The sequence below is a fragment of the Arvicanthis niloticus genome, chromosome 20, assembly GCF_011762505.2.
Source record: "Arvicanthis niloticus isolate mArvNil1 chromosome 20, mArvNil1.pat.X, whole genome shotgun sequence".
Lineage (NCBI taxonomy): Eukaryota > Metazoa > Chordata > Mammalia > Rodentia > Muridae > Arvicanthis > Arvicanthis niloticus.
In genome coordinates, this window is record NC_047677.1 from 52,324,273 (window position 1) to 52,396,361 (window position 72,089).

General features: G+C 36.5%; 3 protein-coding genes and 1 pseudogene across 9 annotated transcripts; 2 read left to right on the top strand and 2 right to left on the bottom strand.

Annotated features, from left to right (window-relative positions):
• Positions 1-4,272: 4,272 nt before the first annotated feature.
• LOC117724756 (olfactory receptor 2B11-like) lies at positions 4,273-11,087 on the top strand. Its single transcript, XM_034524658.2, has 2 exons — positions 4,273-4,429; positions 9,710-11,087. Exon 2 carries the CDS (start codon positions 9,729-9,731, stop codon positions 10,665-10,667), a length of 939 nt encoding a protein of 312 aa, XP_034380549.1. The 5' UTR covers positions 4,273-4,429; positions 9,710-9,728; the 3' UTR covers positions 10,668-11,087.
• Positions 11,088-26,565: 15,478 nt separating this feature from the next.
• Positions 26,566-34,667, top strand: LOC117724708 (olfactory receptor 2B11-like). 6 transcript variants are annotated; one of them, XM_076916932.1, is made up of 5 exons: positions 26,566-26,699; positions 28,677-28,738; positions 29,820-29,874; positions 32,685-32,747; positions 33,483-34,667. In XM_076916932.1, the coding sequence occupies exon 5, from the start codon at positions 33,488-33,490 to the stop codon at positions 34,439-34,441; it is 954 nt and encodes a 317-aa protein (XP_076773047.1). In that variant the 5' UTR covers positions 26,566-26,699; positions 28,677-28,738; positions 29,820-29,874; positions 32,685-32,747; positions 33,483-33,487; the 3' UTR covers positions 34,442-34,667. The 6 variants fall into 6 exon arrangements, with proteins under 6 accessions (XP_076773047.1, XP_076773045.1, XP_076773046.1 ...); XM_076916930.1 differs by lacking the exon at positions 32,685-32,747; XM_076916931.1 differs by lacking the exons at positions 26,566-26,699; positions 32,685-32,747 and adding an exon at positions 28,144-28,299.
• Positions 34,668-43,514: 8,847 nt separating this feature from the next.
• LOC117724919 (olfactory receptor 2J3-like) lies at positions 43,515-50,002 on the bottom strand. Of its 2 annotated transcripts, none has more exons than XM_076916937.1 (3): positions 49,818-50,002; positions 49,269-49,494; positions 43,515-47,816 (listed from the first exon to the last, which is right to left on the bottom strand). In XM_076916937.1, exon 3 carries the CDS (start codon positions 47,782-47,784, stop codon positions 46,846-46,848), a length of 939 nt encoding a protein of 312 aa, XP_076773052.1. In that variant the 5' UTR covers positions 47,785-47,816; positions 49,269-49,494; positions 49,818-50,002; the 3' UTR covers positions 43,515-46,845. The 2 variants fall into 2 exon arrangements, with proteins under 2 accessions (XP_076773052.1, XP_076773053.1); XM_076916938.1 differs by lacking the exon at positions 49,818-50,002 and adding an exon at positions 49,618-49,804.
• Positions 50,003-52,584: 2,582 nt separating this feature from the next.
• LOC117724303 (olfactory receptor 2J3-like) lies at positions 52,585-60,842 on the bottom strand (annotated as a pseudogene).
• Positions 60,843-72,089: the final 11,247 nt, after the last annotated feature.

Here is a 72,089-nt window from a genome sequence, read left to right on the forward strand (position 1 = left end):
TGCTCTAACAAGGGACACAGGGGACTTGCTCTAACCAGAGACAGAATTACCTGTCTCTTAGGAGGCAGGCCTTTTCTAACCTGGGACACAGAAATCTCCTTGCCTCTGAGGAGGCCCAATCCAATTCAAGCCACCCAAGCCAGTTAACACCAGAGACAATGAGGTGGCAAAAGGCAAGTACAAGAACATAATCAATAGAAGCCAATGCAATTTGGCACCATCAAAACCCAGTTCTCCTAACACAGGAAGCCCTCAATATCCTAAAACACATAAACAGCAAGATCCTGACCTTAAATCCTATCTCATGAAGATGATTAATATCTTTAAGAAGGATATAAATAATTCCCTTAAAGAAATACAGGAAACCACAAGCAAACAGGTTGAAACACTTAAAGAGGAAACAAATAAACCCCTTAAAGAATTACCAGAAAATACAACGAAAGAAGTGAAATAATTAAATAAAATGGTCCAATACCTAAAAATAGAAATAGAAAAAAATTAAGTAATCACAAATGGAGGCAACCCTGGGGATGGAAAACCTCAGAAAGAGAACAGGAACTAGAGATGAAAGCATCACCAACAGAATACAAGACATGGAAGAGAGAATGTCAGGCATACAACACACCACAGAAGGTATCAATCTATCAGTCAAAAGAAAATGCAAAATGTAAAACATTTCTAAACCAAAATATCCAGGAAATTTGGAACACAGTGAAAAAACCAAACCTCAGAATTATAGGAATAAAGAGGGTGAAGATTCTCAGTTCAAAGGGTCAGAAAACATCTTCAACAAGATCATAGAAGAAAACTTCCTTAACCTAAAGAAAAAGATGGCTATAAACATACAAGAAGACTATAGAACACCAAATAGTTTGGACAAGAAAAGAAAATTCTCCTTCCACATAATAATCAAAACACTAAATATACAAAACAAAGAAAGGATATTAAAAGCTGTAAGTGGGGAAAGCCAAGTTTAAAAAAAAAAAAAAAAAAAACAGACCTATCGGAATTATACCTGCTACTCAAGAGAGACACTAAAAGCCAGAAGATCTTTGACAAATGTCTTCCAGAGCCTAAGAGACCACAAAAGCCAGCCTTCACCACTATACTCAGCAACATTCTCAATCACTATAGATGTAGAAACCAAGATATTTTATGACAAAACCAAATTTAAAGAATATCTTTCTACTCATCTAGTCCTACGGAGGATACTGGAAGGAAAACTTCAACACAAGGAGGGTAACTCCACCCAAGGAAACACAGAAAATTAACTGGCTCACAAAAAAAAAAAAAAAGCAAAAGAAAAGAAAGAGAATCTTTCACACGTGTGCACATGCACACAGGCACACACACACACGCACACGCACACGCACACGCACACGCACACGCACACACACACACACCACTAACCCCAACAACAAAATAACAGGAACTAACAATCATTAATTTGTCTTAAAATCAATGGTATCAATTCTCCAATACAATAACACAAGCTTACACACTGGATACATGAACAGGATACATCACTCTGCTGCATACAAGAAACACACCTCAGAAACAAAGTTAGATGCTACCTCAAGTAAAGGGCTGGAAAAAAGATTTCCAAGCAAATGACTCCAAGAAACAAGCTAGAGTAGCCATTCTCATATCAAATAAAATAGACTTTGAACCAAAAGTAATCAAAAGAAGTGGGTAAGAACATTTCATACCCACCTCTTTCATCAAAGGAAAACTCCACCAGGATAAAGTCTCAATTCTGAATATCAATGGAGCAAGTGCAAGGGTACTCACATTTGTAGAAGAAACTTTAGTAAAGCTCAAAACACACATTGACCCTCACACCATAATACTTTGAGACTTGAATACTCCACCCTCACCAATGGACAGATCATCTAATCAGAAAGTAAAAAGAGATGCAATGAAACTAACAGAAGTTATAAACCAAGTGGATTTAACAGATATCTCAGAACGTTTCACCCCAAAACAAAAGAATATGCCTTCTCAGCACTTAATGAGATTTCTCAAAACTGACCATATAATTCAACACAAACAAATCTCAACAGATAGAAAAAGATTGAAATAATTGCCTGCATTCTATCAGATCATCCCGGACTAATGCTGGCCTTCAATAACAACAAAAACAACAGAAACCTTAAATACTCACAGAAATTGAACAACTCTCTACCCAAGGATAACTTTGTCAGGGAAGAAATAAAGAAAGAAATTGAAGACTTTGTAGTAGTCAATGAAAGTGAAGGCATAGCATACCCAAACTTATAGGACACAATGAAAGCAGTGTTCAGAGGAAAATTCATAGCACTAAGTACCTTCATGAGGAGATCAGAGAGATACTATACTAGCAATGCAACAGCATACCTGAAAGCTCTAGAACAAGAAGAAGCAAACACACCTAAGAGGAGTAGATGGAAGGAAATAAACTCAGGGCTGAAATAAACCAATTAGAGAAAAAGCAGATTATTTTTTTCATCATTGTCTTTTTCCTTTCATTTTAAGAAAAAATCTTTAATCTTTTTTGACAGTCCAGTCTTTAATCCCCTCCCAGTCTGCCCTCTGACTGTTCCAAATCCCATATTTCCTCCCCACTTCCCTTCCTTCCTTGTCTCCTAGAGGATGCTCCCACCCCACGAGACCTCCCCATTTCTTGGGGCCTCAAATTTCTTGAGGGTTAGGTGCATCTTCTTTAACTGAGTCAAGACCAGCCAGAACTCTGCTGTATATATGTTGGGAGTCTCATATCAGCTGATGTATGCTGCCTGGTTAGTGGCTCAGTGTCTGAGCAATCTCAGAGTCCAGGTTAGTGGAGATTGCTATAGGGTCACCCTCCTCCTCAGCTTCTTTTAGCTTTCCCCTAATTCAGCCACAGGGTTTGCCAGCTTCTGTCCATTGATTGGATGTAAATATCTGCATCTGACTCTTTCAGCTGCTTGTTAGGCCTTTCAGAGGACAGCCATGCTAGGCTCCTGTTTGTAAGCACACTGTAGGATCAGTACTAGTGTCTGGCCTGGGGACCTTCCCTTGAGCTGGATCACAATTTGGGCCTGTTGTTGGACCTCCTTTTCCTCAGGCTCTTCTCCATTTTTGACCTTGTAGTTCTTTCAGATAGGAACAATTCTGGGTCAGAGTTTTTGACTATGGGATGGCAACCCCCTCCATCCACTTGATGCCCTGTCTTTCTACTGGAGGTGGACCCTACACGTTCCCTCTCCCCACTCTAGGGCATTTCATTTAAGGTCTCTCCCTTTGAGTCTTGAGAGTCTCTCAACTCCCAGGTCTCTGGAACATTTTAGAGGGCCCCGCACCTCCTCTTTCCCAAGGTTGCCCATTTCCATTCTTTCTGCTGGCCCTCAGGGCTTCAGTCCTGTCCCCCAACCCACCCACACACTGCCCAATACCTAATCATGTTCCACTCTTCCCCTCCCTGTCTCCTCTCCCACCCAGGTCTTCCCCTACCCTGGGATTGCTTTCTTCTTCCTCCTAACCCTAACCCTCATCATTGCCTTTTAATTTTCATAAAATACTAAATAATTAGAGGTTTTCTTAGTTTTCTAGATAATTTATAGTGGGTTCTGGATTCATTGCATACAATTTTTATTATTCTCATGGTTTTAATTACTCTTTATTGGTATACTGGAGATAACTAAAATCTTAAAGTTTTATTTGATTTCCATAAATAAAGAAACATAAGAAAATTCCCCCTTGGTCCCATGAAGGCTGGACGCCCAATGTGGGGGAATTCGAGGGTGGGGATGGGGGGTGGGGGGAGGGCGTTTGGTGGGGGCACATCCTCATAGAAGCAGGAGGAGGGGAGATAGGATAGCGGGTTCCGGGGCAGGGGGGAAATGAGGTAAGGAGATAACATCTGAAATGCAAATAAAATATCCAATAAAAATTAAAAAAAGAAAATTCTCACTTAAATTTCTCAGAATAACCGATTCAAATGAGGTCATCTTTAATTGTATACATTTTAGTGGGTGTTCAGTGTGTTGGAAATGGAATCAATGTTTTTTTTTTCAAATGCATCCAACTGCAACCGAGATTGTCTTCTACCCTCAGCACAGCAGGAAACTGTGCGTGAGATGCATGTCCTTGGAGAGTTCTTTCCCAGGGAACTTTCTCTGTCTAATCACTCTAGAGAAGAATAGATGAATTGTCTGTGAAAACAATGCACAGGACTCTAGGGAATAGCAAAGAAAAACGATATCATCTTGGTATGTTCTATTATTGTCTTCCTAACTTGAGCTTTTCCTCTACTTGGCTCCTCTGTATGAACAAAAACCTGGGCGTTCTGAAGAAAGTCTTAAACTCTCACCTTCATACTAGAATCTCTCTGTATTCTGAAAAGAAAAACTTCAAATATCTTGCTTTATAATTACTCTTTAATCAAATAAAGAGGGTTTATCAAAATAAGGTAAGTGAAAAGACAACTGTGTTGACAGACATGCATTCCTAGGAAGGTTGCAAAGTATGGGCTGCAGTATCTAATTAGCACACAGGAAAGACAGCTTTGTTTCAGAAAGCCATAAGATTTGGCTGTATCTATTTCAGTGGCTTTAAGAACAACTAGACTTTAATTTTTAACTCATTTCTTTCTCATTTTATCACTGAAACCAAACTTAGAAGCACTATATTCCTCAGATGTTGATTACCCGAGTATTATTGCTTTATTCATTTCATCTTATAAAGACATGTTTGAAATATTACTAATCCTGCTCAAATGTTTCATCCAATGATTTAGTCCATGATAAAAAAAATATTCATTAATGAAGGGTATTTTCAAAATGAATACAATTCTTACAACCTATAAACCCAAAAGTACTGTAAATATTAATAAAACAATGTATATTTTCTAGCTGAATGTGAATATAATATAATGATATGAAAATGCAAAGAGACATATTGACAGCATGCCAATAGGAACTCAGCCTCAAATTTAACAGTGATTTTAAACACTCCTGGATGAGTATAACTCTATGAGTTGAAATTGTGATAAATCACTAAGAAAATCAAGTCTCTCTCCTTTTTCCCATTCCCACCTGCCTCCAATCCACACACAAAATTTAAACTATTTTCTTCTTTCCAGAGAGATACATTTATCCCCCTTAGACATCTCTGTATCTGTGGATTGTGTGACTATTCTTTACTTAACAGCTAATAGCCACATATAAGTAAGTATGCATCATGCTTGTCTTTTTGCATCTGGGTTGCCTTGCTTAGGATAATTTTTTTCCAACTCCATCCAATTTTTGTTGGACTTCTAATAGTGAGAGTTGGATGTCCCTAACTCTTTTGCATGCTCATAGGGCTCTTTTTTCCTACCGTGTTGCATTGTCCAGCCTTGGTATGAGGGTCTGTGTCTAGTCTTATTGAATCTTGTTATGCTGTGATAATTGACATCACTTGGAGGCTTGCTCTTTTCTGAAGGGAAATATAGGAGCAGTAGATTTAGGGGAAAGAGGGTGTGTGGAGCGGGGCTGGGAGGAGGGGAGGAAGGGAGACCATGATCCTGATATATTTTATGACAGAAAAATAAAGAAAAAGAAAAAATAATATTAAAAGTCATTTAATTCAATATGTGTACCATGATATACCATAAAAATAACTAAAAATATCCCAAAAAAAACTGAAGACAGAGAATAATGATAAATACATAGGAAGGTAAGTCACATTTGTCTCAGGATACATGAGAAGGGGAAGGTGGAGTACAAATTGATATGAGAGTTAGAAAATAAATTAATTAAAGAATTTTAGAGACTAAGTCTAAAATTTCTCTTTAAAAAAATAATGGATTACCCATGTTTGAAAACTGATTGTAGTAATGTTTTTTTCCATTACAGGCACCATCACTACATTTATTTATTTTGGAGGGTTTTTTTTTTTTTTTTTTTTTTTTAGACAGGGTTTCTCTGTCTATAGCCTTGGCTGTCCTGGAACTCACTCTGTAGACCAGGCTGGCCTCGAACTCAGAAATCCACCTGCCTCTGCCTCTGCCTCCCAAGTGCTGGGATTAAAGGCATGCACCACCACTGCCCAGCTGTAGTAATGTTAAATAAACAATATTCAGTAAACTCCATAGGTTATGTTTTTGGAAAAAATTATTTTATAATCAGAATAATAGATACAATATTCTTATTCATATTTCTTCAACAACATAGATTCTTCTGAAATAAGAATTTAGCCTAACATATCATCAAAAATTAATAGTACTTATCTTAATATTGTCATCTCAGAAGCTGTGCTGCCTCTATCAACATTATGCCCTTAATTTCAAGCACTTTCTATGGATCCCAGAAGTGCTGACTTACAATAGGCTGTTTTGTTACTATATTTTAGCCACTGATAAATTATTGATATTATTCATAGCTATTAGGAAACTAACAAAGCAAACATTTAAAAGAATCTTAATATATAGAAACAAGATTCTTTTATTTGGGAACAGGTGCTAAAGGATTTTCAGAGTGTGGAAAGCTTGTTAGAGTGCTTATCACAAAGGACTCATTAAGAAGTTGTTCATGAGACTGGATTGATGGCTCAGCAGTTAATACTGCCTTCTAGAGGCATAGAATTCTATTCCCAGCATTCACATAGAGGTTCACAATCAACATTAATTCCAGTTCTAGGGATTCTTTGCCTTTTTCTGGCTTCTGTGGGCACCAGACACATGTGTGATACACAGGCATATACAGGCATAATCGCAGGCAAAACACCCATACCTATATTTAATGTTTAAAATTTAAGTTTAAAATAGAAGTTGTTGAAATTATTACATTAACATATGCCGGGAGCCGGGAGCCGACCCCCTCGCCCCCGGCTTGGGGGTGAGAGAAGGGGAGGGAGAGATGCAGCTGCTTCTTCTTTCTTCTCCTCCTCCCACCGTCAGGTTCTTCTCCGAGGCAGCCCCTATGCTACTGTAGCTGACCTGCAGTCAGCATCCTGGCCCTAAGACCAGTAAGGTGTTAAGTAAATAGCCTTGTGCTATCCTAAAAACTTCTTCTGAGGATAATGGGACTGCAGGCTAGGGTGATTAACACCTGTAGCCTAACAGCAGAGGATTAGGCAACGTGGCCTTTGTTCTATCTCAGCAGGAACTGCTGGGCTCTAACTTGCAGGAAGAAAAGACACTTTAGAAAAGTTACTATAGAGTTTATTAAGTGTAAAAAGTATCCTATGAAAGCTATCTGAGGGGAAACGTGGAAAGGTCCTGAGTGGGGAAGAAGAAAAGATTCTAACAAAGTAAAATTCTAAGGGAGAAAAATTCTAGGCAGGGGGAAAGGAAAGGGCGATGGGGTCTAACTAACTAATTCCTAATTCGCGCCCGCGCCCAACTCTTTGTCTTCAGTATTTATATGCCATTCAGAGTACATGATCACATGTTACAAAGTTCATCACAAGTTCACACCAAAATTCAAGTCATAAATTGAAATAGAAGTTTACAACACAGAATGTTTACATGAATACCCATTAGGAGTAATTATCTAACTAGACATTCATCACCTGTCTAGCTCTACAGGTTCGCAGAAAGTTTGAAACTATAACTTAAGAAATTAGTGAAGTTTTGTATAGATAAACCCAGGCAATATTTTCTCTTCTGTCCTGGTACCTATAATAAATTGTGGATTCCCTCTAGTAACCTAGGCTAATGGTTTTATGACCTCTTGGAATGTGCTCTGAGCAGGAGAAGGTCCAGTTACTATCACTCTTGGGGCAATTAACTGATAACACTCAGGAGACTGGCAGAGTTCTCATTGCAGTTTGACTATGCCTAAGGGACTTAATAGCAGTCCCGATATAAAAGAACTTAATAATCACTGATATAATTTTAGGAATTCTTATAGGATCATCATTAAGACTTAAGAAGTCATCTATTTGTCTATATAGTATCACTACAAGACAGTACATCTTCGTGGATCTGCAGAGATCTGCTACAAAGGGGTGTGCTATTGCTTAGTGATTGTTACATATGTTTAATAATAGTAATAATGGGAAAAGCATATTAATAGCAGGAATCTTTCCTAAAATCACGTCCACCACAGCCTTGCTAATGGGGCACACTCGTCACAGATTATATAATAATCCGAGGCAAGCATTTCAGGATGATCATCTGCTCATTATTAGCTTGTCCCATTATGGCTCCCGACAAACATATAGGATTTTTCCTATTATATTGTATGCATCTGACCTACTATAATGTGTAGTCAAAGAACATGACTCATATCTTAGTCTGAGTAGGTTCTTATGAACCCCCACAAAGTGGCTGTGAGATGTCAATGAAAAGAAAACTGAGATCTGCTTCTAACTATATGAAAACCGTCTGCTGGGAAGTTGCTAAATAGCAAGAGGAGCAACTCAGACTTTTTTAGTAGAATGTTATCTGAACATCACATTTGAATATTTGTTTTTTAGAGATGACTTTTTACAAAACATTAATAAAATATATAAATAAGCAACTTTTAGTTTTCAAACATTGTTTTATTTTGTTCCATGGTTTTGTTGTATCAGCATTTACTTTAGCTATAAAATAAGATAATATATCTAGGAAATATTAAATGACTGGGATTTGAATGTGATTCTATCTAAATTAAGACATTGGCTGAAAATAAAGACTGTTGGTGCTGAAAATTTATTCACAAAAATAATACAAATAACTAAAAATTCAATAGGCTCATAATTATATGGCAAATTTTTGTATTAAATAAAGCATTGAGCTCAGTTGATAAAGAAATACCTCTATGATGATAAGAAACATGAATAAGTTTACTATAATTTACCATGAATTATTGAATTCCAAACAAGCACTAAATAGTTATACAACAAAGTACATAGATACCAGAAAAAGAACAACATTGTAACTGAGGCTTAACTCATTTGGCTTATAAATATGGGGCTGTTTGTGACTGTACACAAATGAAGGAAAAAGTGTTTAAATTACGTTGTTCAATCTCAAGTATATAGAGGAGGTGTGTTTAGATCTCAAATGTATTCATTACTCATATAAACATTTTAATAATTCAGCTCAGGAGATAGAACTGGACAGGCCAGCCTTCCAGACTGAATTCAGAGCTCAGAACTCTTTCTACCAATTTCTCTGACTGATTCCTGAAAATGTTTTTATGATGTTTGGGTAATGCCTTCAGCACTGCTGTTAAAATTAGTTCCTTCCCTTTATGCCACATATACTATCAGATAATTAGAAACCCCCTTTAAAATTTAATATCAAAAATAGAAGTTAAATCACCACTTGTCAGATTATTTTATTTGTGTGTATGCACGAGTGTGTATGTGTATAAATGGATATGCATAAGTTTCTGTGCTATGGGTGGCTGTGCATATAAAACGCAGAGTCCCTGTCAAATTTTTTTACATTTGATTTCTACTTCATGTTTGGAGACTGTTCCTCCCACTAAATCTGGATCTTATCAATTCAGCTACACTAGCTGGTCAGCAAGTTCCAAAAAATAACAGACTTTTCTTAACTAGAGCTGAGAGTATAGAAATGTTTTTACCTGAGCACCGAAGATAAAATCCAGGTTCTCTTGCACAAATCCCTATACAGCTTGAGGTGTCTCCTAACAATCACTCATGACATTTCAAATGCAGAAGGTAACCCTGGTTTTTCTATAGTTATAACCAATGAATCATGAGGTTTTGCTATTCCTATAACACTAACTTTCTTGATACTTCTTTACTATAGGAGAGTCAGGTTGCAGAGAATGACATTGATCAATAAAAGTCACCCAGAAGAGTTTATTCTACTTGGTTTTGCAGATCGTCCTTGGCTAGAACTTCCTCTCTTTATTATTCTTCTGATAACATACCCCACAGCCATGATTGGAAACATTGCCATCATTCTGGTGTCCACATTAGACCCCTGTCTCCACAGCCCCATGTACTTCTTTCTCACCAACCTCTCCTTTCTGGACATGTGTTATACCACAAGCATTGTGCCTCAGATGCTAACCAACCTTGGGGGCTCCACAAAGACCATCAGCTACATGAGATGTGTAGTTCAGCTTTATTTCTTCCACACAATGGCGGGTACAGAGTGTGTCCTCCTGGCTCTTATGTCCTTTGACCGTTATGTGGCCATCTGCAAACCCCTGCACTACACCCTCATAATGAATCAGCATAACTGCCTCCTGTTAGTGTCCATTGTGTGGCTGATTGGAATTTCCTATGCTGTCTCAGAAGCCACTGTGACACTGCAATTGCCTCTATGTGGCCACAATAAACTGGATCACTTGGTGTGTGAGATTCCAGTTCTGATAAAAACTGCCTGTGGTGAAAAAGGGACAAATGAGCTTGCTCTCTCTGTGGTTTGCATTTTTCTTTTAGCTATTCCTCTGTGTTTAATTCTTGCCTCCTATGCTAGTATTGGACATGCTGTCTTTAAAATCAAATCTTCAGAGGGAAGGAAAAAGGCCTTTGGGACATGTTCCTCTCATCTCATTGTAGTTCTCTTGTTCTATGGCCCAGGCATTAGCATGTATCTTCAGCCGCCCTCCTCTATTACAAAAGACCAACCTAAGTTCATGGCTCTCTTCTATGGAGTAGTAACTCCTACCCTGAACCCATTCATCTATACCCTGAGAAATAAGGATGTAAATGGGGCATTAGGTAACCTATTCAGAACCATTTTTATGTCAAAGTGAATGCTTGTAGATGTTATATACAATAATTAACAAATTAGTCTTTTTCTATAACTCATTCCCTGTTTAAAAAAAAAACTCACCTATCTTTTTTTACATGTTCTTGCAAATCCTGTCTTGTTCCTAATTAAAGATTCTAGGAAATGTTTAATCTTGGTCAACAAATATGCATGCTTTGCTTAGAAAAATTGTTAAAATACTTAGTACTTTTACAGATAGTTACTTTATTAAGAGATAAAACAATAATGTAATTTATAATCCACTTACATTGTTTTAAGCTAAGTGGCATGAAAGCCACATAGTAAACATTCATCACTGGCTTTTCAACTCATCATTTGTGAAGTAAATCTTTGCTGTCTTTAAGTTTTCGTAAGGCTAGTGATACAGTAACAGCTTTTAATAAACTATCTGATAAGACATAAACTTTATGTAGATGCTTATAAAACGCAATAACAATATTTTATGCATGTCTTTTTATATTGGTGAATTTGAATTGGATGGTGAGGAATAGTTACAATTCAAAAGATTTATACATGAAGTGGTACACTCCCAAATATATCAGCAAGACTTTCTCAGAACACATGGTAGGTGAGAAATGATTTATCTGGTTTTGCAATCTTAACATAGAAACTATAGATACATTGTCTAGAAATTTAACAAATATATTACCTAAACTTGCCAACTGTGCTAATGAAATAATTGTTGATTTTTGGTTCATATCCACTATTGTTGAGGTTTTAGAGGCTATCCTCTCTTATAAAAACTAAGGCTTTCTATCCAATTATTGCTGAGTGAATACTATCATTAACAAAGTGGGGTTGTATTCTACTCATTATTTTCTTAAACATTTATTTTAAGTATCCAATGAGGAAAACAGAAAAAAAAAGTAGTATGTGATGACAGCTAGGAGCCATTTCTGGGCATATACTTGTAACAAGATGGAATGTGTTTTTTTAAAAACCCCCAAAAGTTAGTAATTTGTAATTTGGATTTTGGATTAAAATAGAAGTTGTTTATTTTTCTACACTAGGAGTTTTTAGTAGATATGCATTTGGTTCATAACTTCTGTTAGTTTCAATGTGTCTCTGTTTAGTTTCTGTTTTCATGATCTGTCCATTGCTGAGAGTGGGGTGTTGAAATCCCCCACTATTACTGTGGGAGGTGCAATGTATGCTTTGCGCTTTAATAAAGTTTCTTTTATGTATGTGGGTGCCCTTGCATTTGGGGCATAGATGTTCAGAATTGAGAGTTCATCTTGGTACATTTTTCCTTTGATGAGTATGAAGTGCCCTTCCTTATCTTTTTTGATTACTTTTGGTTGAAAATCGATTTTGTTTGATATTAGAATTGCTACTCCAGCTTGTTTCTTGGGACCATTTCCCTGGAAGATTGTTTTCCATCCTTTTACTCTGAGGTAGTGTCTGTCTTTTTCACAGAGGTGCATTTCCTGTATGCAGCAAAATGCTGGGTCCTGTTTATGTATCCAGTCTGACAGTCTATGTCTTTTTATTGGAGAAAGTCCATTGATATTGAGATATTAAGGAAAACTGATTGTTGCTTCCTGTTATTTTTGTTATTAAAGGTGGAATTATGTTTGTGTAACTATCTTCTTTTGGGGTTTTGGAGGATTACTTTCTTGCTTTTTCTAGGTTGTAGTTTCCTTCCTTGTGTTGGAGTTTTCCATCAATTATCCTTTGAAGTGCTGGATTTGTGGGAAGATACTATATAAATTTGGTTCTGTCATGGAATATCTTGGTTTCTCCATCAATAGTGATTGAGAGTTTTGCTGGATATAGTACTCTGGGCTGGCATTTGTGTTCTCTTAGGGTCTGTATGATATCTGTCCAGGATCTTCTGGATTTTATAGTCTCTAGTGAGAAGTCTGATGTAATTCTTATAGGTTTGCCTTTATATGTTACTTTGCCTTTTTCCCTTACTGTTTTTAGTATTTTTCTTTGTTTTGTACATTTGATGTTTTGATTATTATGTGACGGGAGGTATTTCTTTTCAGGTCTAGTCTATTTGGAGTTCTGTAGGCTTCTTGTATATTTATGGATATCTCTTTCTGTGGGCTAGGAAAGTTTTCCTCTATAATTTTGTCGAAGATATTTACTGGCCCTTTAAGTTGGGAATCTTCACTCTCATCTATACCTATTATCCTTAGGTTTGGTCTTATTGTGTCCTGGGTTTCCTGGATATTTTGGCTAGTACCTTTTTGCATTTTGCATTTTCTTTGACAGTTGTGTCAATGTTTTCCACGGTATCTTTTGTTCTTTCTTCTATCTCTTGTATTCTATTGGTGATGCTTGCATCTATGACTCCTGATCTCTTTCCTAGGTTTTCTATTTCCAGGGTAGTCTCCCTTTGAATTTTCTTTATTGTTTCTACTTCCATTTTTAGATCCTGGATGGTTTTGTTTAATTCCTTCACCTGTTTGGTTGTGTTTTCTTACAATTCTTTAAGGGATTTTTGTGTTTCCTCTTTAAGGGCTTCTACCTGTTTACCTGTGTTCTCCTGTACTTCTTTAAAGGAGTTATTTATATCCTTCTTAAAGTCCTCTATCATCATCATGAGAAGTGATTTTAATTCTGAACCCTCATTTTCCGGTGTGATGGGTGTCCGGGGCTTGCTATGGTGGGAGAACTGGGTTCTGATGATGCCAAGTAACTTTGGTTTCTGTTGCTTATGTTCTTGTGCCTGCATCTCACCATCTGGTTAACTCTAGTGTTGCCTGCACTCACTGTCTCTGACTGGAGCCTGTCCTTCCAGTTATCTTGCTTGTGTCAGAACTTTTTCAGAGTCCAGATGTCTCTGTGATCTGTGATCCTGAGCTCCTGGGTGGAAGAACTCCCAACTTTTCAGAGTCTAGATGTCCCTGTGATCTGTGATCCTGAGCTCCTGGGTGAAAGAACTTCTGAGACTCAGGCTGCCTCTGGGATCCTGAAATCCTGCTGCTCTGAATGCAATGGCTCCTCTAGGATGGCTCAGGATATGGTGCCTTCATGGGAGCAGACCAGCTAGGTATCTATCTGCCCCTGCCAAAAAGACCAACTGAGGGGCCTATTTATTTATTTATTTATTTATTTATTATCCTCCAGATTTTATTCCTCCTCACCCCAGTCCACCCTCCAACTGTTCCACATCCCATATTTCCAATACCCTGTCTCCATGAGGCTGTCCCCACCCCCACCCCCACCCCCACCCCACCTGACCTCTAAACTCCCTGGGGCCTCCAGTCTCTTGAGAATTAGGTTCATCATCTCTGAGTAGACACAGACCCAGCAGTCCCCTGCTGTATATGTGTTGAGGGCCTCATATCAGCGGGTGTTTGCTGCCTTTTTGGTGGTTCAGTATTTAAGGGATCTTGGTGTTACAGATTATAGAGACTGCTGGTCCTCCTATATGGTCGCCCTCCTCCTCAGCTTTATTAAAGAGTTTTAAATTAAATCTTTAATTCAAAATTTTAAGGCTCATACTTAACAGGAATAAAGCTGTAAAATCCTAGTCTTATAAAAAGTGACTAACTTGTAAACTGTTAAAGACAATTAAGACATGCAAGTTAATGCTCAGTCATATTATAAATGATCAAATTACTTAATATGATCAGAACTATTCTTGTTGAAATTCATTTATAGAGACAAGCTTTATTTAGCCTTCTGTGCATTTTCAAGTTAAACCTGAAGTAATTAAAACCAAGCAAAGTTTGCTTATGATAAGGTATTAATAAATAGCCCTCAAAACACCAGATATCCACTGAATGTGGCAGGAACAGAATCTGTATAAGTCTAGAAAATGTCTATTTTGGTGTCCTGACATTTAAACATTTAGTAGGTTTCTAGTTAGAAAAAAATAAGCAAACAAATACAAAACTAATGAGAAACAGGTTCTATCAGTCAAATGACAGAGAAAATCTCCAACAATGTTTGAAATATGTATCTGAGTACAAATTCATAGGAATGTTATTGAGAGGACACAGAAAGAGCTCCATTTGGTTATCTTTAACAGCTTGAGAAGTTCCCTTCACCTGGAGGAACCTTGACTCAGGCCAACCTGAGGCTTTTTTTCTTTTCTTTTTTTTTTTTGGCTGAAAGGAATTTTAGGACTTACATTAAGAAAGATATTTCAGTATAATCATGAGAGTTTTAAGAAAAAATATTATTCATGTAAAATTATAAGATATCTGGGGATAAAGAAGCAAGTTCAGAGGAAAAACATGAGTCAAGAACTATTTTAGAATTTAGCCCTGATATATAAACTCTATGAATTATTTTTTTAATTAGTATCTAATTTAACTTACATAGTTTCTTTAGAATGCTTTCTTATTATTGCATTAGAAGATAGTGTGAACATTATACCCCTGATTCTGCTGACTTAGCTCCTGACAATCTATTTTCTTGTTCTCAGAAATACTTTGAATTATAAAACGTTATTGTGGTTTTTGTTAGTATGCTGGGTAAAATAATTTTTATTGATCTCATTTTAAACTTCAAAGTTTGTAGTGAGTTAAAATGTCCTTCAACATAATTATAGGTCATATTTATTTTCATATTGTAAAATGTTAGTTAATCTGTTGAACATTTTAAAAAACTGGGTTCCTTTTTGAGAATTTCATATATGAACACTGTATTTACATAATTTTCCCCTTTCTCTCCTTCCTCCCACTTTTCCCAACCCCCCATACTTTTTAAATACATCTTATTATTTAATTATTGTTTATATATGTATACGTGTATACGTATATATGTTTATACAAATATTGATAAATAAAGCGTTTTGAAAAAAAAAAAGATAGTGTGAAGTACTTAACTAGTCCACTTGTCTTAGTTAGGGATCTCTAGAGTCATAGAACTTATGGAATGTTTCTCTATATATTAAGGCAATTTATTTTAATTACTGTAGTTCAACTAACCCATCAACGAGCAGCTGATAATTGGAATTCTAAGAATCTAGAAGTTGCTCAGTTCAATGAGGCTAGCTGGTTAAGCTGATCTCCTGTAAAAGAAGATTCTACATAGATGCTTCTATGTTTTAATTGAACTGGAAGCAGAATCCACAAAAGCCTGCTATATTAGGCTACATAGAATAATAGAAAGAGAACAACCTCTACAGAACAGATTGCCCTTGAATAATTAAGAGCAACAGTCTACGTCGATTTTGGAGACATGAAGCCGTGGGACCGAGCCTGTTCCTAAAACCCGGATTACTCTGCCTGCTCCCAATTCTGACCTGACCAGGTAGAAATTGGCCATTGCCACATTCGCAGGAATTGAAAACAAGTTTGGATTTTTACCTACCTCTCTTTAATCCATCAGCATCTATTTCAAAAGTGACTGGTGGGGACTCCTAGGGAGACTGACCTGATGTGGCTGTAAAATGATTGAAACCACCATAAGCCTGGGTCTGAAACATGGCTCCGCCCCTTCCACATCTGTCTCATTTAAATTCTGGTCAATGCTTCTTATATTGAATACAATCTTTCATTTTCTGGATGTTTTTGTAGCAAGATCATGTGGAATTATTCCTAATTACTCTTTGGCATTCCGCCCACAACCTGTGTTTGTATCTTTTTAGTACTGGGATTTGGTCAATACTAACTTGATTTGGAATAAGTCTGAAGGGAAGTTAGGGAGGTTTCCTACCTGGGTGATGGTCTCACTAATGCTACTGAAAGGTGGCCATGGTTTCCAAAAGAGTTCTGAGTATGTTTAAAGTAATAGAAAGCTATTGTAAAAATGAAAAACGCTGGAAAGAAATAAAAAACCAAATTATCTAGCCTAGACTCAAATTTTAAACATGCATAAATTTGGCCTCTGCATTATATTATGAAGGTTTTGTGTGAAACATGTTTTTTCATAATGAAAACCACGTTGAGGAAGTTTAGCAATCATATTCTCTTACTATACCAAGTTTACTGGGAAAAAAAGTTTCTAATGTTAAGGAAGAGCTTTTGGCCTTTTTATTATAGAGACAGAATAAACACAATTCTGTCCTGAGTATATGATGAACACATGCTGATTCTAATGTCAATAGACACTGTAAGAATAATGTATACCCATGTTTTGCTGGTACCACCCTCCTCAAGTCCCCATGGTTGGCACCCTTTTGCCTTTAAAATCAACTTTATTTTCAATCATGTGTGACAAATATACTCTAAGTTTATATTTAATTTGGAGTGCCTTGTATAATGGTCAGAAGCTTGTTTGACTGTGAAGAGAAACTATTTTTAAAGCTAAAAACAACAACAAAAAATACAATTAAGAAACAGTTACCAAATAGTCTAGCAATGCCACTCATAGTAAACATCAAGGAAAAGTGAAACCATATGCTTAATCAAAAGTCTGTAAAACATTATACATGACAGTTTATAGTTGAAGAAATGATAAATAAAATGTGACACAATTAACAGTAAAAATGAGTGTTTGAGGCTGAAGGAATGAATTGGTGACTAAATGCATTTGCTGTTCTTACAGAGGACCTGAATTTGTTTCTCAGCACCCCCCCCCAAAAAAAAACTGGTGATGCACAACTGCCTATAACTCCAGTTCCAAATGATCTGATACTATCTTCTTGATTCCCCAGGTACCTACATACATGTGACATGTACTCACACAGCTACAATCACAAACTCATGAATAAAATCAAGACTGATATAAAGGAGTTTTGATATATGCTCAAAATAAAGGAAAATTAAAGACATTAAGAGAAAAGGCAGTCAAAGAGGCTACACTTTATTTCATTTGTATGAAAATTTAGGAAGACATTTCTAAAGGTATAAAAGGGGCATTAGTTATTTCTATCACCACAAAGAAAACTGAAGATGCATAATTTGCCTTTTAGGATAATTACATTCTATAATTTATTAGTGGCAATAGTTGCACAATTAATGGTAGGGATATCATAGAAGATAACTAAATTTTAAAATTCAAAAATAGTTTATTTGGAAATGTGACTAAAATATATTTCTACTATTCTATACTGCTAAGACTATGAAAAACTCTCAATTGACCCAAATAAAATGAGTTCATTGCTATTAGTCCCTGAACCTATTAAGCTCACTAATGAGCTCCCAAGAGTCAGAGCTAGAGCTTTTGGTCTAATATCCACTTATCAGTGAATACATGCCATATGTGTTCTTTTGTGAATGGGTTACTTCACTCAGGATATTTTCCAGTTCCTTCCATTTGCCTAAGAATGGCATGATATCATTGTTTTTAATCACTGAGTAAGTACTTCATTGTGCAAATGTACCACATTTTCTGTATCCATTCTTCTGTTGAGGGACATCTGGGTTGTTTCCAGATTCTGGCTATTATAAATAAGGCTGCTATGAACATAGTGGAACTTGTGTCCTTGTTATATATTGGAACAAACCCTTAGCCAAACTAACTAGAAGACACAGAGACAAGATCCAAATTAACAAAATCAGGATGAAAAGGGAGACATAACAACAGAAACTGAAGAAATTCAAAAAAATTATCAGATTGTATTACAAAAGCCTATACTCAACAAAACTGGAAAATCTAGATGAAAATGGATGATTTTCTAGACAGATACCAAGTACCAATGTTAAATTAGGCAAACCCACACTTCGCCATTGTACCTTTCTCTTGAACTCAGTTGAGTCCCTGCGAGAAGAAAAACAACACAAACTTACTTCAGAAACAATGGTAACTCAATCTCTGGGTGCAACAACTAGGATGCTAATCTTGTAAGCCATATTAAATCTAAGTTGTTTGGTGGCAAATCCTGATGGATTTGCCATAAATTAGGAGACACTAGTAGCTACATCTTGCCTATTGCTATCCCATCCAAACTGCCTCTGACCTCTGTTCTGCTCCTTCTCTTCCTCAGTCCCACCTGGAAGTCCTACCTCCTCCTTGCCTAGCGATTGGCTTCTTTATTCATTAGGAAATTGGTTCACAAGAAGTACTTATGTGGCTCACTCCTTGTCCACAGCTCCTCCCAGGAGAGTGGAATTAGCATTAAAATACAAACAGCACCAGGCCCATCCACAACACTTCTTCCTTTCTTTTCACTTAAAAGACACTTGTCTCAGTTATAAATTGAGCACAATTATTGCCATTTTGTAATTTATAAAGTATAAGATAAACCTAACACCCAGTCCAACATTTTCATCAATAAAATAGAACACTGTCTTCTATCCTAACTTAAAAGACTATAATTCTCTACCTGACTTATGTCCCGGCTTTAGACTGTATGCCATCTGAAAACCATCCTGTGTTCCCTTCACTGCCACACTCAACAACTGTCCACCCCATGGTCAGTCACCACAACACCCATTTACCTGGTAGAATCAAAATTCTAGAAGCTATAATTAACATGTCAGATTTATGTTTCAATAAATTCTCAATTCACAAGATTCCCACACGGTAATTTCTGGTACAATTGATAATGATACAAGCTGACCAACTAGATTAGAAAAGTTATTCCAGTTATTCTAACCTTATAAGATATTTGTAACTACCCATGACTATTTAAAGCCACACTGGTTCTGAATCATCCTGTCCTTCCGTCTCCATCTTGGCTCCTTCACCCTTTCCTCTCCCATTTCTCTCTTTGCAACTCTTAGCTTTGCCTCCTTTTTCCTTGTCCAACCACAGGCCTCCTGTTGCACTAATATTTAAATAGATTGGACAAAGAAATTCCTGCCACACTCCCTCTCCTCTGCAGGACTCCTCAAGCTCTGCCTAATATTTGGCTGTTGGTCACAGGCATTGTGCCTAGGTTGGTGTCTCAATCCCTCCACTTGACACCATGCCTTGTTAAAGAGGATGGCCAATCCAATATCCATGTCCCCATTACTATCAGTCTTTGCCAGTGACCCTCTAGTAGATTCCATGGAGTTTCCACTGCACTCAGTCTCTACCTCACTCCTGAAATGCCCCAATTCTAGTTGTCTTTCCCTGTATTCTCTTCCTTTACTCTACTTTGCACTGGATTCCTCCTATTCCCATCTCTCTTAGATAGAATTTCTAATTCTTTGAAGAGCCACCATGGCCACATCAACTCTTATAAAGAAAAATATTTAACTATAGCTGGCTTACAGTTTCAAAGGTTTAGTCTATTATTATCATGGCAGAAAGCATGGCAGTGTGCAGGCAGACATGTTAAAGGAGCTGAGAGTTCTACATCTTGATCCACAGGCAGCAGAAAGTTGTCACACTAAGCCTATCATGAGCACAAAAGACCTCAAAGACCACTTTCACACTGACAGGCTTCTTCTATCAAAGCCACACCTAGTCCATGAAGGCCACACCTCCTAATGCTTGGTCCATTTCCTATGGGCCAAGCATTCAAACACATAATCTATAGAAGCCATTCTTATTCAGATCATTACACCATCCCCAATTGCCCCCAGTGCACCCAAAAGAATCTAATCCACTTCCCCTTCCAAAAAAAAAAAAGAAAAGAAAAAGAAAAGTTCCTGGTGGCTCAGTGTCTCTGGGTCTGTGGATTTTTGCATGATTATTCTCTATTTTACAGCTAATATCCACTTATAAGTGAATACACTTCTTTCTGGTCTTTCTTGATCTGGGTTACCTCACACAAAATCATTTTTTATAGTTCCATCCATTTGCCAGCAAGTTTCATGGTATCATTTTGTAATAGCTGAGTGATATTCCATTAAATGTACCACAATTTAAAATTTATTCTTCAGTTAAGGAACATCTAGGTTGTTTCATGTTTCTGGCTATTACAAATAAAGCTGCTATAGTTGAGAAAGTGTCCCTGTGATATAGTGAGACAACTTTTTGGTATATTCCCAGGAGTGGTATAGCTGGGTCTTGAGATAGAACTATTCCCAGTTTTCTGACAGATTGCCAAATTGATTTCCAAAGTGGTCGTACAAGTTTCACTTCCACCAGCAATGTAGCAGTGTTCCCCTCCCTCCACAGCCTTGCCAACAATGTGCTATTACTTGAGTCTTCAATGTTAGTCATGCTGACAGGTATAAAGACAGAATCTCAGGGACATTTTGATTTGCATTTCTCTGATGTTTAAATATATGGAACATTTCATTAAGTGCTTCTCAGCCATTTGAGATTTCTCTATTAAGAAATCTCTCTTTAGCTGTGTACCCATTTCTTAATTGGGTTATTTGATTTGTTGGTGTATAACTTGAGTTCTTTATAAATTTTGAATATAAACCCTCTTATGGGTGTGGGATTGTTGAAGATCCTCTTCTAATCTGTAACCTGCCAGTTTGTCCTATTGACAGTGTCCTTCACCTTACATACACTTTTTAGTTTCATGCAGTCCCATTTATCAATTGTTGATCTTAGAGTATGAGCTACTTGTGTTCTGTTCATGAAGTTGTCTTCTATACCAATGAGTTCAAGGCAATTCCCTAATTTCTTTTGTATTAGATTTACTGTATTTGAATTTATGTTGAGGTCTTTGATCTACTAGGATTTGAGTTTTGCATAGGGTGATAAATAAGGATTTTTTTCTTCTATATGCAGATATCCAATTAGACCAGTATTATTTGTTGAAGATCCTTTCTTTATTCCATTGTATGATTTTCCCTTAGTCAAAATTTAAGTGTCCAAAGGTGTTTTAACTTATAGCAGGGTTTTTGATTCAATTCCATTGATCGGTCTATCTGTTTATATACCAATATCCTACAGTTTTTATATCTCTGTAGTATACCTTGAGAACAGGAATTGTGATGCCTCCAACATATCTTAAATAGTTCAGGATTTTTTTTTTTTTAGCTACTCTTGGATTTTTTGTTTTTCCATATGAAGATAAGACTTGCTCTCTCAAGGTCTGTACAGAATTGTGTTGGAATTTGAATGAGATTTCCAGTTAATCTGTAGATTACTTTTGGTAAGATGGCCATTTTTACTATGTTAAGCCTACCAATCCATGACCACGATATCCATATTCTGATATCTTCCTAAATTTCTTTCTTCAAAGACTTTAAGTTCTTGTCACAAAGTTCTTTTACTTGCTTGGTTAGAGTAATAGCAAGATATTTTATATTATTTGTTGCTACTGTTATAGTGTTCTTTCCCTGATTTCATCCACATAATTTGATGCTGACTGTTGGTATGCTGTATATTGCTTTTATTATATTTAGGTATGCACATTGCATCCCTAATCTCTCCAAGTCTTTTAGCATGAAGGAATGTTGGGTTTGATCAAAAGTTTATTCACTATCTAATGATATGATAATATGATTTTTCTTTCATTTTTTACATGATGGATTACAATGATGAATTTTTATATATTGAACCATCCATGCATCACTGGGATGATGGCTACTTGATCATGGTAGATGAGGTCTTTGATGTGCACCTAGATTCTGTTTGTGAGTATTTTTACATCAATATTCATAAGGTAGGTTGGTCTAAACTTTTTTTTTTTGTTTAGTATTTGTGGGGTTTAGGTATCAGGGTGACTGTGATCTCATAGAATGAGTTTAGCAGTGTTTTGTCTGTTTGTACTTTGTGGAATACTTTGACCAGTGTTGTTATTAGCTCCTCTATGAAAGTATGGTAGAATTCTGCAATAAAACTTTGGCCTTTCGGGTTTGTTTTGTTTTGTTTTTGGTTTGGGAGACTTCTAATTACCTCTTCTATTTTCTTTGAGATAATAGGACTGTTTAAATAGTTTACATGATCTTGGTTTAATTTTGTTAGGAGGTATATGTCTAGAAAATCATCTGTTTTGTTAAGATTTTCCAATTTTTGAAGTATAGGCTTTTGAAATAAGACATAAGGATTTCTTTAATTTCCTCAGTGGCTCTTATGCCCCCTTTTCATTTCTGATTTAGTTTATTTGAATACTGTTTCTCTGTCTTTCAGTTAGTTTGTTCAAGACTTTGTTCATCTTGTTGATTTTCTCAAAGAACCAGCTCTTAGTTTCGTTGATCCTTTGTATTGTTATCATTTTTTTTTAGACAACTATGATTTCTGCCCAGATTTTGATTATTTTCTGCCATCTTATCTTCTGTGTGTTTGCATTTTTCAGAGTGTTCAGATGTATTTTTAAATTGTTGGTAGGAGAACTCTAATTGCTTTATGGAAGCACCTAATGCTATAACTTTTCTCTTAGCACTGCTATCATTGTTTCCCATAAGTTTGGGTATGTTCTGTCTTCATTCTCACTGAAATGTGGAAAGTCTTTAATTTTTTTGTTTCTTTATTTCTTTACTCAGTGACTCAGAGATCACTGAGTTAGAAAATTGCTCAGTTTCCATGACTGTGTATGCTTTCTGTTGTTGTTGAAGTCCAGCTTTAATCCATGGTGGTCTCATAAGATAGAAGGCATTATTTCAAATTTAATGTATCTGTGGGTGATTGCTCCCTGACCAATTTTATGATCAATTTTGGAGAAGGTTCACGAGACGGTGAGAAGAAGGTATATTCATTTGTGGTTGGATGAAGTGTTCTGTAGACATCTATTTGGTCCATTTGAATCAAAACATCAGGTAGGTTTATTATTTCTCTGCTTATTTTTTGTCTGGAACCTATTGGTTGATGAGAATGCAGTGTTAAAATCCTCCACTTTTAATGTGTGGGGTTGAATGTGCAGTTTAAGTTTTAATAATGTTTCTTTTACAAATATGGGTGCCCGTGCATCTGGGGAATAAATGTTCAGGATTGAGGTGTTCTCTTGATGGATTTTTCCTTAGATGATTATAAAGTGTCCTTCTCGGTCTCTTTTGCTTAATTTTGGTTGAAAGTGTATTTCATTAGCTATTAGAATGGCTGCTCCAACTTGCTTCTTGAGTCACTTTTCCTGGAAAAAAAATTTCCAGCCTTCTACTCTGTGGGCTTTTCTATATTTATTGTTGAGGTGTGTTTCTTGTATGCAATAGAACGATAGGTGCTGTTTTCACATCAACTTTGTCAGCCTGTATTTTTTAATTGGGTAATTGAGTCTATTAATGTTGTTGAGAAATGTCAATAAACAGTGACTCTTAATTCCTGTTATTTTTAAGTTGATGGTGTTAGTGTGCTTTCATTTGTGCAACCATGCATGCATACATGGGTGTGTGCGTGCGTGCGTGCGTGCGTGCGTGTGTGTGTGTGTGTGTGTATTTCACTTGTTTTGTTTTTGCTGGTATGTAATTATTTATTTCTTCTGATTTTATGGTGTCATTATATTCCTTTAACCAAAGGAATATAATCACTTTTCATTCTAGAATTTTTTGTAGATGTGTGGATTGATATTAATTAAATTTGGTTTTGCCTTGAAATATTTTGGTTTCTTCCTCTATGGTGATTGCAAATTTATTAGTCTGGGTTGGCATCTATGGGGTTTTGGGGACTGCAAAAAATACCTTTAGGCCATTCAACCTATTAGGGTCTCTATTGAGACATATCGGGTGTAATTGTGATAGGTCTGCCTTTGTATAATACCTGAACTTTCCTTTGCAGCTTTGAATATTCTTTCTTTGTTCTGTACATTTAGAGTTTTTATTATTATGTGGTGGGTGGATTTTCTTTTCTGTTCAATATAATTGATTTTATGTATGCTTCTTGTGTGTTTATAGATACCTCTTTCTTTAGGTTGAGAAACTTTTCTTCTAAGATTTTGTTGAAAATATTTTTCTGGTCCTTGGACCTGGGATGCTTCCCCCCCCCCCTTCTATTCCTATTATTCTTAGGTTAGTGTTTTCATGACATCCCTGATTTCCTGGATGCTTTGTGTCAGAGATTGTTGATTTAATATTTTTTGACCGTTGTATCAATTTCTTATATTGTATCTTCTATACCTTAGATTCCATCTTCCATCTCTTGTATTTTATTGGTGATGATTGTGTCTGTTGTTCCTGTTTTTATCCCTATGGGTTTTTTTTTTTTTTTTTTTTTTTTTTGTCTCCAGGATTCTCTCAGTTTGTGGTTTTGTTTGTTTGTTTGTTTTTGCTTCTGTTTTCATTTTCAGGTCTTGAACAATTTTATTTATTTCCTCCATATGTTTATTTATATTTTTCTGTATTTCTTTCAGGGATTTATTTGTATCCCTTTTAAAGGCCTCTACCTGTTTGATTGTATTTTTCTTTATTTCTTTAAACAATTTATTCATTTCCTTCTTTAAAACCTCTATCATCTTTATAAGATTAGATTTATAATTATTTTCTTGTGCTGGAGTTGTTAGGATATCCAGAGAGTTCTGTACTAGGATAGCTCTACTCTGAAGGTGACTTATTGTCTTTACTTTTGTGGATTGTGTTGCTATGCTGGTCTTTAGTCATCTATTTGTCCTTGGATGTTTCTGTTGTAGCAGGTATTTGGGGGAGCTAACCTCGATGATCCTGACGTGGCAGGCCTTGTTTAGGCATCTATGGGCTGAACAATGGAACTCGAGAGACATTGCAAGTCTTCCAGCATTTAGGTATGCCCCCAGGGACAAGATTGGAAGGAGATTGGGGTGGAGAAGGCAAGCAGAGAGATGGTGCAACAATGGATCTCCAGAGGATATTACACTGCTCTGGACAGCTGGGCATGCCCTGAAGGACTATGGACAGGGACAGGGGAATGGATGCAGGGTAAAAAATATAACCTCTATGGTTCTGTATAAGCAGATATGATGAAGGTAGGTAGAGAGAGATCAGGACAGTGAAGGTCTGTGAGGGACAGCAATACCAAAAGGGCAGTTGGGTATACTCCAGAGGACTGAGGGTGGGTGCAGTGGAATGGTTGGATGAGAGAAATATATGCTTCCAGATCAGCAGGTTTGATCACAACTAGGTTTTGGTTTATTAATTCACACATGATTTTTTAATGTAAGAAAATCAAGTATAACATTAAAACAAAAACTATCACATTAAAGTTGAGCAAAACAAACCAACAAAAAGAAAAGAACCCAAGAGAAGGCATGAGAATCAGGAACCTACTTGTTGACACACAGAGGAATTTTATAAAAACACTAAACTGGAGGCATTGATATATAAGCAGAGAGCCTGGTGGACATCCATGAGGGACTTCTCAAATCTCCAATCAGGCTCTGTGAGTTTATATAGGTTTTGCTCATTTTGATTTAGAAGGCCTTGTTTTCTTGGTATCTTCCATTCCTCTAGCTCTTAAATTCTTTCTATCTCAACTTCCATAATGTTTTCTGAGCTCTGAAGTGAGCAAGTTGATAAAGACTTCACTTTTAGGGCTTAGTGTTGAAAGGCCTTTCACTCTGTACATAGTGTCTATCTATGAGTCTCTATATGTTCCCATCTGCTGCAGGAATAAGATTCTCTGGTGATAATTGAGCAAGGAATTTATTTATGAGTATAGTAAAATATCATTAGAAATCATTTCCTCACTACATATTTTTTTCTATTGAGACCAGTATTATGTGATTTTATCTTAAGTCTCAGGGTTGTCTTGACTCAATTTCTTTTTTTTCTTTTTTTGTCTCAATCTTTTAGTCAATCAAGCAGTGTTGGATACGGAATACATCTCATGAAGTGACCCTTAAGTTAAATCAGTCATTGGTTGGTTACTCCCACAAGTTTTGTAACACCATTGCCCCAGCATATCTTGTAGACAGTATACAATTGTAAATGAAAGATTTCTGTCCAACTTGGTGTTCATATTTCTCTTAGTCTTAGCAACAGCCTGAATTATAACTTTAGTTGTTTCAAAACTATATTAACTTCTCTAAGAATGAATGAAGGTACTTAAATACTTATGTAAATTCCAAAGACTTGTTTACTCATACATTGATTAATTTACTTATTTTAATTACATTCAATGTAACAGTTATATAAAGGATTTTGTGAGTTTTCATGTGTTTACTTTAAAGCATGTCTAAAAACAGAAGTATCTCCCAACCTCTGTTTAGTACCTGCTAATTGTACTTAAAAAGCATTTCCACTGAGAGTACTTTCCTTAGGAATTTTCTGTGCTAACACACCTGCAAGAGAGATAAATGAATGGTTTCGTTGAAAACAAAGCCTCCAATATTTGAGGCTATACACAGCAAGCATAGGGTAGTATACTCACAACATATGGTCGATACTTTCTACTGCTAGCTGTAGGTTCTATGGTACTTGTGTCAACTATAAAAGTAAGTTATGAAATTAATGATTGATTATGCACTTGTAGATAACAGTTTCTCTGTTCTCTAAAATATGAAAGATTTAAATGAATTTTTACATAATTCCACTCCAGTGGAAAATATAAAAACAAGGCAAGTTAAATAACACTTTGTTTCAAAAGTCATGAGGTCTTAGGGAAGATAGAAACATCTATGAATAGTTGTATCAATTACATAAATGAATGTTATACAATATTTCACCTCAGGAAATCTCTAAACCTAGAAATACTTTGTTCAGTAGTTTTAGAAACAACTAGTTTCCTCTGATTTTTTTCTCAGTCTCTTTATCTTAAATTTGTATGAACTTTAGCAAGTAGAATTTTTAACATGTACTGAATATTTGAACAAAGTGTTCAGTCTTTATTTAATTGTTAAAATATACCATAGGAATCAGTTTTGAGTAAATAGTCAAAGTTTCTATGATAGATTCTCCATATGGGTGGTTAGGTGTAGGTGTGTGTGTGTAAGAAAGATAGAAAGACAGAAAGACAGAGACAGAGATTTTATTTATAGGTTTTAGAGTCAGACAAAAATGATTAATGTGTTTGGTCTTTAAATCTGTATATATCTAATAAATGTCATAAGTTAAATTAAATAACATGTGATGAAAACAAAGTATGACTGAGAGACACCAGAATAAACAGATGAGCTGGTGTTCAAAGATCCTAAGATGAATGCAGTCTAGAAATCATTAAAGTGACTAAATTTTGTGAGAAAATAGATCTCTGTAGTGATATGAAATAGAAAGTTACTTAAAGCAGAAGATACAAAAAGGATAAGATAACAAGCAAAATTAAATGAATATGAGCATGAAAATAATGGGATATTATAATATAATTAAAGAGCATAAAGGCATCTTAGAGTGAATCACAAGTTAGAGGCATCTGTGTGGTTGCTAAACAAATATCAAGAGAAATGAAATGGCCAAGGATTATTCTTGCATTTATCAGGTCAAAACTAAGCTTATATAATATGAACAACATTTGTATAATACAAAATAAATTAAGATGTCAACATCTTAATGGAGGGATCACCACTCTTAAGTTCCATTATAGTAAACTCTAGGAAGATTTGTAGTATTAAATACCCTTTAAAAAGCTGGAAGAACAGTCAGTGGCTGACAAAATTAAATGTGAATGTAAAAGTGCTAAACAAATAGTATGCATCTTACATTGTTATTAATAGTATGTGAAAACTGCAATTATTAAAAATTTGTTTTAAAAAAACTGAAATTCTTTGTATGTGGGGTGGGTAGGTGTGGGTGCGTGTGTGTGTGTGTGTGTGTGTGTGTGAGAGAGAGAGAGAGAGAGAGAGAGAGAGAGAGAGAGAGAGAGAGAGAGAGAGAGAGAGAGATTATATGTATGCACATGTGGAAGACAGAAGTAACCACTTGTGCTGTTCTTTAAAAGCCATGAACCTTGCATTATGAGATAGAATCTCTCACTGACCTGGGGGTTCATCAGTTCGCCTAGTGCAGCTGACCAGAAAATCTCAGAGATCTATCTTTTTCTACCACCCCAGTGCTGAGATTACAAGTACACACCATTACACTCAACTTTCTTGAACACAGGTACTGGGTACTAAACTTTAATCCTAACTATGCTTTCATGACCAGCTCTCAGTGAGCTATCTCCACAGCCCATTGTAATTTATTTCACATTCAATTTTCAATTATGAAAAAAAATTAAGGGAAGATTTTTTTTCAATTCAAATTGTTTTAACATAGAATCATGAATGATGTCAGCTAAATGAAGTATATATGTGTCACCCTCATTCAGGAAACACACCTTGGCTACTGGTGCTGTTATTTTACAATTCCAGATAATTTATTTAGTTTTTATCTATAAAAAACATTGCAAATATCAAAACTAAGTGGCATAGTAACAGGGTTTTGGGATGTAGATTAGAATATTAAAAATTTGTTTGTATATTGTTCTTCTCTTTCAGGTGTGAAGCACATGTCATAATAGCCTAAAGCTTTTATCAGATGGGATTGTTCAAGTAAAGAGGTAAGATGGTATGGAAGTGACAAAATAATTTACTAATTTATCTACTAAAATTACTAAAATATTAACTTACTAATCAGTTGGTGGTCTTATACTACCCAGATCACATTCTTAAGGTACCAAAAGACAGTATTTACTTTCTCTTCTTCATGAAATTGTCAAAAGTGATTTGTCAGCCTAAAACTGTTGATGAGTAAACTATGAATACTTTCTTTCAGTTGTGTGCAAGCCCATCAAGAGTATGAACAGTGACAGTAATTTTACCTAATTACTAATTACCCTGTGTGCTGAAGACTCCAATAAACTTTTAATCTCCTTAGTTCATTTTCCATCCACCTCCAAATAAAATTTTAGATGCCATATTTAGATAGTTAACTATTTATTTACTCTAATCTACTAATAATTAGAGAGGCCTAAATACTAAACTAATTAATGTCTTAAATGACATGGTAAGATATTGAAACTATAAATTCCTAATTTCAAGAGTCCGTAGAAAACACATGTTGGTTTTCATAAATTCTCAGTGCTTAATTGAGATGCTAATGATTTTCCTGATGCCAATTAACTACAGTTAAAAAACATTTGAAATGTGCTGGATTGGCCACTGGGAACTATGCTAACTCCTTCTTCATTAGAGTATATTAACTTGTAAATCAGACATTTCAAAATGTCATTCCATATAATCTACTTTGGTTACATACATCCTCCCTATTATTTTTCCTACCTCCTCCTTCTCCCTCCTGTATGACTAGTTCTTTATTTACTGTCATATGGTCTTTTACTATATTGCACATATTTTTAAAATCATACAGAGTTTGTATCTATATAACCAGCTTATTTCACTCAACACAAACATTTCTAGCTTCATGCATTTCCTATGATGATATAATTTTCTTTTTCTTTAATACTGAGTTAAAGTTTTTATAAATCTTCTATTCTCTTTTATTGGTGTATATTTTTGCTTTTGACACAGTGCCATTCAGTTTTGTCATTATAAATTATAACTTGTTTAAAGCAGGTAGTGTGACATTACTATATTTGCTCTTTTTGCTTACAAATGCTTTGGCTATTTTGTTTTCCACAGGAATTTGGAGACTGCTATTTCTATTCCTGTGAAGAATCTTATTGGAACTTAATGGGTATTGTATTGAATTTTTATATTGCTTTTGGTGACACACCACTTTAACACCATAAATCCTGCTGATCTAACAAACATGAAAATTCTTTCTACCTTTTACTGTATTCTAAAGTTTCTTTCTTCACTTCTTGAAGTTTCTATTGTAAAGATCTTTAATTTTTTGGTTAAGTTTATATCTAGGTAATTCTTTGAATGTTATCTCTTTTTTACTTCTTTTTTGGTGAATTTTCTGGGTTTCTTTTGTTTTTTGTTTTTGTTGTTGTTGTTGTTTTTTATAGAAAATCTAATGTGGAGAATGCCACATAGAAGTAGCATTCTACCTTTAATTCCAGTTTGGAGATGGGATCTCCAGAAATATCTGACTAGGGATAGTAACCATATTAACTAGCTCTAAGTTAGATTGGGAGACTATCTCTCAATGAAAATAATAAAACAATTATCAAAAATGATTTCCTGTGTCAAACCTGTTCTTCCACCCTCACAAACTTGTCACACACACTCTTACACTACACACATATGCATCTGCACACATTTAAACATCCCTATATACACCCATAAAGAGAGAGGGGGGTTAAAAAGAATAAAAGAAAAAGTTAATATTTTCTGCATGTTCAGGTTGCATTGTTCTACATTTTAATAGTGTTTATCATATATAAGAGTTTTGGTGGAATCTTTAGGACTTTATAATTATGGGTTCCTATTATCTGAAAAATAGTCTGATTATTTTCTATTTCCCATTTGTAAACTGTTTTGTATTATCTTTTCTTTACTTATCTGGCCAAGATTTCAACCACAATGTTCAAAGTGACAGTAAAAAGTCTTCTTTTATATCTTGTATTATGCAAGATGCTTTAAGATTTTTCAAGTTTAGTAAAATGTTGTCTACCTATTTGCACACTATAACTTTTTTTTTATTCGGTTGAGGTTAGGTGTAGTATTCTTGGTGCCTTTTGTACATGTACTACTAAGAGACATTATGTTTTTCTCAAAATAATTTTATGCATTTATTGAGATAACAATGTGATTCCTACCCTTTATTCCTGCTTATATGTCATATTATATTGACTAGTTTATATGTTGAACCATCTTAAGTTTTCTACAGTGAATCCTACTCGATCATGATGTTTGTGTTTCCTCTTTTTTGTTTGTTCTGAGCTTGTTTGAATATCCAGGTATTAATAGAGTCACATGATACATGTTTTACTCTTCCTGCATTTCTCGTTAGTTAACTACTTTGAAAAACATTGGACATGGTCTGTCTCTTAAGATCTGTAGGATTATCAATAAATAAATTCAGTCTTGATCTTTGTTACATTGGCAGATTTACTGTTTTACTCTCACTTTTATTGACCACTTTAGTTTTTCATGTTGAATCTTGCTTCAGCTCTATCTGTTCATGGGTTTGCTTTGGATTTCTTGTAGATTTTTCAAATTAATAGGAGATTACATTTTTTTTCAAAGTATTGCCTAATAGTGCTCTGAATTTTAGGAATAACTGTTCTAACACCACTTTATCTGAAGCAATTTGTGTATAAGAGCTACATATACCAAATTTAAAAGAAAAGGGACAATAAAAACTAGGGTATAAATGCTGAAAAAGAAGGGACAAAAATAAAGGGTCTATAAAACAGAGTTGGAACATTGAAAATATGCACTACACTGTCAAAAACTTGGCTAAACTAACTAAAAGAAAAACTGGAGACACAAATTGCTTTGATTGGTTTGGCAAAGTTTTTGACAGTATACAACATATTTTCAATGTTTCAGCTGTTTTATGTGCCCTTTATTTTGGATTATCAATTTCAAAGCATTTCTGCCCTATTTTTATCCCTTTTCTTCTAATAATTTTGATATTTGTAGTTCTTGTTTACTTAAACCCTTTATGTATCTTAATAGGTAATTTATTTAGAACACATTTGTATTTCTTTAAATGCAGACCAACAACAGCTATAATCTCATAAAAATTTTCATTCTGCCTCTTTGGCTAATGTTGTATTTGTTTTTTCATGTAATTTTAGGGAAAAATTAAATTACTTTCTAAATTCTTCAATAATAATACTCATCATTTAAGGATACATTGTTTACTTTATATATGTTTTATACATTTTCTGCAGGTCTATATCTGCTGATCTACATTATATTTCATTATAATCTTATAATATACAGAAGATTAATTCATTTATTTACTTATTTATTTACATGCTGCTGGATAGTGTTGGTTAATTTCTTTAGTCCCCATACTCAAGAGGCAGAGGCAGGCAGGTCTCTAAGTTTGATGCCAGCCAGGTCTACAAAGAAAGTTGCAGAACATCCCGGGTTACTTGAAGTAACCCTGCCTTAGTTGGGGTAGGGGCAAACAAAAGTATAAATAAACAAACAGCAAAAACAACAAAAAAGGCATGCTTTTTTCTGTTTAATTTAATTAGAATTTGTCTCTACTGGGTTGTTCGCTTGTTTGTTTTCTGTTTGTTTTGTTTGCCTGAATGATTATTATTATCTATTATTGATAACATAATCACCTACTGTTATATTAGAATCTGTTCATCTCTTTTAGTTCAGTACTCCTTACTGAAATTGGATATGCTAACGTTTTCTGTATGATTCGTTACTCATGAATTTTAGGCACTCCTGTTGGATTGTTTTTTTTATTAATACAAAGGTATTCTTTTTATCACTAATACTATTTGCTTTTAGAATCCATTTTTCTTGTAATTTCACTTTTATTCTCTTTGCCTTTGCAAATGGGATGTGTTTGTTTGTTTGTTTGTGTTTTACATGCTATGAATAATTGCTTTCTGTATCTCATTCCAGTCTGGTAGTCTCTGCCTTTTAATTGGAAGGTTGAGATTATTAACTCTTACTTAATTCTGAAAGGTATGTATGACTTCCTATTACGTTTTCATTTGTGTAGTGTTTGGTTCTTCTTTACTTCTTTGGTTCTATAATCTTTATACTAGTATTTATTACCTTACCACTGAGATGCATTCTTTTCAGTACATTCACAGTCATGAGATTTTTGTTGTTTTTGCTTGCTTGTTTGTTTGTTTGTTTGTTTTAATCTGTGGGTAGAATTCTTGACTCTTCTGTAGCAGGTTTAGGGTTAGGGTTAGAGTTAGGTGGCTTCATGATCAGACATTTCTTTAGTGTTTATCATGGATTGTTTGTACTTTACTTATGAAGAATATTCTGGATAGAGTATCCTAATATGGCAGAAATTTTCATTAAGGAATTGAAGTACAGCATGCCATACTCTTGGCTTTTAGAGTTTATGTTATTAAAGGTAGAGTTTGTCTTCTAATTTTTCCTATTACCTAATTTATGCCTATGTGTACCCCTATGGGGGTGTGTCCACACAAGTACAGAAATGGGTATTTTATTCTCTGGAGCTGGAGATGCAGGTAGTTGTGTTACACTCATTGTGGGTACTGGGAATACATATTTGGATTTCTAGAAAAACAGTAAGCACTCTCCAGAGCCCAACAACAACCAACTACTGTTATTTTATGGATTTATCTTTGTATGTGACTGGCACTTCTCTCAGTTTTCAATAATTTTTCTTTATTTTATGTATCTATTGTTTTAAATTAACGTGCCACTTCTAAACTGTAGGTAAAATGAATCAAAGGAGAATGGCTGTAACCAATGAAAGCCACCCAAAAGAATTCATCCTACTGGGCTTTGCTGACCATCCTTGGCTGGAACTCCCTCTCTTTGTTACTCTTCTGATAACATACCCCATGGCTTTGATGGGAAACATCGCCATCATTCTGGTGTCCACCTTAGACCCTCGGCTCCACAGCCCCATGTATTTTTTTCTCACAAATCTCTCCTTTCTGGACATGTGCTACACCACAAGCATTGTGCCTCAGATGCTGTTTAACCTAGGAAGCTCCAGAAAAACCATTAGTTACATTGGGTGTGTTGTTCAACTTTATGTCTTCCACATAATGGGAGGCACAGAATGTCTGCTTTTGGCTATCATGTCTTTTGATCGATATGTGGCTATCTGCAGACCTCTCCACTACACTGTCATCATGAGTCAACGAGTCTGTATTTTGTCAGTGTCTATTATGTGGCTGACTGGCGTGATCTTTGGTTTTTCTGAGGCTACACTTACATTACAACTGCCATTGTGTGGCACATATAAACTGGATCATTTATTGTGTGAAATCCCAGTTCTCATAAAAACTGCCTGTGGTGAAAAAGAGTCTAATGAGCTAGCACTTTCTGTGGTGTGCATTTTTATCCTGATTGTTCCTTTGTGCTTAATTCTTGCTTCTTATGTTAATATTGGATGTGCAGTACTTAGAATTAAATCTTCTGAAGGAAGGAGAAAAGCTTTTGGGACATGTTCTTCTCATCTCATTGTAGTTTCTTTATTTTATGGTCCAGGTATGAGCATGTACCTTCAGCCTTCTTCATCTATCACAAGGGACCAACCCAAGTTCATGGCTCTCTTTTATGCAGTTATAACTCCTACACTGAATCCCTTCATCTATACCTTAAGAAACAAGGATGTAAAGGGTGCCTTAAAAAAGCTACTGAGAAACATTTTCAGTTCAAAGTAAAAAATCCTTTGGTATCAAATGAAATAAATTAATATTTGTAGAAATTTTATATCAGCTTCTCTAATAATTGTCATATATTCCAGGTCCACAGAATATGGCCTTCTTGCCAGACTTTTCTCATTTCTATTATTGTAGCATTGTGAGTTTTATATATGAATTAGGATGAAGTGTTTGATGTTTAAATAAAGAAAAATGTCCAATGATATTAAAATATACAATAACTGTGGCTAATTGTTTAATAAAACATTACTAGTATAAATCTTGAATCAATGAGAAAAAAAGAAAGTGACTTTACTGATAAAGAACAGTCTGGGAATATTTTTGAGACTAAACTGGGACATTTAGATGTGCCTTTGAAATTTAACACAAATCAATAAGAGAAAAACAGTTTTCTTTTTATCGAATATTTTCTTTATTTACACTTCAAATATTATCTCCTTTCTCAGTTTTCACCTCCTGCAAGACCCCCTGTCTCATCCCCCCTTTTTCTATGAGGGTGTTTCCCCACCCACCCACACTCCTGCCTCCCTGCCCTCAATTTCCCCTACACTGGGGCATTGAGGAACAAGGGCCTCTCCTCCAGTTGATTCTTGACAAGGCCACCCTTTGCTACTTATGCGACTGGAGTCATGAGCCCCTCCGTGTGTACTCCTTGGTTGGTGATTTAGACCCTGGGAGCTCAGGGGGGTGGGGCATTGTTGGTTAATATTATTGTTCTTCCTATGGGGTTGCAAACCCCTTCAGCTCCTTCTCTAAGTCCTTCATTGGGGACCCCATTGGAGACCCTGTGCTCAGTCTAATGGTTGGCTGTGAGCATCTCCTCTGTATTTGTCAAGCTCTGGCAGAGCCTTTCAGGAGACAGCTATATCAGGCTTCTGTCAGCGTGCACTTCTTGGCATCCACAATAGTGTCTGGGTTTGGTAACTGTATATGGGATGAATCCCCAGATGGGGGAGTCTCTGGATGGCCTTTCCTTTAGTCTCTGCTCCACATTTTGTCTCTGTATTTGCTCCCTTGACTATTTTGTTCCTCTTTCTAAGAAGGACCAAAGCGCCTACACTTAGGTCTTTCTTCTCCTTGAGCTTCATGTAGTCTGTGAATTGTATCTTAGATACTCCAAGCATTTGGGCTAATATTCATTTATCAGTGAGTGCATACAATGTGTGTTGGTTTGTGATTGGGTTACCTCACTCAGGATGATATTTCTAGTTCTATCCATTTGCCTAAGAATTTCAGAATTCATTGTTTTTAATAGCTAAGTAATAATAGTTTTCTAATATGAAACAAGTTGATTACATCAATAAATGATGAGTGTATTTTTGGTGAAGCTTATTTTAGAGGTAAGTGATATTCAAAATATGTTCCATTACAAATTGAATTTCTACAGTTTGGTTGTAAAATCTATACTCACAAACTTAAAACTATCATATAAAATTTTTTACAATTCATGAAAGGAAATTTATTAATTTGATGTTGAAACTTTGTTATTTAATAAGTCATTGTTATTGAAGCATGTGTGTCCCAGTCTGCGCTTCCCCATGTATGGGGGCCAAGTGCTCAGGTCTGAGGGTCAGTCAACAGGGTCTAGCAAGAGAGAGAGTGGGCATGAAGAGGCAAGAGACACGAAGAATGGAGACAAGACAGAGAATCTGTTCAAGTCCCCTTTATTGAAAGGAAATCATGGGTACATATAAGCACAAGCAGGGGAATGCAGCTGAAGACACTTTGTCACGTGCACCTTGCAGCTAGGGGCATTAAACAACAAAACAAGATATGTGGGAAAAACAAGATGTTTATTAGAGTATGCTCAGCTGTTGTAGGCTGTTGAAAACAAGTCTCTTGTCAGGATATATGGCCTGAGATGGCTGCAAAGATGATGGCCGCTTTCTGCTATGAGTTGGCTCCCAACATATGTGTCAGCCCTTTGTTACACAGATCTGACCAGGAAAGAGAGAGAGAGCAAGACAGAGGAGAAGAGAGGGAATGAAAGAAAGAAATTGTGATCCTCAAGGCACATATTCCAGTGATCCACTTTCTCCATTTAGGCCCCACCCACCATAAGTTCAACTTCCCAAAAGAGTAACATCAACTATGTCCTAAGTATCTAATCACATAGGTCATAGGGTAGGCATTTCATATCAAGCCCATAAAATAAGGGATTCTTCATTAGAATAAAGTCAGTTTTCTCAGAATACATTTACAGTATAGTAGAGAATAGAACAGAATAAAGTGTTCAAAGTCCTGAGAGGAAAACAGCTACAAACTAAAAATATTATATACATGAAATCTATCCTTCAGAATTGAAATGGCAATAAAACATTGTTCAGACAAAAAAATACAAAAACAACAGGGAAATCACACCATCTAATCTCTACAATAAACAATAAGAAGTCCTGCCTGAGAAACAAAAGAATGATAGCCACTAATATAAAACCACATACAGAAATATACAGAACTCAGTTGAATAAATTGAAAAAAGAAGACATAATATAATCAAACCATTGGGGTTCAAGAGTTATGCCAAAAATCACAGGAACATCTGTCTTGGTCAGAGAAGGATGGAATATTGAATACACACCCTAATACTAATTGATCAGAGAGCCACAGTGCTTAGAAGTAGGGTGATGAACCAAAATAATGAACATTTCTCATGGCCAACTTCTTTTTTTAATTATTTTTTATTGGATATTTTATTTACATTTCAATGTTATCCCTTCCCCATTCCCCTCACCCAGAAACTCCCTATCCCATCCCCCTCCTCCTGCTTCTATGAGGATGTACCCCCACCTACCCACCCACTCCCACCTCCCTGCCCTTGAATTTCCCCACACTGGAGCACCCAACCTTCACAGCACAAAGGACATTTTCTCTCACCTATACTTGACAAGGCCATCCTCTCCTACATATACAGCTGGAGCCATGGGTCCTTCCCTATGTGCTCTCAGGCTGTTGGTTTAGACCCTGGGAGCTCTGGTTGGTTGGTATTGTTGCTCTCTCCATGGGACCACAAACCTTCAGTCTTCTCTCTAACTCCTCCATTGGGAACCCTTTGATCAGTTCAATGGTTAGCTGTGAGCATCTGCCTCTGAATATGTCAGTCTCTGGCAGACCTCTAAGGAGACAGCTATATCAGGCTTCTGTCAGCATGCAATTTCTGGCATCCACATCAGTGTCTGTCCTTGGTGACTGCACTTGGGATGGATACCCAGATGGAGCAGTCTCCAGACAGCCCCTCCTTCAGTTTCTGTCCCACATTTTGTCTCCATCTTTGGTCCCATGAGTATTTTGTTACTCCTTCTAAGAATGACTGAAGCACCCACACTTTGGTCTTCCTTGTTAATGAGCTTCATGTGGTCTGTGAGTTGGATCTTGGGTACTCTAAGCTTTTGTGTTAATATCCACTTATCAGTGAGTGCATTCTTTTGTGATTAGGTTACCTCACTTAGGATGATATTTTCTAATTCTTTCCATTTGCCTAAGAATTTCATGAAGTCATTGTTTTTTATAGCTGAGTAGTACTCAGTTGTGTAAATGTACCACATTTTTTGTATTCATTTCCCTGTTAAAGGACATCTGGGTTCTTTCCAGCTTCTGGTTACTATAAATAAGGCTGCTATGAATGTAGTGGAGCATATGTCCTTGTTATATGTTAGAGCATCTTCTGGGTATATGCCCAGGAGTGGTATATCTGAGTCCTCAGGTACTAGTATGTCCAATTTTTTGAGGAACCCCCAGACTGATTTCCAGTGTGGTTGTATCAGCTTGCAATCCCACCAACAATGGAAGAGTGTTTCTCTTTCTCCACATTCTCCCCAGCATCTGCTTGAGATTCCACCTCACACCAGTCAGAATGGCTAAGATCATGGTCAACTTCTAAAGAAAAAAAAAAACCCAATGAGCTTGTGTACAGGTGCAAAAAGAGCTCCTTGGTGGTTGGCTCTGACCCAAGCTACTTTGGCTAGCTAGACAGTACATTTCTCATTGACCTATATTCTGATTGGTCCTAAGTGGAACTTATAGTTGTAGAACTTCTTAAGATTAAAAAAGATCAGAACGTACAGAACATCACAAAGTATGACATCAGCATGACCCTGCTCTGAGGCAAGTTATTTTTCTGTGTCAATGACTGGCAGGCACATCACAACAACAATATGGAATAGCTGGCAGGCATGGAACAAAATAGGTACAGCTATGTTGGGGGTGGGGTTGGTGGAAGACCTCAAAACTAAGTTTATCACAATATAAAACTACTACCAGGCATAGTGACACATATCTGGATCCTAACACTCAAGACTCTAGAGCAAGAAGGTTAGTGCATTCAAGGACAGCCTGGGAAAAAGCTGTTTTTGAGCATGGCCTTGTCTCAAAATAAACACCACAAACCAAAACAAACATTCATGTATATTTGGGAAGGTTTTATTCCTATATAATTTTGATTGTCACTGGTGAGGTGACTTGGAGCTTGCTCAGTGAGCCTATGACCTAAGTAAGTTCAGTCCCCAGAAACCTTATAAAAACTGAAAAGAGAAATGATTCTCTAAACTTGTTCTTCTACTTCTACGTACACTGTGGCATTACAACTATACACATTATGCAACAGGACACCATACATATCAGGCACACTGAGACAAGTACAATAACAATAATGAGGAACTGAAAATCTGAACAAATGCCCTGCTCTCTCTAAAATTAGGCCTTGGTTAATCATAAAGTTTCTACTGTTGTGTCTTAAGTTTTGAGTCTAATTTAAGGTTTATTTCATTATGATTTTTCCAAAAGCACTTGACTATTGTTTATATAATACAATTATAGTGTCATGTACATGCCATTAACTGATTTACTGAATAGTTTTATTCTTTGATTTTGAAAGTAAAATTGTCTTCCCCCACTCCTCTTTTAATATCTCAATGCCCGTAATCAGCTTGAAGAAGTTAATGAAGAGTCAGCGCCCCTATTCCCTGGGCTTGGGGACTAAGGTGGTTAATATTGGGCTGTCTTTCTAGGGATAAGTAGTGGTTTTATGGGAATAGGGTAGATTAGCTAGGATTTATTGCATAGCCATAAGCTATTAGTAGCCATAAGCTATCTGTATAATTATTATCAAGATGAAGATATAATTTCTTAAATGGCACAAATTTACTTTGATTTCAAATTTAAGGTTTTCATTGGTACTAGCTCCTTATTGATATAAAAGTGAGATAAATATTGATACTCTCATAGGCATTGTGCCTGTATAACACATTTAGGAACACAAGGCTTAGACCCAGTCCTTCTTTAACTTTTTTTAACTGATTTGAGATAGTTAGCCTGTGAGTTAAGGGACTATAGCAAATTCATGGCTTGGAGTTTATTGTTAGGGTGTTTTCTATATTTTATTTAGAAACAGCTGAGTGGAGTTAACAGACAACAGTCCAGATTACCTTACATAGATAGCTGGTTTTCAAAACGTCAGAAGTCCACAGAATTGATGTTACAAACATGTCTGTATTAATGTTCATTTTGATTAGAGACCTGTCTGCTCCTGACAGCTTTCTGTCTTGGATTCTAAGAAGAAATTGAGCATCTTTGGGGTTACTCCAGTTGTGGTGAGACAGCCACTAGGCAAGAATTGCCTCTTTCCATCTACAGACAAATTATTGTCCAGAAAAGGACACACTTGCAGAATAGTTGACTGATTATATCTGCCTAGACAGAGTAATCAGCCCTTAATAATTCTGCATCACTAAGGTCTGTCAGATGATTCTGGGCCAGAAGGCTGAAGATTGGATGCTCCAACGTTCTGTAGTATAGGGACTGTCCAGGTGTTCAGCGGTCTCTATAAATTGGCTAAGTTTTAGAAGCTATGCTTTGTGCTTCCCATAATTTTAGTTAACTCAGCCATTCTGGATTTCTGACGGGGTCGAAAACTTATAGTCTCATAGCCAATTCTGGCTATTTACTTTGAGAGAAAAGATTTGAGTGGATGGTTTTCAGCTGTCATTAATTCTAAAGCCAAGGAAAAAACCAGGTTCAGAACTAAGTGTTTTAGTTAAGAGATATGACAGAGGTTCTGGTTAGTCAACAAAATGATGGACTGGGTATTGGGACTATCTTGTACCTCGCTGCTACAAATTGGCATAATTATGCTCTAATTGTATTTTGAGAGAAAAGTTTTATTTTAACAGGAAGGGTGATATGTAGGAGGAGCTAAGGTGGGAGGAGTACTGAGAGGAAGAGAAGGAGTAAGGAGAGGAGGAGAAAAAGGAGAGGAGAAGCTAGGTGATGAGAGAGAGAAAGAGAGAGAAAAAGGGAGAGGATATGGAGGCAGATGTTCATGTGTCTCCACCAGTCAAAGATAGTTGATATATGGGTTACACTTCTGATTGAGCATTACCAAACTTATAAAGCCTTTGATTAACATTTTTTAAAAGCAAAAAGGGAAAGGGGGCATGGGATAGGAGTTTTCTATGGGGGGGGGGATGGGGAAAGAGGATGGCATCTGAGATGTAAATAAAATATCCAAAAAAAAGCAAGAAGATGAAGTCTAGAAAGTTAAAAGGTGACTGATAATTTTAAAAACCAAAAGAATAAATACATCAAAAAAGGAAGTAAAATTGTATTTCATCTTATAAATACTTTATTAAGCAACTGGATATTTATAGTGGTTAGTTTTTTGTCAGCTTGACACACACCAGGGTCATCCTGGGATGATTATCAATTGAGAAAATGCCCTCATCAGATTGTCCTATAGGCATATTTTCTTGATTAATAATTGATGTGGTATCGAGGCCTGTGTGAAAAAAAAATGGTTTAGAACTCATGAAATGTGGCCCACCACTTAGCCAAACCATATTGGGTGTACCACAGAAAGGCAGAGCCCTGAGGAATTCATAGTGTTATCGAGTTTGGCTCAGCTTTTGTTGTCACATCCCACTTACTCTAAGAGTGGTATGAAAACTCTAAGGGGGCTTCCAACCACTCACTGGGCAGAATCAGCAGCACTCACAATTGTGTTTGATCTTTTTCAGACATTGCTGCTTGAGCAAATAAATGATTCAATCACTGCCCTTGGAATGAACTGAGAAATGTAGATTGTTAGCAGTGACCACTAACATTAGAAGGAATTGGAAAAATAAATTATTAGTGAAGTTAAGTTAAGATGATTTTGTTAGTGGCTCTGATGTAGAAAATTGTAGGGAACAATTTGAAATCCAGAAAGGCATTATAAATAGTTAAGCTAGCAATTTTTTGAGGTCAGGGAACAAGAACAATGTCAGCCTAACTAGCACTTGCTGACTTGACTGCTTGGCTGGTGATTTAGGTGATAATTTCTTGTACCCATTTTTGCTCTCAGCTTCCTGCTATGATTTAATAAAAAATTGTTAGTAGATGTTCATATATAATGAAGTCTACTTTGGGGAGCTTTGCTCCATCCAGTATTTATGTATGAATGTATGTATATATGTATGTAGGTATGTGTGTGCATATATATGTGCATTGTGAAGTTGTTGGCACTTACTTATTCAAGCTTTTCTTGCTTCTCTCACATACTACCCACTGTGCTCGCACATGCATGTGCATGCGTGTTTGTGTGTGTGTGTGTGTGTGTGTGTGTGTGTGTGTATGACTTTCTTCCACCCTTTCTATAGTTTCTGGTCACTATCAGCAGCAGGCCCCCACCAGGTGCTATTAGCACTAGCCCTTAGTTGTGGACATAGACTAACAGACTTGATACATAAACAGGACCCAGCATTTTGCTGCATACAGGGAATGCACTTCAGTGACAAAGACAGATACTACCTCAGAGCAATAGACTGGAAAAAAGTTTTTCAAGCAAATGGTCCCAAGAAACAAGCTAGAGTAGCCATTTTAATATTGAATAAAATCGACTTTCAACCAAAAATTATCAAAAAAAAAATAAAGATGGACACTTCAAAGAAAAAATCTACCAAGATGAACTCTCAATTCAGAACATCTATGCTCCAAATGCAAGGGCACCCACATTCATAAAAGAAACTTTACTAAAGCTCAAAGCACACATTGTACCTCACACAATAATAGTGGGAGACTTCAACATCCCCCTCTCATCAATGAACAGATCATGGAAACAGAAAATAAACAGAAACACAGTGAAACAGAAGTTATAAACCAAATGGATTTAACATATATGTGTGTATATATATGCATATATATGCATGTATATACATATATACACACACAACATTTCACCCTAAAACAAAAGAATATACCTTCTTCTCAGCACCTCATGAAATCTTCTCCAAAATTGATCATATAATTAGTCACAAAACAGGCCTCAACAGATACAAGGAGATTGAAATAATCCCATGCATCCTATCAGATCACCACAGAATAAGATTGGTCTTCAGTAACAACAAAAACAGTGGAAAGCCCACATACACTTGGAAGCTGAACAACACTCTACTCAATAATAACTTGGTTAAGGAAGAAATAAGAAAAAATTAAAGACTTTTTAGAATTTAATGAAAATAAAGATACAACATACCAAAAGTTGTAGGACCCATTGCAAGCAGTGTTAAGAGGAGAATTCATAGCTCTAAGTACTTCCAAAGAGAAACTGGAGAGAGCATACACTAGCACCTGAAAGTTCTAGAAAAAAAAGAAGCAAATATACCCAAGAGGAGTAGACAGCAGGAAATAATCAAACTCAGGGCTGAAAAACACAAGTAGAAACAAAAAGAACTATAATAAGAATCAACAAAACCAGGAGCTGGTCCTTTGAGAAAAATCAACAAGATAGATAAACCAGACTAACCAGAGGGCACAGAGACAGTATCCAAATTAACAAAATCAGAAATGAAAAGAGAGATGTAACAACAAAAACTGAGGAAGTTCAAAATATCATCAGATCCTATAACAAAAGCCTATACTCAACAAAACTGGAAATTCTGGATGAAATGAACAATTTTTTAGACAGAGAGGAGGTACAAAAGTTAAATTAGGATCAGATAAACCATCTAAACAGCCTCATAACTCCTAAAGAAATAGCAGCAATCATTAAAATTCTACCAAAAAAAAAAAAAAAAAAAAAAAAAAAAAAAAAAAAAAGCCCAGGACCAGATAGAATTTAGTGCAGAATTCTATCAGACCTTCAAAGAAGACCAAATACCAATTCTCAAACTGTTGCACAAAATAGAAACAAAAGGAACATGACCCAATTCGTTCTATGAAGCCCCAATTATGCTTACACCTAAACCACACAAAGATCCAACAAAGATAATTTTGTACCAATTTCTTTTATGAATATTGTTGCAAAATACTCAATAAAACTCTCACAAACTGAATCCAAGAATACATCAAAATGATCATCCATCATGATCAAGTAGGCTTTATCCCAGGAATGCAGGGATGGTTCAATATATGGAAATTGATCAATGTAATCCACTATATAAATAAACTCAAAGATCATCTCAATAGATTGTGAGAAAGCATTTGACAAAATTCAACACCCCTTCATTGTAAAAGCTTGGAAAGATCAGAAATTCAAGGCCCATAACTAAACATAGTAAAAGCAATATACAGGAAACCAGTAGCAACATCAAAGTAAATGGAGAGAAACTTGAAGCAATCCCACTAAAATCAGGCACTAGACAAGGCTGCCAAATCTCTCCCTACCTATTCAATATAGTACTGGGAGTACTAGCCTGAGCAATTAGATAAGAAAACGATGTCAAAGGGATACAAATAGGAAAGGAAGAAGTCAAAATATCACTATTTGCAGATGATATGATAGTATACTTAAGTTACCCAAAAAACTCCACCAGAGAACTCCTAAACCTGATAGACAACTTCAGCAAAGTGGCTGAATATAAAATCAACTCAAATAAATCAGTAGCCTTCCTCTACTCGAAGGATAAACAAGCTAAGAAAGAAATAGGGGAAATGACACTCTTTACAATAGTCACAAAAAAATATAAAATACCTTGGTGTGGATCCAAGCAAGCAAGTGAAAGATCTGTATGACAAGAACTTCAAGTCTCTGAAGAAAGAAATCGAAGATCTCAGAAGATAGAAAGATCTCCCATGCTTATGGATTGATAGAATTAATACAGTAAAAATGGCCATCTTGCCAAGAGCAATCTACAGATCCAATGCAATCCTCATCAATATTCCAACTTAAGTCTTCATAGAGTTAGAAAGAGCAATTCTCATATCATTTGGAATAAGAAAAAACCCAGGATAGCAAGAACTCTTCTCAACAATAAAAGAACTTCTGGGGGAATCACCATCCCTGACTTCAAGCTGTAATACAGAGCCATCGTGATTTAAAAAAAAACAAACAAACAAGAAAACTACATGAGGGAAGCATTGGAGGAAAGTGGTGGGTAATAGATAAGATAAAAATTCTTTGAATTACATGTTCAACATTTTCAAAGAATAAATTTAAAATGCTAAATGTTAAATGTTAAAGTTTTTAAATTTTAGGCAGGATAAGCATAATCTGTCAAATAATTTTATTTATTATACAAACTATCACTTAGAACATAAAACTTCCAAATGAATAAAAAATAAAATAGGTATTTGTCTACTAGTCACATCACAGGATTTTAGTTCTGACACAGCAGTAGACAACAGATGACTGATAGGGTGGATGATTGGGCATAGGTTAGGTTGTAAAACTGGTCCCAGGTGAAGTAATTAATTAGAGTATTTAAGAAACAGACCATATAACTTTTAATATCTAATAGGAAATCATCAGAATATATCTGTGATCAGAGCAAGCTTGCCATCTAGACTATTCAGCATCAGTGATATATGGATGCAATGAGAGACATTGCCTCAATAAATAAAAATAGAAAGTAATTGAAGAAGACACCTGAAATGAACCTTCTGCCTTCACATTTATATGCACACACTTGCTTCTACACACAAGTGAACACACATACAGACGTGCATGCACTTTCCATACATGAATATCCAAATACATTTACTCAGACTACAAGTAAACTGAACTGTGTAGTCAACACTGTCATAAGATAAAAGTCTACTGACAGTGGCATTCAAAATCATACAACACTCAAAAGTCAATTTAGCTAAATATATTCAGAGAACACTTGAAATGAATTTAAAATATTATGTTTCTGTATCAGAATCATAAAGTGCTTTGGGTGGCCAGTTCTTCCCAAATTGTTCCATAAATGTAATCTAATATCCATTAAAAACTGGAGGAGTCAAATTTTGTTTTAAAAAAAATCAACAACAAACAAAACAAAGTTTTATTTTCCCTAAAACCAAAAATTGGTCTTTCTGAAAGTATATTTTTAAAAGAACAAAAAAAATCTAGAGACTGAAAGGAGACATTTATAAGACTGGTAGAAAAATTTATAAGATATTGATTTGATCAAGGACATTCTCTCTCTCTCTCTCTCTCTCTCTCTCTCTCTCTCTCTCTCTCTCTCTCTGCATATGTGCGTGTGTGTGCATGTGTAGGATAGTATAATACATACATTATAATATAATATACCTTACATTATAATCATAACATGTATATATACGTAAAACTACAAAATGCCCCTTGTTTACATGCGGTACTGTGTGAATTATACAGCAATAATGCTAAGCATTTTAATATTTTTATTTAAAACATAATGCCTCATATGGAGGAACTACAATATAATTTTTTAAAAAAGATAACGAGAGGTAGAAAGAAACGTAAGTTACTCTGATTAATTCATTTAATCTAAATTTCCATGCCACTATGCTCACTAAAGGATTTCCGCTTTATATTATTTATTAACATCTGCCATTCAACTTAGCAGTAGACATTTAGATTCGAGATTTATTGCCAAATTTTCCAGAATTATTTTAGGACTGACCTTAATTTATTAGCATGTGCAACATGACAAATCAACTTTTATACACATGTTTTCTCTTTTATCTTAGATTACAATTTCATCTATAAGAGAACTCTATTAGGTCAATGGGAATGTCACATCCATTTAAAGTACCAAGAATCCTAACATCTAAAGAAGAAGAAGAAGAAGAAGAAGAAGAAGAAGAAGAAGAAGAAGAAGAAGAAGAAGAAGAAGAAGAAGAAGAAGAAGAAGAAGAAGAAGAAGAAGAAGAAAAGAAAACATTTACTAAGATTCAGCAGTAAAGTCAGTAGAGAAGGAATGTGTTCCTGAGTAAAATAGACAGATGAGCAAAGGAAATATTTAGATAGAACAGATTTCTATTTATACTGTTCAAAGTGGAAAGTTATAAGATTACTGGCTAAGCTTCTCATATAATTTTATTTTTTAAAAAAAGTGTTTCTCCTCAAATAATTTAATCTCTGTGTTTAATGTTTATATGATTCAGTGTCCAAGAAAGATTGTAAAAGAGTAAAGTGTCCTTAATAATGGTTCATACCTTCTTATCAAAGACTTCACAGTGGGAGGTTTCTTTCATATCTCCCTCTCATACCTACTCAGCCTCCTTATTGCCCCTCTCACATCTTTGTTTCTTAGAGTATAAATGAGAGGGTTGAGGCTAGGTGTGACAACAGTATAGAAGAGGGCAATGAACTTGGCATGATCCTGAGAACTTTTTGTTGAAGGCTGAAGATAAATGCACATGATTGGAATGAAAAAGAGAGAAACAACAGTAAGATGAGCTCCACAGGTCCCAAAAACTTTCTGAAGTCGAGTGGTTGATTGCATTTTCAGGACAGTCCATGCAATGGCACCATAGGAGCTCAGAATGAGAATAAGTGGTATGACAACAAAAATAGCACTCATGACCATGAGAGTTAGCTCATTTGCATGGATATCAACACAGGACAACTGCAACAGTGCTGGCACTTCACAGAAAAAGTGGTCCACTTGGCGATGGCCACACAGGGGTACCCAGAAAGTAAAGGAGGAATGAAGTGCTGAGGTGATAAAGCCACATACCCAGGATGTTGCAGCCAGCAGTTGGCAGAAACGAGGATTCATGAGGACAGAGTAATGCAAGGGTTTACACACAGCTGCATAGCGGTCATAGGACATCACCACCAACAGAACACACTCTGTGGTACCCAGAGCAAGGACAAAATAGAGCTGAAGCATGCAACCAGCATAAGATATCGTCTTCTCTGGACCCCAGAGGTTGAACAGCAACTGAGGGACAGAGCTAGTGGTATAGCAGAGATCCAGAGCAGAGAGGTTTGAGAGGAAAAAGTACATAGGGGTGTGCAGGTGAGAATCTAGGTGTGACAGGATGATGATGAAGAGATTGCCTGTCAGTGTCATCATGTAGAATATCAATATCACCACAAAGAGAACAACTTCCAGATGAGGCCATTTAGAAAATCCCAGAAAAATAAAGTACCCTTCCCAACTTGCATTGAAATTTTCCACCATTGCTCATTTTCTCTTTTGTCTTATCCTCAGTTCTAGAAAACATGAAGAGATAGATTTACAGTAAATGATTAATTAAATAAATCATTAGCAAGCTTATAAATATATATATGTAGATATTAATATACTTTGACTATACCTCATATTCATATCTCATTGACTTTTTATACATGTAAAATATATACTTAATATATAAAACTTATGTTATTAATTATTAGAATCATTAATTATATATTTATATGAAAAATTAATGAATTTTGAAAGCAAACAGTTCCTAATTACTACAAATGAAATTACTGATAAATGCATTACTGACAGAAAATGATGAAAATCTAGCTAGTAAGTTTTCTAAGGGACAATATAATTACACAATTTATATCATCCTATCAAAACTCAGTCAATTACAAATTGAAAACTAGAAAATTGTATGATAAAGATCTAGTAGATTCCTTCATAATCATGTGAGTCAAGAGAATCTCACCAGTTTTTTTTTTTTAACAAACTAATACTATATAGCTGGCTTTTGAATATTTTGACAGTACATCATGTCACTGAAGTGATATTTCTGCCCAGATGTTGATAAATGTTGAGTGGATAGATGAACACATGGTAGATGACACAATGATAATAGAGGAATCACAGCCTTTTATTAAAAAGTTTGTGCTAAGGTACTGTACAGGTAAAGGTAAATGTTTTTTCAGTGCTTTTATATTTGTTCTGTAAGTTTGGAGTATGTTTCAATAAAATGCTATCAATAAGAAGTACAAAATAATTTTTTGTTCTATGTGAATATTTATACTTTTACAGAAAAATAACTTAGCAAGTATGAACTTCTCATTCATCTTAGGGTAACAACTGAGTAAATGATAATTGAATAAATGCCTAAACTGGATTTCGAAGGTAACTTATTGCTAACAAGTAAATGTCTTCAAATTTGTTTCTAGTGTTCCTAGGTTATTTGTATTTATATGATGATAGAAAACATAATAATTGTTATCTTGGTAACTGTACAGGCAATAATATGTGTGAAGAGAACATATCACATTGAGCAGTAATTTCTAATTACTTAAGTAAAGTAAAATGTACTAATTCAGTTAGATATAATACAGGAATAAGCTTATTTATTGACCTGTTTATTTGCACTGAAGACTATTTATAACCAAGAAACAGAACTTAAAGAGAAATATGAACAAAAAAGGCCCATAAACACATCAATTCCTGAATAATATTTAATGACAAAACTGAATAGAAAGTTTGCTCAAATGCTGCCTATGGACCACAGAAATATTGGGAACACTAAATTTGGACCTGATGGTTTAATATCATAATTCTTAAGAGTGTCTGTAATGTAAACAGTCACTTCCTGTAACACAGTAACCATTCAGGACAATAACTCAGCACACCATAAGAAGAATTTTCTTAAAAGTCCTACCCAAATAATACCAGTAATGTAGTAAGCCAAGTAGATCCCTTTAGGGAGAACTCACTTCCATTTAAAAGTCATTCAGAATTTTCTAAGAGGTCTTTGTGAAATTCTTTTGAAGAAAGCGTTATCCATCATGAGAAACTGCAGTTACTTGCTTTTAGGAAGGTGTGATCTTTCTTACAGGCAGCCACCTCTGCAACTTCATTAACTAACGAAGCAGCAGTTGTGATGTCTCTATATTGCATGAGCCATCTTTAGCATTTTCATCAAGAGATGTTTCATAGAAGCTATGTGATAGAGAACAAAACTTATTAGACACAAAAAAAAGAAAATGTAAGAACTTGTGGTTTTATTTTCTTATTATTAGAAATGAGGGAAATAGAGGTTTTATCAAAAATTGCTTTTATCACCTGAGAATAAACTGTCTTTTCTTGTTGAAAGCCAGAATTATAAAAGAAATAGTGATGGTTATTCCCCACCCTCAGCACTAGCCATCATAAACCTAGAACTCTCATCTCTAACATTAACTAGTTAGTGTTCGAGCAGTGTTCATTCACTCCCATCCCTTGTCTGACCATATTCTAAGTTCTGTCATTTTGCCATCCTTCACCTTGTAAGGCCAACTGGCTGGCTGGAGGTAGTCTCTTTGAAGGCACCAGCATAAGCAGTTCTGCCTCTCTTTCTGACTTACTACATCATGCTAAGAGAGCAGACCTCTGTGATAACCATTTAATACTGCCTGACTCATAAAGGATTTGTTTGTGACCAAAAGAGAAAATAAGAGCAATCAGTGTATTAAGGATGGCCCTTGTCTAAGATCAAATGAGGTTTGTGGAAATAATGACAAATCTGACTTGATTTCTTTGACTGGGCTAATAGGAGCATAAATCCCAAAGAGTCAATTAATGCTCCATAAGGAATTGTATTGTTTAGTTTTTTTTCCCAGAAATAGATTCCCCATGACAGCACAACACTGTGACAAGGAATCTATAGATGAACAACTGAGAAAATCTACTCTATGATGTGTGTACAGAAGAGGATGAGTTGTCCTACATTATTTGAATTATTTTTTTCTCATTGAAAATTAGAAAGATAATTTTGTTTTAGGGTAGGAAAAGACATCCAATATTTCATTAAAAACAAAGTTATCTTTGCTCCATGTAAATTGAGTTCTTCTTTGGGTCTATCTGTGTGTAAAGTTCTGTGTGTGTAAAAATATGTTCACTACATGTTACCTGTTATTGCCATTATAATATATTTTAATTACAGCCCGTGTTTTATATATCAATTCTTCGTCTTCTTCTTTCTTAAAATTTAACTAAAATTAGTGTTATGTCTATTTCCATTCTTTTTAGTGCGCAAATGTCATAGATAAACTCTTATCACCCTCAGCTATCAGTGAATGTGCCAACATCTCACACATACAGAAGACCACCCCTCTTGGCAGTTATTCATCGATTCCCTTCACCATAATGCATGCATCATTTAACAATAAATATTTAATGCAAAAGAAATATTATTATATGGATACTTAACAGGTTTAAATGTCTTCACTTTTCTATGAAGAAATGTAAAGGATGATACTAATTCTGTGAATACTATAAGAATGCACCCAATTTTCAGGACCTGGAAAAAGTCTAATACTCTGGGCCAGAGCAGATTATATGTATTTTATAACAGAATTGTTATTCACAACACTTGATAAACATATTTTAGTGTTCCTCAATCTATTCAGTGCCAGCATATGTAGATTTTAAAATTTATTTATTTATTTATTTATTTATTTATTTATTTATTTATTTATTTATATGAGTACACTGTTGCTGGCCTCAGACACACAAGAAGAGGGCATCAGATCCCATTACAGATGGTTGTGAGCCACAATGTAGTTGCTGGGAATTGAACTTAGGACCTCTGGAAGAGCAGTCAGTGCTCTTAACCTGTGAGCCATCTCTCCAGCCCTAGATATTTTAATATTACTGTTTTGAGAAACATGGACATATAACATGTTTTAGTTGAAGAATATTATTTTTAAATCAGTCTTGTATTATTTTATATTCTAGATTTTAAGAGATATCTGACAAACTGTAAGAATATGGTATATGGTTTACTGAGTGTTGTATTCTAAAAATTGATATCTAGTTCTTGTTTAATACACTATATTTTATCCATTTTCATTTGCATTAATTTTCTGGAAACTATACATTCCACTCATAGCAGTGCATGATACAATGGCATCACTGAGGATAGTAATACTGACACTGGGGTAGGAACTGCTTATTCTTATTTTGTCAAGATAGATGTTAGATATTACACTGAATATAATAGATTCAATTAAGAATATCTATCAAAATAATCCCCAAAGTAAAAGAAATTAAAAAGTCCAATGATTTATAAAACATTGTATTTTCAAACACAAGCTTATTTTGTCCACATATGGATTTGATACATACAATAAAGTCAACCGAGTTACTAGTTTTATTTATTTAATTTATTATTAAAATGTTTTTGGTTTTCTTACCAAGATACAAAATATGTAATACTAATAGTCTGGAAAGAAACTTCTTCTGGGTTATATATGATAGAGAAAATAAAAAACTTGGAACTATTCCAGTTTCAAAAGAAAGATATGCCAATACATGCAAGATTATTACCCACTTTCTCTTCTATCAAATTTAGTATGTCTAGTTTTATGTTGAAATCTTTGATCCACTTGGAATTGAGTTTTGTACAGTGCAATAGATGTAGATGTATTTGCTTTCATCTACATGCAGACATCCAGTTAGGTCAGAAACATTTGTTATGGATGCTTTCTTTTTCCACTGCATATTTTTAGTTTCTTTGTCAAAATTTAAGTGTCCATAGGTATATGGTTTACTCCTGGGTTTTCCATTTTTCCCATTGATCAGTGTGTCTGTTTTTATGCCAATACCATGTGGGTTTTGTTACTATTGTTCTATAATACAGCTTGAAATCAGAGATAGTGGTATCTCTAGAAGATCTTTCATTGTACAGTATTGTTGTAGCAATCTTGGGCCTTTTGTTTCTCCATATGACTTTAGTATTTTTTTAAGGTCTGTAAATAATTGTGTTCGAATTTTTATGAGAATTGTGCTGATTCTGTAGATTGCATTTGGTAAGGTGGCCATTTTTACTATGTTAATCCTACCGATCCATGAGCATGCAAGATCTTTGCACCTTCTTATACCTTCTTTAATTTTTTTATTCAAAGACTTGAAGTTTTTGTCATACAGGTTTTTTTTATCATTTGCTTAGTTATAGTTACATAAGATATTTTAAATTATTAGTGGCCATTTTTAAGGGTTTTGTCCCTCTAATTTCTTCCTCAGCCCATTTTTCATTTGTATAAAGACAAATTACTGATTGTTTTTTAGTTTGTTTTGTGTCCAGCCAAAACATGAAAAAGAGAGAGGAACAGCAGTAAGATGGACTCCACAGGTCCCAAAAACTTTCTGAAATCAAGCTGTTGATTGCATTTTCAGGACTTTCCATGCATAGGAGCTCAGAATGAGAATAAGTGGTATGACAACAAAAATAACACTCATGACCATGAGAGTCAGCTCATTTGCATGGATATCAACACAGGACAACTGCAACAGTGCTGGCACTTCACAGAAGAAGTGGTCCCCTTGGCGATGATGGCCACATGGGGTTTCCTGGAAGTTAAAGAATGTATGAAGTGTTAAGGTTTGGCCTGTTGCTGTGTAACAGAATACTAAATACTGGCCACCAAGTTCTGGTTATTCCCAGGGACAAGGAAGTGATACTATATAACCTTGTTCCTTAATTTAAAACTATTGGTTAAAAAAAGATACCTACAGCTTACAGCTGGGCAGAGGAGGTGGAGTTTCAGTTTCCAGTCTTGGGGGCCAAGGAGAGATGATGAGGGAAAAAAGAAGCTACAGAGAAGAGAAGATGCCATGGGATAGGTGCATCATGAAAACATGGCCATAAGTGCTTCCTAATTGAAGTTAGGAGTTGTCCACATAGGCTGGGCAGTGGTGCTGCACACCTTTAATCCCAGTACTTGGGAGGCAGAAGCAGGTGGATTTCTGAGTTCGAGGCCAGCCTGGTCTACAGAGTGAGTTCCAGGACAGCCAGGGCTACACAGAGAACCCCTGTCTTGAAAAGAAAAAAAGACATTTAAAAAAAGAAAAATGGTTTCTTCAGACAAAGTTATTAAATTAACAGGCTGGCAAGCCAAGGACGGGTAAGATTCTGCACAGAGCCTTACCAATCTAAGACAGAAATGCATTGCCTTTGATAATGCATATTCCATGATGGGTAAGGAAAGCATTCTTGTCAGAATGACAAGACAAACTCAGTCTTGTTAATGAAATAAAAATGGGGGAGAGGTAGAGAGCCTTTGGAGCTGCTTGGCAAGAAGCTGACATGGGCCAAGGAAAGGGACTGCTTAACAGAAATATGATATTGGCCAAGGAAAAGGAAATAGGCTTCAAGCAGGAATCTGATATTAGACTAGAACAAAGAAGTAGTTTCAGGTAGGAGTCTAAATCGTAGGCTACACGAAAGAAGAAATCTCAGGCAGGAATCTAAATATTAGGCCAGAACAAAGAAGTAATTTCAGACAGGAATCTAAATTTTAGGCTAGAACAAGGAAGTAGGCTTCAGACATGAAAATGACCTTGGGCTAGGATAGGGAAGTAGACTCAGATACTTTGGTCATCCTGATAAGCCTTTAGAAACAGTGATTATGGGAGTGTTCATGTAACTGGGTTTAATGCCTTGCTTTTTCTTTGACTATTTGTGTTTATTGTATTGCTTGTTCCTTGACTATTTGCATCTATTGTATTGCTAGACCCTCAACCTAGAACTGACCTATTACATAGATGTAATCAAAATGGTATAAAAGCATAAAGGAAGAGGGGGTATAGGATAGGGGATTCTAGGGAAGAGAAATGGGGAAAGGAGATGACATCTGTACTGTAAATAAATAAAATATCCAATTAAAAAGAAAAGAGTTGTCCACATAGAACATGGCAAGTTATAACTTGGGGTTATTTACAGGGAAGTAGACATTTAGCATAGAGAGTAAATATCTGGCCAGCTCTAGTATTGATTAAGGCTTACTATAAATATAAAAGTTGTGTGTCTTTTATCTAGGAACTGAATTATCTATTGTGGGGCAGATATCCCCAACTGAGATTAAATATACACCACTACAACAAAGGGTTAAAGTGAAAAAAGCCACATATCCAGGATGCTGCAGCCAGCTTGTGGCAATGAGGACAGAGTAGTGCAAGGGTTTATATAGAGCTACATAGCTCTCTTAGGACATCACTACCAACCAAACATACTCTGTGGTGCCCAGTACGAGGACAAAATAAAGTTGGAGCATGTAGCCAGTATAAGATAATATATTCTCTGGACCCCAGAGGTTGAACAGCAGCTGAGGGACAGAGCTAGTGGTATAGTAGAGATCCAGAGCAGAGAGATTTGAGAGGAAGAATTATACAGAGGTGTGTAGATGGGAATCTATGTGTGACAGGATGATGATGAAAAGATTCCCTGTCAGTGTCATCACATAGAATATCAATATCACCACAAAGAAAACAACTTACCCATGAGGCCATTTAGAAAAGCCAAGAAGAATAAACTATACTTCAGAACTTTCATTAATTTTCTCATTATCACTCATTTTCCCTGTACCTTAAGAGAAAAAAAATCAATAGGGTGTCGAGATGTTGACAAACACTTTTAAGTATACCAGGTTAAATAAATGTTGCTTCTCAATACTTTTCTCAGAAGGTATGCCATGGCTCTGGCATCTCTAGTCTCTTGAGTTCCCCAAGACAATTCAGGCATCATGGTCTCAGCTTCACACAACAGCCTCTCTTGTCCTTCATGCAAGAATACCCCTGCTACAAATCTGGCCTCAGTTTCTTTCCTTCATCACAGAGGTATATTCCATAAGTCCCATCCTTTACTGTAAGTCCAGAACCACATTGATGAAGCTATCAAGTTCTACTACTTGCAAGGGGTTAAAACATGACCTCTTTGTTCAGTCATATCTTTATCAGCTTTCCATTTTTTATGATTTTCTTCTTTAATTCCTTGTCACAGGATAGAAGCTTAGCTGGGTGGGATCTTGGCCTAAGGTCACCACTACCTTTATTCTATTTCATATATTTAATCTGCTTATCTCTTCAAACACTGGATTTAGTTCCATTCTACTTCCTGGTGTCTTCCTTCTCCTTAAACCATACATTTTGTTTTTTCATTTCTCAACTTGCTCCTTTTCATCAGAACTTTCTTCATTAGAGTGAACACTAATAACCACATGACAGTGTCTCTGCTTCTGTTTTGAGATTTTCTTTGCCAATGCAATTAATCTAAATCTCTTCATTTTACTCAATTTTATTCTTCAAACAAGGGTAAAAGGAAGTTAAACATTTCACCAGAATATCACAAGAATGATTACTAGACAACATTTTAAAATTTTTCTCCTCTGAAAACTCTTGAGTCAGACCCCCATAGTTAAAATAACACTCAACACAACTATCTTCCATGCTTCTACCACTATTGCCCATTAGGCAGTACTTAAAACATTACTGCTTTCCTAACCCAAAGTCTAGAAATACATATTCCTCCAATCAAATGATTGGTCAGACCTACCATAGCAATATCTTGGTCCCTGGTATCAACTTCTATCTTTGTTAGGATTTTATTGCAGTGAAGAGACACCATGACCATGACAACTCTTGTAAAGAAAAAATATTTAATTGGGGCTGGCTTACTGTTACATAGGTTTACTCCATTATCATCATGGCAGGAAACATGGCAGTGTTTAGGCAGACACGATGTTGGAAAGGGGGCTAAGAGTTGTACATTTTGATTTACATGCAGTAAAACGAGACTAGACTGGGCATAGTTTGAGGATATATGACCTCAAAGCCTACCTCCACCATGACACACTTCCTCCAACAAGGTCACAGTACCTCTCTCTATTGTCAAGCATTCCAATATATGAGTTTGTGGGGGCCATTCCTATTCAAACCACCACAATGCGTATAAAGATAAGTATTAAAAATACAGTTAGAAATTATATTGCTTTAAAAACCATGGAAGTAATGGAGCCCCCTCTTGTGTCTTGACTTCCATAGCTATAGGTAAATGGCTATATTTATAGTGCTAGGTATAAATTCCTTCCTAGTAAGCAGGACTTAAAATCAATAAGACAGCTGTTGGTTATTCTCATTGTACAAGTGTCACTATTGCTTCCTTAGATTTGTCTTGCTCAACCAGTCATTGTGGTTTGTAGGCTTTCAGATGTGTAGAATTACTGATTGTTTCTCTCATTGGCAGCTTGCATAGCACCTTCTGATATTGTGAGAGACAGAACACAGGGAAAAAGTTTCTGATTCAGTTCCAGCTCTATTTTTAAAAGGCTTATCTCCAAAGTGTGTTGTCTTCAGTAATAGATCCTGTCTCCAAGTTCTAAAAAGGAAACCAAAGACAGTATAAAATGTTTGTCCTACCAACTATACTTACTGTATTTTTTGAGACAGTTTTATTATGAAGTTGTAGTTGGCCTGGAACTTGCTATGTAGACCAAGCTGGCCATAAACTCTCAAAGATCTTCCTGTCTTTGCCCTTAGAGTGCTGAGATTAAATGTGCATATACCAACTGAGGAAACTAGAATGGCCAAGAAGCACCTAAAGAAATGTTCAACATCCTTAGTCATCAGAGAAATGCAAATCAAAACAACCCTGAGTTCCACCTCACACCAGTAAGAATGGCTAAGATCAAAAACTCAGGTGATAGCAGATGCTGGCAAGGATGTAGAGAAAGAGGAACACCCCTCCATTGTTGGTGGGATTGCAAACTGATACAACCACTCTGGAAATCAGTCTGAGGGTTCCTCAGAAAATTGGACATAACATTACCTGAGGACTCAGATATACCATTCCTGGGCATATACCCAGAAGATGCCCCAAAGGTAGACACTGATGTGGATATCAGGACATGCATGCTGACAGGAGCCTGATATAGCTGTCTCCTTAGAGGTCTGCCAGAGTCTGACATATTCAGAGGCAGATGCTCACAGCTAACCATTGAACTGATCAAGGGGTTCCCAATGGAGGAGTTAGAAGACTGAAGGAGCTGAAAGGGTTTGCGACCCCATGAAGAGAGCAACAACACAAACCAGAGCTCCCAGGGTCTAAACCAACAGCCTGGGAGAACATGACTCCAGCTGTATATGTAGGGGAGGATGGCCTTGTAGGCATAGGTGGGAAAGGAGATCCTTGGTCCCATGAAGGCTGGACGCCCAGTGTGGGGGAATTTGAGGGTGGAGAGGTCAGAGTTGGGGAGGGGGATAGGTGGGGGCATATTCCCATAAAAGCAGAAGGAGGGGAGATAAAATAGGGAGTTTCTGGGTGGGGGGGAATGGGGTGAGGGTATAACATCTGGAATGTAAATAAAATATCCAAGAAAAAACAAAACAACAAAAAAGTGCATATACCATACTGGAAATACAAAGCCTTTGTGAGGGCCCTCTGAGCCTTGTTATGGTTATTTAATCTTTAAATAGGTTTCTTTTTATGCCCATCCAATATTCAAAATCACTTATCATCTTCTAATTCAAAGAAAAACCATGTTCTTTTTATGTTATTTTTTAAATATTTATTTATATATTTTATGTATATAAATATACTGTCACTGTCTTCAGACACACCAGAAGAGGGCATCAGATCCCATTACAGATGGTTGTGAGCCCCCATGTGGTTGCTGAGAATTGAACTCAGGACCTCTGGAAGAGCAGTCAGTGCTTTTAACCACTGAGCCATTACTCCAGCCCTTTATTTTACTTTTTAGGGAAGAAGAATTAATTATCAATTTTTATTTGATTCTGTACTCTATACTTTGAGAATTAAAACCAAGAAACTGATCAAGGGGTTCCCAAATAGTCTACTAAATAGTCTAGCAATTCCACTCAAAGTAAACATCAAGGAAAACTGAAACCATATGCTTAACCAAAAGTCTGTAAAACATTATTCATGACAGTTTATTAGTTGAAGGAATGAAAAATAAAATGTGGCACAATTAGCATTAAAAATGAGTGTTTGAGACTGAAGGGATGGATTGGTGATTAAATGCATTTGCTGCTCTTATAGAGGACGTGAATTTGTTTATCAGTACCAACATTAGGTGATGCACAACTGCTTGTAACTCCAGTTCCAAGAGATCTAATACTATCTTCTTGATTCCCCAAGTACCTACATACATGTGACATGCACTCATGCAGCCACAGTCACAAACTCATGAATAAAAATTAAGGTGGATTTAAAAGAGTTTTCATACATGCACAAAATAAAGGAAAATTAAAGATGTTAAGAGAAAATTAAAGATGTTAAAATTAACAATCAAAGAGGCTACACTTTATTTTATTAGTATGAAATTTTAGCAGGATATTTCTAAAGGTATAAAAGAGGCATTAGTCATTTCTATCACCACAAAGAAAACAAGTAATAATGACTGAAGATGCAAGATTTGCCTTTTAGGATAACAAAATATATTCTATAATTTATTAGTGGCAATAGTTGCACAATTAATGCTAGGGACATCAAAAAAAGATGACTGAATTTTAAACTTTAAAAATGTATACTTGAGCCTATATAGAGAAAGCTAAGGCATTAAGAAAGAGCACTGACAGATTATACAGACATCCCAAACCTCTTCAAATCCCAAAATTCTAGAACCAGGGCATCTGACACCCTCTTCTGGCCTCTGAGTGTACTGAACACCTGTGTTGCACAGACATCCATGGAAGCAAAACACCTATACACATAAATAAGAATGTTGAAAAGTGAACTTTGAAAGTTTTAAAAACTAAGAAAAATTGCATGTTTTCACGTGTAGATACTAGCTTATATTATTTATATGTTTATTTGTAAGTGGGAATACATATGGGTAATGATCTTGAAACTACAAAGTATACCACAAAGAAGAAAAGTATTGAGGAGGGGAAGAAGGACAACAGAATGCAATTAACATGAAAACAGAAAGGAACCAATTGTGGTGGCAGGGAGGGAGGATAAGGGATCTGCAGGGGTGGGGGGAGTCAATAGGGAAAAGTGGCAGGGAGGAGATTCAACAAAACATATACTGTTTGAAAATGCAAGAATAAAACATAATACTGTATATGATGATTAATGTATTTTAAAATAAAATGAACTTTATGGTATACATATGGTACACATAAGACAAATTATGTTTTATATTGTGTGTGTATATATATATATATATATGTATATATATATTCCCACTTTTACTATATACAACAAATCTTTTTGTTTTCTTTTCTTTTCTCTATATAAGTTAAAGTGTAGGCCGCCAACCTTATGCAGCTGAATAAAACGGCACCGCAGAGTTGACGCGATTGACTAAAACAACGCTGCGCCACTTCAACTCTGCGGGCCAAGGGCGCACATTTGCACGCACCAGCTGCTCTGAGGCGGCAATCCAAGATGGCGCCTGCCTAGCATGCACAGTTCAATTTGGCTCCAGCCCCTCCTGAACGGGGCATGCAAATGAGGTACCACTAGGGTACCACGAACCTGACCAATCACCCCCTCCCGGGCGGGGTATGCTAATGAGTATGCTAATGAGGCATTGCAAATTGACCAATCGGCACCTCCATGTGCTTTGCCACGCCCAGGGCTGGGGGTATATAAGCAGCCCATTCTGGGCATTCGAGGCAGTCTCTCCCAGAAATCTAAAAGAGCGCTTCCACAATAAAGGCTGTTGAGAAGGATCCAGCTTGTCCTTGCTGGACAAGCGGGGCACGACAAAGTGGTGCCAAAACCCGGGACAGAAGAAAAGAAGAAAAGAAGAAAGAAGAAAAGAAGAAACGAAGAAACGAAGAAAGAAGAAATTCGGGACAAAAGAAAGAAAAAAGAAGGCACCTGAGAACGGGGGACACGAGGAGAAATTCTCATGGATTCAGAACTCTTCACCCTGAGAAGCGGCGATACCGGTAAGTTCCCAGGTCAAATGGGATAATAAGAAAAGGTCCTCAGAAAGAGAGGATTCGAAAATCCACGGATTCAAAAGACCTCAGTAAAGAGGCAGAAAGACCTCGGTAAAGAGGCACCTCAGAAGACCTCGGTAAAGAGGCAATTCAGAAGACCTCGGTAAAGAGGCAATTCAGAAGACCTCGGTAAAGAGGCACCTCAGAAGACCTCGGAAAAGAGGCAGACCTCGGAAAAGAGGCAGTTCAGAAGACCTCGGTAAAGAGGCAGCTTAGAAGACCTCGGTAAACAGGCAGACCTCGGAAAAGAGGCAGCTTAGAAGACCTCGGAAAAAAAGGCAGCTCAGATGACCTCGGTAAAGAGGCAGCTTAGAAGTCCGCAGGAAAGTTTCTGAGGGAACGGGATAATATAAGCCCAATGTTTGATTAAGACAGACGGGGCTAGACAACTCCACCTGTCCACCCATGTGTAAATCTCACGTAGCTAAGTGAGTAACATGGGGAATACTCAATCCAGCCAATTCTTGAGCGCGCTGCAAGAGCTCCTTGAGCAACGACACCTTGATATAAAAGGAAAAGTCCTAGAGGGCTTTCTACGTGAAATAGGCGAGTAGCCCCATGTTTCGTGCTCACAGGGTCTCTAACCATTGGCTCATGGGAGAAATTGGGTCAAGAGCTTGATAGGGAGGCTGAGGAAGGGTCAGTGAAACCCGGGGTGAGGCCCCTTTGGTGCATAATACGCGCCTGCTTGGAGGATAAAAGATGTGTTGAGGGTGTGAAAGCAGGACAGAAATTGCTTCAAGAGCATCAGGAGAGCATGTCAGAAGAGGAAAGGGCCTTTAAGGAGAAAAAAGAGGATAAGGGGTACAAAGATAAAGAAAAGGGAAAAGCTAGCAGAGCCAAAGACAGGCCTAAACGGCCTGAAAAGGATAAAAAGGAGAAAAGGGAAGAGGGATCCACAGGGATTTACCCCTCTTTGAAAGAATTAGAAACTTCAGATGAGTCTGGGTTAGCTTCTGAGGAAGAAGCGGAGCTCGAAAGGGGAGCCGCTAAGTGTATACAAAAAAGATGTGATTTTGGTCGGGGAAACATCAGTAAGGCCAAGGATAAACAGGAAGAGGATAAGTTAGACAAAATGGAGAAGGAGCTGAAAGAGTTCCTAGCCGAAATGAGATCAATGACTCTTTCAAGAAAGAAACAGGAAGAGGGGAGAAAAGATGGGATTGGGCTTAAGCCACTGCCCTGGGCGGCACCTAGAGCACCGCCGGCAGGAACACCGCCTCATGCGGAAGTTCCGCAGTGCCCACCATTGGAAAAGGGATCTTCTTTTTGCCCTCAGACATGGAAGGAGGCCGCTGGGGCCTTTCCTGTTTTTGAGGATGATAATCAGCAGAGATTTTATGAGCCTTTAGAGTTTAAGCAACTAAAGGCCTTGGCTGAGTCCGTCCAGGCGTATGGGATTAATGCATCTTTTACTCAAGCATTGTTAGAAAGATTAACCTTGTGTGCCATGACCCCATCCGATTGGATGAGCACAGTTAAAGCCTGCTTAACTATGGGTCAGTATTTGAACTGGAAGGCCCTGTATACCGAGTACGCTCAAATCCAGGCTCGGGCCAACCAAATCGATGGCCAAGATGCATGGTCCTTTGACATGTTAATGGGTCAGCGTCAATGGGCCGCAAATCAGACAGGTTATCCCATACCAGTTTACAGCCAGATTAATGCCATGGCCATAAAGGCATGGAGGTCCCTGCCCAACAAAGGAGAGGTATCAGGAAACCTAACAAAGGTCATCCAGGGGCCCACAGAGCCGTTTTCTGACTTTGTAGCAAGAATGATAGAGGCAGCAGAGAGGATTTTTGGTGACCCAGATACAGCCATGAAGGAGGGGTGAACTGGCCCAGGTCGGAAAAACCTGGGCATTTCAAAAGACAGTGCCCTGAGAGAACAACTTAATGTAATTGGTCGCTCTGCTGCGGAGCGTCATACTTATTCTGTGGTGAGGGCGCAGTGGCTGCAGGGTTAGCAGTGGCACCTCCACCTTGTTGATAGCTACTTGCTTTTCGTTCTGAGTTGATTCTCCGAGGGAATGGTTTGGGGGCAGGTAAAGAAAGTTGTTCTCACTTCCACAAGCTATATAATCTCCATTGGAAGTTTCCCATTGCTGTTGTGGCAATGAGTCACACAGTACAAGCTGCCACAGTCCTTAATGACTTATCCACCAATACAGCTGCTGCCCTTGAGTTACAAGCATCCTTAAATGTCCAACTAAAAGGAGGACTCAGTCAAATAATTAACCTTGTCCAAGAACAGGTGGATGCACTGTGGCAGTTGGGACAAATTGGATATGAAAGGAAATATGCTGCATTGTGTGTTACTGCTGTTCAATATCAAAACTATACTCAAGCTACTAATCTGTCTCGTCAGCTCTCTAGTTTTTTGACAGGTAATTGGTCGGTGGACTTTGAAAGTTTGATGAGGCGGTTGCAGATAGCTGTTGTGACAGTGAACTCCACTCGCTTAGACTCTAGTCTCAACAGCAGACTTGCTGCGTGGATTGCTGGAGCTGTTTCATCTTAAAGAGTGGGCGGGAGTCCTGGTTTGGGGAGCCATGGTGTTGGCCGGTTGCGTCTTTTGCATGTGGCTCCTATGCAAACTAAAGAGATACCATGCCAGGCACAAATCCGTAGTCTACCAAGCCTTGGCCACCATCGAGAATGGTGAGCCTCCCCATGTTTGGCTAGCAACCCTGAAGGAAATATGAGCAGGTTTCATAGATACGAGCCCTTTAGGAGTGCTCTACTGGCAGTTTGAGGTGTTTGCGAGTGGGTACTCGACAGGGAATGTTCCACGAGTATGGATAGATTTCCTGAAAGTATGCCTGATTGCACAAAGGTTTGATGCCAAAAACCTCCTCTCCTGGTGGCACCCCAGGGTGGAGGCTCCCTTTCCCAGTCAAAAGGCATCGAGATGGGTATGGGAAGTATTCAAGAGAAGAAACCCATTACAATATCTCATCTTGCACAGGGGATCAGGCCTCTGCTTTCCCTCACTGTACACCTACACTCATAGGGTAACTATCATGTACCCGTTCTATTGACTCAGGGTTTGCAATAAAACAAAAAAGGGAGAGATGTAGGCCACCAACCTTATGCAGCTGAATAAAACAGCACCGCAGAGTTGACACGGCTGACTAAAACAACGCTGTGCCACTTCAACTCTGCGGGCCAAGGGCGCACATTTGCACGCACCAGCTGCTCTGAGGCGGCAATCCAAGATGGCGCCTGCCTAGCCCTCTGGTAGGAACTACCAGAGGCCTGCGCATGCGCAGTTCAATTTGGCTCCAGCCCCTCCCGAACAGGGCATGCAAATGAGGTACCACTAGGGTACCACGAACCTGACCAATCACCCCCTCCCGGGCAGGGTATGCTAATAAGTATGCTAATGAGGCATTGCAAATTGACCAATCGGACACCTCCATGCGCTTTGCCATGCCCAGGGCTGGGGGTATATAAGCAGCCCATTCTGGGCATTCGAGGCAGTCTCCCCAAGAAATCTAAAAGAGCACTTCCACAATAAAGGCTGTTAAGAAGGATCCAGTTTGTCGCGTCTTCCTTGCTGGACAAGCAGGGCGTGACATTAAAGAAGAGGTCAATAATTTCTGGAATATTTGTTGTCTCCTATGGTGCACATACAGTTGTTTTGGGCTCTTTTATCTCGTATACTGACTTATGTACCATTATACTTACATAAGTAGCATTAGAATATACTTAGAAGAACTTAAAATCTGTTTGTTTATCCTTTTTCATTATGGTCAAGATGTTTGGCCATTAGATTGGCAGAGCTAATCATCCTATGTAGCACCCAGTGAGAGGCAAGAAGGTTATGTTATCATTCCATGGCATTCTCACTAAAATTGAGTTATCTTTTTTCAGCTCTAAGGATCCATTAAGCTATGCTGAGTTCATTCTTGTCAAGTAACTGGCCCTAATCTTCAGGAGAATGTAGGTGTGGTGGATAGCCCTAGCCTTTTGTTGTCATGGTAACTCCACTCCTGGGAGGGGCTGCGAAGGAGGAGTGAATCTTGTAAACCTTCTGTCCAATCAAATTTGTTAAATAAAGGCTACAGCCAGTGATTGGGCAGTAGAAGAGGAGTGGGAGGAGCCAGAGGCAGAAAAAGGAGAAGACGAGGAAAGAGGAGAAGGCGGCGCGGCGCGGGGTTGGCAGTTGGTCGAATCTAGAAGGCAGTTGGTGGAGAGAGAGAAGACGAAGACCACCTAGGAAACCGCAAGTTGTTAAGAGCTCTCATAGCCGGGGAATAGTGTAGTTTAATGGTAAATCTGCCCAATCTAGGCATGCAGCATTCATTTGATACTTATTGACTTGTGTCGTTATTCTCTGGACTCCCTATGGGCAAAAGATTTACCGAAACAGAAAAGATCAAAACAAATCAACAAGAGTATCACATCTAGATATAGTGTGTGTGTGTGTTAAACAGATGGTTAAAGAGTATGGTGAGTGAAAAACTTCAAACTGGTCTTTCAATTATAATATTTTGTTTTATTATTATAAAAATTTCAAGCATGTTATTTATTGCTGTGCAGAATTCTCTAAATTTTGGATTTCTAAACCAGTGTGAAAATGGCTGCATGAAGAGGTCATTTTCTTCATAAACTTGTAACATAGTTATGGCTGAATACCAAGACAGGCCTGTTGATGACAGTAATCAATTTGAAAGTTAGTTTAGTATAGTATAGTACTTTGATTTTTAATCATAAAATTCTTTTGAATGTGAAGACATCATTTGTGTAAACAAAACTATATTTAAAAATAATATACTAAAATTTCTCTGAATTATTATTTTTTAATAGAAAAAAGATCCTCGACTAATAAATAAATGATTAACCTTGAAGGAATAAAATAGCTTTAAGAATACCATCTACAGTTCACAAAAAAAATGAAAATTGTATCCACCACCCATCACTGGTCATTACTTCTAGGACCCTAGAAAGAATTCCATTTTAGTTCAACCATATTAAAAAAGAAATGACTTCTCTGAAAACATTATATTTCCAATATTTATTGGAAAATATAATTAGAAGAACTATTAGTTTATTTGACAAAGTCGCTAACATACTTTCAGTGTTTTATCACATAATTGGTTCAATTCCTCAGTGAAAGAGGTTAGGACATTGAACATCTTTAGATCTCACAGCACATCTTTGATCCTTTACAACACAGTTTCCCAAATTCCTTAGAAGCACTGTGTTCAAATTGTATTTAGTAAGCAGAAAGTATCAAGTATAGTGGACGCCTTGGTAAACATATGACCATGGGCAGAATTATTAGCATAATTAAATTACAATGTTTACTTTTGCCTAATGATTTTCCTCATTTCTTCAAGGTATTCACTGTGGGAAATTTTGTCTTTAATATTCATTTTTATATATTAATATATGGCTACATAAAATTCAATAATGTTTTGAAGGTATTTAGAATATTTATGCTTGTTAAGACACCATGACCAAAGCAACTTACTCTTTCAGAGGTATAGGACCACAATAGTTGGGAGGATGGCAGCATGCAGTCAGGCGTGAGGCTTGATCAGTAACTGAGACCTTATATCTTGAAACACAACCATAAAACAGAGACCTTGTAGATGATAGCCCAGTGATGCTCTGTACTCTGAGTGCTACTTTAAAGAACAGCTTCATGAAAGATAATATATAATCACTTTCACTTTCCAGTTATCTCACTCACCACCATTATTTGGAATATGCACTAAAATTCATTATTGGAAACTTTAAAATAGTTTATTTGAGATTGTGAATAAAATATATTTCTGGCATTCTATACTGCTAAGACTATGAAAGACTCCCAATGGACCCAGATAAATGAATTCATTGTTATTAGTCCCTGAACCTAACAAGCTCACTAATGAGCTCCCAAGAGTCCATCTTTGTAGAAATAGTGTTTTAAAAGTCTTTCTATGTTTTAGTTTAGAAATGGCAGTTCTTCTTTACCCTGTCTGTAATGATTGCCTACTTTCATCTGAGATATTGTTTGAGCTGAAGCAACAAGTCATTAATTCCTCCTAAAATAGTGAAGACCAGAATTAATAAACTAGCCACAGCTTCAGTGACTTTGCTTTCTCCTTCTTCAGAACAAAGTTAATCATATAATTAAAAAGTAAACTCTTCTTTTTCTCAGAGAATATGAGGAAGAGAAAGACTCAACTGACCAAAAACCACAAAGTACAGTTTTTATACATTAAAAAAATTAATTTAATTATTTTTTCTCTCCCTGAGTAATTGGCTAGGTTTCCAGTATCAGGTGTGATTTTTTTCTAGTTGTGTGAGTCTTAAATCCAATCAGAGAGCTGCTTGTTACCACCAAGAGTACTGCACCCTTAGGGCTATTCTGCCATATTAATCATTAATTTGGCTCATAGGCATCAAAATATGGTAGGACTGTTAGTGGCCTCCCTCTTTTGGAAGCTTACATCATGTCTTCAGAGTTCATTTTTAATTGATTTGGATTCATTAATCACTGGTAATAAAGAATTGCCAGAACACTATAAAATCTATGTATGTTTTTTATGTCTTCAAATCTCAGACTATGTACTCTTAAGTTAATGTAATTTTCTTGCAACAAATTGATGAGTAAAATATTTAGGAATGCTAACTACATAGGCTGTTGCTGGACATGTATGGGAGCATAACCTAATGGAAAGAACTGTTTTTGTTTGCCTGTTTTTATTTTCATTTTGGTTAGTTGAGGTTTTTTTTTTTTAATTTTTTAGCAGAATTGTCATCTAATTCCAGCTTCATCAGAATATTTAACATCAAATTTCAAGCATATTTCAATTACTTCCTTGTAAACATTGTAAAGGAGACAGTATTATTTATAATAAACTATGTTTCTTTGTGAGAAAAGAGGTCTTCTAAGGAAAACAATAAAATCTGGCATAAAAAGTTGCAATGGGACCAGATACATATTCTTACATCAAGGCTGGAGAAGGCAAGCCAGTAAGAGGAAAAGAGTCCTAAAGTCAGGCAAAAAAAAAAAAAAAAAAAAAAAAAATCAGAGACAGCTACCACTCCCACTGATGGGAATCCCACAAGAACCCCAAACAACACAACTGTAACATATATTCAGAGGACCTAGGTCAGACCTATACAAAGCTCCCTCACCTCTGTGAACCCACAGAGTCCTGGTTTGTCTACACTCTGAGCCATGTTCTTCTGGTGTCCTTGATCACTCTAGCTTCTCCAAATCCTTCCTTTCCCTCCTCTGCAGAACCTTATATCCATGATCTCTCCAAGATTTTTAACATGAAGGGATGTTGGGTTTTGTCAAAAGTTTATTCTGCATCTAATGAGATGATAATGTGATTTTTTTCTTTCAGTTTTTTACATGGTGGATTACATTAGTGGATTTTCATATATTGAACCATCTCTGCATTCCTGAAATAAAGGCTACTTGATCATGGTAGATGATGTTTTTTATGTGCTCTTGGATTCTGTTTGTGAGTATTTTATTGAGTATTTTTGCATCATTGCTCACAAGGTAGGTTGGTCTGAAAGTCTTTCTTGGTTGAGTATTTGTGAAGTTTAAGTATCAGGGTGACTGTGGCCTCATGGAATAAGTTTAGTAGCATTTCTTTTGTTTGTACTTTGTGTAATAATTTGAAGAGTGTTGTTATTAGCTTCTCTTTGAACGTATGGTAGAATTCTGCACTAAAACCATTTGACCTTGGTCTTTTTTTGTTTTAGAAGACTTCTAATTATCTTTTTTATTTCCTTTGGGATAAAAGGGCTGTTTAAATAGTTTGCCTGATCTTGATTTAATTTTGTTAAGAGGTATTTGTCTACAAAATCATCCATTTTGTTAAGATTTTCCAATTTATGAAGCATAGGCTTTTGAAGTAAGACATAATGATTTTTTTAATTTCCTCAGTGGCTGTTATGATTTAGTTTATTTGGATACTGTTTCCCTGTCTTTCAGTTAATTTGTTCAAGACTTTGTTCATCTTGTTGATTTTCTCATAGAACAAGCTCTTAGTTTTGTTGATCCTCTGTATTGTTATCATTTTTAGACTAGTATGATTTCTGCCCAGATTTTGATTATTTCCTGCCATCTTATCTTCTGTGTGTTTGCATTTTTAGAGTGTTCAGATGTACTTTTAAATTGTTGGTAGGAGAACTCTCTAATTGCTTTATGGAGGCACTTAATGCTATAACTTTTCTCTTGGCACTGCTTTCATTGTTTCCCATAAATTTGAATATGTTCTGAAAGGGTTAAAATTTTTCAAAAAGTCCTAGCAGGCTGAGCAGAACCAAGAGTGCAGGTCAGTTTGTTTGTGAGCTCTGTGTTTCAGGAACTTAGCTGACCACAAGATAGATGGTTGGTTATGAATAGACTCTTTGAGAATAGCCTATACAAAATGTTCCCCATGACTGTTCCTTGGACACTGTCACAAACTGAATAATGGGCTGGGACTTTCCACAGGTACTCTCCAATAATCCGCATTTACTCCCCCTTGGTTGTGGTTTCCTCCCTGAGTTGTGGTTTTTGGCTTTAAATTCTCTCTGTCTCCAAAGCCCTGGAGTCAGACCCCATTGCTCCTGCATGGGCTATGGGTCTTGACCTCAACATGTTGATCAAAATATATCTCTTGCTGATTGCATCAAGTTCAGTGTCTTGTGAGTTACTGGGTGGCCGTGAATTCCTGTGGCTTGGGTGAGGTCCTCCCTTCATGGGGGCCTTACAGTTCTGACTTCATTTTCACTGAAATCTGGAAAGTCTTTAATTTCTTTATTTCTTTATTTCTTTACTCAGTGATCCAGAGATCACTGAGTTAGAGAGTTTTTCAGTTTCCATGATTGTGTGGGCTTTCTGTTGTTTCTGTTGTTCTTGAAGTCCAGCTTTAATCTATGGTTATTTGATAAGATAGAAGGCATTATTTCAAATTTCTTGTATCTGGCTGATTTCTTACTGACCAACATTATGATCAACTTTGGAGAAGATTCATAAGGTGTTGAGAAGAAGATATGTTCATTTGTGTTTGGAAGAAATGTTCTGTAGACATCTGTTTAGTCCATTTGATTCAAAACATCAGTTAGGTTTATTATTTCTCTGATTATCTTTTGTCTAAATGACCTGTTGATTGATAAGATTGCAGTGTTACAATCCCACACTATTAATGTGTGAGGTTGAATGTACAATTTAAGCTTTAATAATGTTTTCCTTACAAATGTAGGTGCCCATACATTTGGGGCATAGATTTCAGAATTGAGATGTCCTTTTGGTGAATTTTTCCTTTGATGAATTTGAAGTGTCCTTCTCTGTTTCTTTCACTTAATTTTGATTGAAAGTCTATCTCATTAGATATTAGAATGGCTGTTCCAGCTTGCTTCTTGAGTCAGTTTTCCCGGAAAAAGTTTTTCTGGTCTTTTACTCTGGGGACTTTTCTATCTTTATTGTTGAGATATGTTTCTTGCAATAGAATGTTGGGTGCTGTTTTCACATCAATTCTGTCAGTCTGTATCTTTTAATTGGGTAATTGATTCCATTAATGTTGACATATATTAATAAATAGTGACTCTTAGTTCCTGTTGTTCTTAAGTTGGTGGTATTAGTGTACTTGCATATGTACATGTGCATGTGTGCGTATATGTACTTTTCTTGCTTTGTTTTTGCTGGTATGTAATTATTTATTTCTTCTGATTTTATAGTGTCATTATATTCCTTGGGGTGCAGTTTTCATTCTAATATTTTTGTAGATTTGTGGATAGATATTAATTAAATTTTGTTTTGTCTTAAATTATCTTGGTTCCTTTTTCTTTGGTGATTGACAGTTTTGCTGGTTTTAGTAATCTAGGTTGGCATGTGTGAGTTTTTTGAGTCTGCAAGAAATCTGTGTAGTCTCTTTTATCTTTTATAGTCTCTGTTGAAACATGTCAGGTGTAATTCTGATAGGTCTCCCTTTATATGATGCCTGGACTTTTCCCCTTACAGCTTTTAATATCCTATCTATGTTCTGTACATTTAGAGTTTTGATTATTGGGTGGTGGATGGTTTTCTTTTCTGGTCCAATCTAATTGGTTTTCTGTATGCTTCATGTATGTTTATAGGCACCTCTTTCATTAGGTTGAGAAAGTTTTCTTCTAAGAAAGTTTTCTTTCTAATATTGTTGAAAATATTTTTCTGGTCCTTGGAACTGAGACTCTTTCCCCTCTTCTATTTCTATTATTCTTAGGTTAGTTTAACATTTTTTAGCTGGTATTCAGTTTTTTATATTGTATCTTCTACATGTGAAATGCCATCTTCCATCTCTTGTATTCTGTTGTTCCTGTTCTCTTCTCTGGGTTTTCTATCTCCAATATTCTCTCAGTTTGTGTTTTATTTATTGCTTCTATTTTCATTTTCAGGTCTTGGACAGTTTTATTTACTTCCTTTCCATGTTTAATTGAATTTTTTAAATTTCTTTTGGGGATTTATGTTTATTCTCTTTAAAGGCCTCTACCTGTTTGATTGTATTTTCCTGTACTTCTTTAAACAATTTGTTCATTTTCTTCTTAAAAACCTCTATTATCTTTATAAGATTGGATTTGTGATTATTTTATTGTGCTTTGGTTGTTAGGATATCCAGGCCTTGCTGTAGTAGGATAGCTGTGCTCTAAAGTTGTCACACTGACCTTGCTTTTGTGGATTGTGTTGCTATGCTGGCCTTTAGCCATCTACTTGTCCTTGGATGTTTCTGTTGTAACAGGTATGGGGGCGGTGCTAATCTTGATGATCCTGGTGTGGATGGGCTTGTTTGTGTATCTTTGGGCTGGATAATAGAACTCAGGGTGCATTGCAAGTCTTCTAGCAGTTATGTGTGCCCCTGGGGACAAGGTTGTAAGGTGATTGGGGTGGAGAAGGCAGGCAGAGAGGTGGTGGAACAGTGGAGCTCCAGGTGATAATATGCTGCTCTAGACAGCTGGACATGCCCCAGAAGACTATGGGCAGGGGACAGAGGGATGGATACAGGGCTAAAATATAAACTCCATGGTTCTGTATAAGCAGGTCTGATGAAGGTGACTGGAGAGGTGGCTGGACAGTGAAGGTCTGGGGGACAGCAGTCCATCCAAGGCAGTTTGGTATGCCCCAGAGGACTGAGGGTGGGTGCAGGGGAATGTTTGCATGGAGGAAATCTAACCTACATGCTTCTGAATCAGCAGGTCTGATCACTACCAGGTTTTAATTCACTCATTCAGTTTTTTTAATGTATCAAAATAAAATATAATAAAATTAAAACAAAAACTCACATTAAAGTTGAGCAAGTCAAACCAACAGAAAGAAAAGAGCCCAATAGTAAGCATGATAATCAGGGTCCTATTTGTTCACACATGGAGGAATCTCCAAATAACATTAAACTGCAGACAGAAGGCTTGGTGCAGATCCATGTGGGACCTCCATGCTGCATCAGTCTCTGTGTGTTTATATAAGCTTTGTTCGTGTTGATTTCCAGGGCCTTGTTTTCTTGGTATCTTTGATTCCACCAGCTCTTGAACTCTTTCTGCCTCAACTTCCATGGTGGTCCCTGAGCTCTGAAGTGAGCAAGTTGATAAAGACCTTAAATTTAGGCCTTAGTGTTACAAGGTCTTTTACTCTGTACATAGTGTCTGTCTGTGAGTCTGTATATGTGTTCCCATCTGCTGCAGGAAGATGATTCTCTGATGGCAAATGAGCAAAGCACTCATTTAGGAGTATGGTAAAATATCATTAGGAATAATTTTCTCACTACATATTTTTTTCTTTTTTGAGACCAGTATTATTTGATTTTATTCTAAGTCTCTAGGTTGTCTTTACTCAAT

Bases quoted from the DNA above. Each gene is read 5' to 3' on its own strand.
- LOC117724756 (XM_034524658.2), top strand. From the start codon at position 9,729: ATGACATTGATCAATAAAAGTCACCCAGAAGAGTTTATTCTACTTGGT.
- LOC117724919 (XM_076916937.1), bottom strand. From the start codon at position 47,784: ATGGTGGAAAATTTCAATGCAAGTTGGGAAGGGTACTTTATTTTTCTG.
- LOC117724708 (XM_076916929.1), top strand. From the start codon at position 29,403: ATGTCATTCCATATAATCTACTTTGGTTACATACATCCTCCCTATTAT. The intron at 29,478-29,819 runs GTATGACTAGTT...TGTTTTCCACAG, and splicing joins ACCTCCTCCTTCTCCCTCCT to GAATTTGGAGACTGCTATTT. The intron at 29,875-33,482 runs GTATTGTATTGA...TCTAAACTGTAG, and splicing joins ATCTTATTGGAACTTAATGG to GTAAAATGAATCAAAGGAGA.